Below are 70,011 nucleotides of genomic sequence, written 5' to 3' on the forward strand. Positions count from 1 at the left end.
GAAAGTTGGTCGCAGATGGAGGGATGAGGAGAGCAAGAGAGGCTATCAGGTCCAATGGGTTCCCGCCTGCTTCTAGAACTCTGTAAATAACTTCTAGCAGCCAGTGTGCTGATCAAGCTGATGTTCAGGGCACAAGTGCACGCCTCACAGAAACAGAGATGGAGAGTGAGAAGGAGAAAGACAGACAGAGAGAGAGGAGAGAGAGAACTGAGGAATGCCGAAGCAAGCAAGTGTGCGGGAATGAATCCAGCATTAGTCAGTGAACAGAAAGGGTGACACAACAGTTGGTGAGGGCAGGGGGGGAGGGGGTGAAAAGGGGGGTCAGGGGAGCCTGAGAGGAGAGGGGGAGAGTGAGAATGATGAAGTTGAGAATAGAGACTTGTGTGTGTGTATGTGTGTGTGACAGAGTGAATAAGAAAGCAATTTTGCTTTCTTTGTTAAGAAAGAAAAATTAAGTACACATCAAGGGAAAGTGATAGATTTCATATCTTACATTTTATTTTGAATTGATTATTAGTTTCTCAACAGGATGACCCCTGAGTGAAAATGAATAATTCAAATAGGAGCAGAAACGTTTTGTAGAGCTGTGTGTGTGTGTGTGTGTGTGTGTGTGTGTGTGTGTGTGTGTGTGTGTGTGTGTGTGTGTGTGTGTGTGTGTGTGTGTGTGTGTGTGTGTGTGTGTGTGTGTGTGTGTGTGTGTGTGTGGGTGTGTGTGTGTGTGCATTTGTGAATACACAGGCTCATCCATACATTTGGGAAGACATGTAGTGTATGTATGTATACATACACTATATGTCTATACATACACACAAACGTGAAACCATAAGTACCCTTAGTGAGAAGACAAACAAACAAATGACACAACGAAGCTTACTAGTAATTAAATTGCTGACGTTTAATTGGTTGAGTGCTGGTAAAAACAGGTCTTGGACAGGTCTAGTTTTATTGGATGTAGGCTACAATTAATGCTGTGGACAGCGCTGGCTAGGCCAGTAGGCTGCAACAATCAGATAATTTTTTTGCTACTTAAATTACTACTTAAATTACAAAATGGGTGTTTTGTAATTAATTGACGCAAATAATAAAAGGAGTGAATTACAAGGGCAAACCTCGACACACGGGGGCGCCACAACCACAGCAAAATACTAAACTTTCGAGTAGACCACGTCAGTACAGTTTAGTGTTTAAAGAGAAGCTTTTGCCCGCCGCAAAATTTAATAAAAAAAAGCTTTTAGCCGCCGCTACTAGACCCTACAGTGACTACTTCTATCCATCGACTAGCATGTCCTGTCTGTAACCTCAGAGGGGAAACTTGGAAGAGACCAAGAGGCTCCAGAGCAGAGCAGAAAACGTAGCTACATTATTGAGCGTGCTGTTCTTCGCATGCAAGTGTTGGGTCTACTGTATTAAAATATGTTAAGATCGATGTTTGATAGTCTTTTCAGGTCAATTTTTCCACTTTACAATTTTAGTGTCAAAATGCTATCTTAAAGATTGATTTTAGGCTATACGTTTAGGGGGGTTGGTGTACCTAGGTCTTTCATGTATATATATTTTTTTTAAAGTTTGCTGGACATATTTTCTATCCATTGATCAACCCGTTTGAATATGTATGTTTGTGTCTCCATATGAATCTCTTGGCCACACTGTACGCTGGTTCTCTCAAACGTGAAAACGTTGACATGATGTTATGCAACGCAGAAGACCTTCAACCGCATCGCATTGGTCGGTCAGGTTGTTAAGGGGGTGGTACAAATGTTTATCTGCCAACACTATTGGAAGAATTCACATGAGAGGCGTGGACTATTTTCATTCACAAAACCAGCAGAACCAACCACTAGTCTTGTAGGCCACGCGTACAATGGCTGTTGCGAACATACCCGATGTTTCCAGAGAAAGCGCTTCATTTTCAAGTGACCATGTTGTTGAATGTATTTGCATACATATACAGTATGTAATGACATGTCGTATTTTCAGTTGAATCAGATGTTAAAAGAACAGTGATAGGCGGTTGCTGTGTTTCCGGCTTTCCGGTTTTATAATTTTTTATGTTAGGCTACTTCTCTCCCATTCACAAGCGCAGACTTAAGCATTCATGCACGTTCAAGATTTGTGTGGCCGGCTGACAACACGTGAGAGGAAATCTAGATGCTGTGTTCTCCTCAATGCTGTCTGTTCTGGGAAATAATAGTTTAGGTTGTGGTTATCCGAGACGGGGAGAACGACTTTATGAATCCTGCCTACTTACCTGGGTTTTTTTTTTACAGATGTAATCTTACACCTGGCGACCCGGCCTTCTATATTTTCCTACCTACAAACACCACCCTTTGTTTCCACAGTCCTGACGGACACTGAGTAATCTGAAAATTCTTGGAAATGTTGTCAGGAGTGCAAATGACACATATTGTTGCAAAATACCCAACGAACGGTAAAAGTTATAAAGATAGAAGTAACTAGACTACTCATCTTGTTTTGGAAAGCATGACATGGGATCATGTTTCAAGGGTCACTCGTGGTCACTATACTGGCATTTATCCAGTGAGGGTTTTCGAGGACATCCACCATAACAGTTTCCCCTAAGCCAAAACTCCTTGTCACAAAGTCATGTAGGCTACCAGAACTCTCATATCTATAGGCTAATTATCTTGTTTTGAAACTAATGATCTCCTTTTCATGGAACCTGGTTGAAACTCTTGGAATTTGCATTCCACTCAAGACAGATTGGGTGTGCTGAACTCTCACCAAGGTCGGTTGCAGTACCAGCTTGCTCTTGAGGAATCCTACCAGATGATCCAGAATATACCAGTTTAACCCTTGTAGCAACAAGAGGAAAATACCCTGTCTCTGAGTATGGGGGAAGGGTGAAAGGGTAGGGAGGGGGGGGGGGGGGGGGGGGTAGGGAGGGGGGGTAGGATAGGGGGGGGGTCTTCATCCCATGTGAACCCAGAGGAACCCAGAAGGGGGTCACTGAGTTCGTATTGCTTTGGAATGCTGTTAAGGGGGAGGACTGCTTGTGTAAATTGACTGAGTGGCTCCTCGTGCCTTTCAGAACAGCACACAAAGGTTATTAAACGCTCTGGCCCAAAACATACTGCTAAATCTCAAGTATTTCTTTATTGTAATCCCAATAGTCAACAATACAAGGTGAATTCGTATCTGCACTTACGAAACAGTTAATGCACTGTCTAAACTTTAATATTGTTTTTTAATTATTCATATATTTTTTTATTAATATACCTAATCATAGTTTAATCTGTGTAGGAAAACGGAGAATGTTAAATTGTATGGTAATATACATGAGCCAGGCACAATGATAGGCTTGGTTGAAGCCAGATAGGTCTTTACGTGGCTCTGGTTGAAGCTATATGTTGAAGAAGGAGGTCAGTATGTTTGTACACCATAGTGATGGTTGTGTGGGGGGAGGATTGTAAAGACCTACTTTGTTACTCACGCAACACACATACAAGAGTTTCTCTCTTGTGAATCTAAAGATACCAAACTAAATCTGATTTTCTTTTTTGTTGCAGTGAAAAAATAATTTGTTGTTATATTAGATTACATAAGGACTGGGTAGATGGGGTGTATTTTTGATGATTTGATATGTTTTGTTTGTTGGGGACGGTTCATTGGGTTCACACAGTTCACTGGATTATGTATGAGGTAGAAAACCTCAACGTATAGAATCTTGTTCTCTTGGTAAGACCTACTCAGGAGGAATCCTAGTCATATATGGGGGTCAGATGGCTGAGCGGTTAGGGAATCGGGCTATTAATCAGAAGGTTGCCGGTTCAATCCCTGGCTGTGCATAATGACGTTGTGTCCTTTGGCAAGGCACTTCACCCTACTTGCCCGGGGGGTATGTCCCTGTACTTACTGTAAGTCGCTCTGGATAAGAGCGTCTGCTAAATGACTAAATGTAAATATAATGCCTAGGATTGATAACTAGAACTGAGTTAGCTGGTTTTTAACAGTAAAGGAATTGACGTCATGTAAAATAGTGATAATAGTCTAGGGCTGTTTCATGAGAAATTCTAAATAAATGTCTTTGAACTGAAAGTAAAGATTGTTTTATCATTAGTAATCAGACTGTGTTGATAACCTGTTATGTGGACCTGTTCATTTAGCATTCATTTTGTGTTTCAGCTATATCAAGAAAATAATCAAGGTGTGGGGTCACGAGCTATACGGTTTATTACAGCAGTGTCTCCTTCACAGGGGCGGTGGTTTCGCCGACCCCGCACGTGAGGAAATAGGTAGTCTGTATTGGCCCGCTGTGTGAGTCTGAAAGTAGAATCCTGGATTGGTGAGCTGGCCTATTGATGAATCCACATTAACTGAATCGTTGATTATTGAGTGTTAGGCTAGATAAATAGTTCGGACAATTACATGACATTCGACAAATGTGTACAATGATGATACACATTTGTTTGTACAATAAATTCACAGAGCATTGTGCACTTGTGCGGCTAACATATCTATGTTCTGATGACGCCACCGTAGCGTCTCTGCTCTCAGCCGTAGTACACACACGAGCGCCACATGTATGGGCAGGACTCTGAGAGCCTGAGGAAACCACCAATCAACGACAAGTATTGCAGTAACGGGCTGAATAGGTTGTCCAGTAGCATGCGTTTCTGTCAGTCAAGCAGCCAATGACTGGCCGAATATGGCACGCACAACTAGCGGTCACGTGTAACCATGCACATGTTGACGCTCGTAAACCGTGGATGGAACGAGCTCGTGAAGAGACAAGCCAATGAGCAGCCGGGTTGTGTGTGAGGGGATACTGGTCCTGATCCCGGAGGTTGGAGAGTGTAGACGGTATTATCTTTACAAGAACGGAAAGGGACGTTACAACATTTCTGGTAACTGCAGCTGATTTAACTGCTGGGGTTTTTGAAGAAGTGTCATAGGTGAGTAACAGACTATTACTTTTTGAAATCGGCTAGACTACACAGGAATTTGCTTTGTTACATTGGACAAATCCAGTGGTATTCCTAATGATTTGTTATTCGTCTAAATCGAATATAGGCCTACATTCAAACCACTTATCTGATTTTAAAAACTACAAATCTTACCTTGTCTGTATCGTATCTGTATATAGCCTACATGTAATTATGTAGTATCGTAGTTTCGACATTGTTGCACTGTGTCTGGTTCCTTAGTGGGCTCCTAACCGCTGAAATACGGTTAGAACTGTGATCTTCTGGTTCTTTATTATCTGCTGTACAAAAATATAATATAAACAACGCAGAATGCGTTTAATAATCTGAACTGAAGCAAAGGCATAACATGAAAAGGAGTGAGGGAAAAAAAAACGAACAACACTAGTGAATGCCAGCGGTAGATTTTGACACTACCAGTTCAAGAGGAAGTGATCGTAGCTGTGTTCAAATCTCCGGCTGCCAGCCCTATACTCTCCTAGAGAAACAGCGATTAGACATCATGCTCCAAGAAAACACTAGTCTGAGGACAGTTGTGTTGTTGTTACTCTGTGGACCTGGTAAATCAGTGCGTTCTGTCCCACCGAAACTCAAACAGGAGTGGATCAATACCAGTGTGTGTATGTGTATGTGTGTGTGTGTGTGTGTGTGTGTGTACACATGGCAGGAAAGGTCCCGTTATGTTTGCAGTTTATCGCCTGTGTGTATGCATAGACATCTGTACCCAGCGTCCTGGCTAGATAAACAATCTGTGTGTTTGTGTGTACAGGACAGGTATGGCTTCCCAGTGTGTTAGATCGTAGCGTAGCAGGGCAGCATGGCCTCCTAGACTGAGTCTGGATGAGTGCTTGGAGGGGTGGGGAGAGGCGTCGGAAAGGAGAATAAGAGATGCAGGGTTTACAGAAATACTGAGGGGAAAGAGGGGGGCGAGTGTGGTTCAGAGGGGAGGGTGGAGAGAACGAGACAGAGGGGAGGGGCTACAGGACGCCTGAGGCGGAGGAAGAGAGAGAGAGAGAGAGAGTGCAATTGAGCAAAAGAGCAAGTAAGAGTTAAAGAGAGAATGAATGAGTGTGAGAGAGAGAGAGACTGCCTGTCGTTTTTTCCAATTCACTCCTGCTTACTCTACAAACACCCTTCCCCCTCATGTTTTACTTTCAGGCTCCCGCCTGCTCTCCTCAGTGGAAGCCAGACATGCTCCACCACTGTGCCCACTCCCTACCCCCCATCCCAGTGATACTCTGCACCACGTTAAACTAGGCCACTGCCTCATCCACCATTTTGAATTGGGCGTTTTCATTTGGGGATGGGGGTGTTTTTGTCTCCCTCTCTCTCTCTCTCTCTCTCTCTCTCTCTCTCTCTCTCTCTCTCTCTCTCTCTCTCTCTCTCTCTCTCTCTCTCTCTCTCTCTCTGTGTGTGTGTACCATGTACAGTAAATAAACTCTCTTTAATGCAGTGTCATCATTCTAACTGTGTGCCTGTAGGGATGCAGTCACAAGGAAGCACTTCCAGCCAGCCTTCCTTTGATTCGCTGAGCTCCAGCGACAGTTTCCTGTTCAGCGACTCGGAGCAGGCGGAAGATGACGCGGACGTCTTTCTGACGGAGCGCTCCCACGCCGTCGCCCTGGGCGACGTGGGCGGGGCCACGGAGGAGGAGGCCGATAGGCTGGGCCGGCCCGGGTCACAGTGGGCGTGCGACGGCTTCGCCGGCCACGCGGAGGTCAAGGGCTTCCAGGGGTCGGAGGTCGCGAAACCCAAGGATGAGGAGAGGGAGAAGGAGAAGACAGAGGGAGACCAGGTCTTCACTCAGAAGGTGGGAGAGTCAGAGTGGAGGAAAGGGGGAGGGGTGTGGTCTGTGTTTAGACAGCAGGGTACAGGTGGAGGAGAGGGGTGTGGTCTGTGTTTAGACAGCAGGGTACAGGTGGAGGAGAGGGGTGTGGTCTGTGTTTAGACAGCAGGGTACAGGTGGAGGAGAGGGGTGTGGTCTGTGTGTTTAGACAGCAGGGTACAGGTGGAGGAGAGGGGTGTGGTCTGTGTTTAGACAGCAGGGTACAGGTGGAGGAGAGGGGTGTGGTCTGTGTGTTTAGACAGCAGTGTACAGGTGGAGGAGAGGGGTGTGGTCTGTGTTTAGACAGCAGGGAACAGGTGGAGGAGAGGGGTGTGGTTTGTGTTTAGACAGCAGGGTACAGGTGGAGGAGAGGGGTGTGGTCTGTGTGTTTAGACAGCAGGGTACAGGTGGAGGAGAGGGGTGTGGTCTGTGTGTTTAGACAGCAGTGTACAGGTGGAGGAGAGGGGTGTGGTCTGTGTTTAGACAGCAGGGTACAGGTGGAGGAGAGGGGTGTGGTCTGTGTTTAGACAGCAGGGTACAGGTGGAGGAGAGGGTGTGGTCTGTGTTTAGACAGCAGGGTACAGTGGAGGAGGGGTGGTCTGTGTTTAGACAGCAGGGTACAGGTGGAGGAGAGGGGTGTGGTCTGTGTTATAGACAGCAGGGTACAGGTGGAGGAGAGGGGTGTGGTCTGTGTTTAGACAGCAGGGTACAGGTGGAGGAGAGGGGTGTGGTCTGTGTTTAGACAGCAGGGTACAGGTGGAGGAGAGGGGTGTGGTCTGTGTTTAGACAGCAGGGTACAGGTGAGGAGAGGGGTGTGGTCTGTGTGTTTAGACAGCAGGGTACAGGTGGAGGAGAGGGGTGTGGTCTGTGTTTAGACAGCAGGGTACAGGTGGAGGAGAGGGGTGTGGTCTGTGTTTAGACAGCAGGGTACAGGTGGAGGAGAGGGTGTGGTCTGTGTTTAGACAGCAGGGTACAGGTGGAGGAGAGGGGTGTGGTCTGTGTTTAGACAGCAGGGTACAGGTGGAGGAGAGGGGTGTGGTCTGTGTTTAGACTCTCTTCTTCTTCTCTGCTTCAGTGTGCGGAGCTGCAAGGCTTCGTCAGACCGCTGCTGGAGTTGCTGCACGGACTGAAGAGAGGACGCTTCGATCGTGGTGGGCTCCGCGTGTGTCTGTGCAGTGTGTGTCTGTGTTGTGTGTGTGTGTGTGTGTTTTTGTGTGTTTGATTCAGGCAAAAATATTCTGTATATGTGACTCAGTTGTATCGCTTTGATTGACAGGTCTGAGTAGTTTCCAGCAGAGCGTTGCTATGGACAGAATCCAGAGGATCGTAGGGGTTCTAACGGAGACCAAATGGCGGGTAAGAACCACTCCTCCTCCACCTCCCCTCTCCTCCACCTCCCCCTCTCCTCCACCTCCACCTCCCCCCTCTCCTCTCCTCTCCTCCCCCTCCCCCTCCACCTCCCCCTCTCCTCCACCTCCCCCTCTCCTCCTCCTCCCCCCTCCCCTCTCCTCCCCCTTCCCTCTCCTCCACCTCCCCCCCTCTCCTCCACCTCCCCCTCTCCTCCCCCTCCCCTCTCCTCCACCTCCCCCTCCCCTCCACCTCCCCCTCTCCTCCACCTCCACCTCCCCCTCTCCTCCACCTCCCCCTCCCCTCTCCTCCCCCTCCCCTCTCTTCCACCTCCCCCTCCCCTCTCCTCCACCTCCCCCTCCCCCTCTCCTCTCCTCCACCTCCCCCCTCTCCTCTCCTCCACCTCCCCCTCCCCTCTCCTCCCCCTCCCCTCCCCTCTCCTCCCCCTCCCCTCTCCTCCACCTCCCCCTCCCCCTCTCCTCCACCTCCCCCCTCTCCTCCTGAGACCCTCTAACCTCTGTGGCATTCATCTCTCTCTCTCTGCAGGGAGAAGCACCTGGACACCCTGCTACAGGTGGAAATGATGTTGAAGCTGTGGTTTCCACACGTGTCCCCCCGAGCCCCCCCGCCCCCCGCCGTCTCGGCCCCCCCTGAGCGTTCCCCCACACCAGGGGCTTCCAGCTGCACCCCCTCACACAAGCACAGGGACCAGCGGCACATTCCAGTCAAGGTCAGTGGACTGCTGTTGCTCCATGTTTACGCTGACAAAACTGTCGAAAACAGACAAAGGTTTTGGACACTTACCCTGTTTTCCTGTCTTTCTCTCTCCCCCTCTCTCTCCCCCTCTTTAACCCCCTCTCTTTCCCCCTCTTTAAACCCCCTCTCTCTCCCCCTCTCTCTCCCCCCCCTCTTTAAACCCCCTCTCTCCCCCCTCTCTCTCCCCCTCTCTCTCCCCCTCTCTCTCCCCCTCTTTAAACCCCCTCTCTCTCCCCCTCTTTAAAACCCCCTCTCTCTCCCCCTCTCTCACCCCCTCTCTCTCCCCCCCCTCTTTCTCCCCCGTCTCGCTCCTCCAGAAACGCAGACTCAGCTGGCCGGAGTCCGAGCCCGCCGCCCCTCCCCCCGCCCTCCGTAAACAACCCCGCCCCAGCGGAGGAGAGGACGGAGAAGAGGACGGAGGAGGGCAGGGGGAGGAGGAAGAGGAGCGCCCCGCTTTCCCCTGGGCTGGTAGGGGGCTCCAGGGGGGGCTCCAGACCACGCACAACCTCTCCAGCGCCAGCCGGCAGGGGGACAACAGGAAGGAGAAGGAGGACGAGAGCCGAGAAAGAGAGGGAGAAACGTCCTGCTTCAAAGCCAGCGGCTGGTCTGAGCCCAGCCTGACCTGGGTCCACCTGGCGCCCATCTTCTCCCCCACTAAACCCTGCTCCTCTCACAGGGGCAAACCCAGAGACCAGAAGGGAACACAGACGGTGCCTGCCCTCCCCTGTCCACCAGCAGGGGCAGTCCAGCGACACAAGACTGCTCCATCTCGTCCACCACACCTTACAACGATTCCCAAAACCAGCAGCAGCCAATGGGGTGCCACATCCAGCCTGTTGCCAGGCAGCAGGCAGAGAGCATGACCTCAGAGAGCTGTCAGGGACGCGGCCAGCCGTCTGCGGTCACAGTCAAGCCTTCGAGCCGGCCCGCCCCCAAGACCACAGTCTGCTCCGCCCCTTGTGAGACCTAACGCACTGAGCATGCCCAGAAGGAGCAGGCTGGCGTGACTATGCCCACACCAAAGCTGCTGTGAGGAGGAGAGAGGAGGAGAGAGGAGGAGAGAGGGGTTACAGGTGTACTGTGAAGTTGTTCATAGTTCCTAAAAGGATGGACAGGATGTTTTCTATAAAACATTTGGTGAAACTGAGTTAGGATTATGAGTCCATGTTAATACAATCTGTGTTGATAATCACAATTTATTAAGAATATAAATATTCTGAGCATAAGGAATCACCTTGCAGGAGAACAGGAAAGGTTAGCAGCTCCTGCTTAAAGAGTCCGTTTGTTTAACTGGCTTCAATAAATGGAAAATAAAACATCCAGAATGCTCCCTAAAACAAAGAGGGTCATTGATGTTTGGGCGTGGTTGCTAGGGAAGTGGGGGTGTTTCAGACAGAATAAGAATCTCCTCCTGGAATCAATGGAATCAATGTTTACCGCTCCTTAGATTACTTCAGAGCTACAGCCAGGGTTAGGGTGTGTGTGGGGATCAGAGATGACAGTGCAGGGTTAGGGTGTGTGTGGGGATCAGAGATGACAGTGCAGGGTTAGGGTGTGTGTGGGGATCAGAGATGACAGTGCAGGGTTAGGGTGTGTGTGGGGATCAGAGATGACAGTGCAGGGTTAGGGTGTGTGTGGGGATCAGAGATGACAGTGCAGGGTTAGGGTGTGTGTGGGGATCAGAGATGACAGTGCAGGGTTAGGGTGTGTGTGGGGATCAGAGATGACAGTGCAGGGTTAGGGTGTGTGTGGGGATCAGAGATGACAGTGCAGGGTTAGGGTGTGTGTGGGGATCAGAGATGACAGTGCAGGGTTAGGGTGTGTGTGGGGATCAGAGATGACAGTGCAGGGTTAGGGTGTGTGTGGGGATCAGAGATGACAGTGCAGGGTTAGGGTGTGTGTGGGGATCAGAGATGACAGTGCAGGGTTAGGGTGTGTGTGGGATCAGAGCTGACAGTGCAGGGTTAGGGTGTGTGTGGGGATCAGAGATGACAGTGCAGGGTTAGGGTGTGTGTGGGGATCAGAGATGACAGTGCAGGGTTAGGGTGTGTGTGGGGATCAGAGATGACAGTGCAGGGTTAGGGTGTGTGTGGGGATCAGAGATGACAGTGCAGGGTTAGGGTGTGTGTGGGGATCAGAGATGACAGTGCAGGTTAGGGTGTGTGTGGGGATCAGAGATGACAGTGCAGGGTTAGGGTGTGTGTGGGGATCAGAGATGACAGTGCAGGGTTAGGGTGTGTGTGGGGATCAGAGATGACAGTGCAGGGTTAGGGTGTGTGTGGGGATCAGAGATGACAGTGCAGGGTTAGGGTGTGTGTGGGGATCAGAGATGACAGTGCAGGGTTAGGGTGTGTGTGGGGATCAGAGATGACAGTGCAGGGTTAGGGTGTGTGTGGGGATCAGAGATGACAGTGCAGGGTTAGGGTGTGTGTGGGGATCAGAGATGACAGTGCAGGGTTAGGGTGTGTGTGGGGATCAGAGATGACAGTGCAGGGTTAGGGTGTGTGTGGGGATCAGAGATGACAGTGCAGGGTTAGGGTGTGTGTGGGGATCAGAGATGACAGTGCAGGGTTAGGGTGTGTGTGGGGATCAGAGATGACAGTGCAGGGTTAGGGTGTGTGTGGGGATCAGAGATGACAGTGCAGGGTTAGGGTGTGTGTGGGGATCAGAGATGACAGTGCAGGGTTAGGGTGTGTGTGGGGATCAGAGATGACAGTGCAGGGTTAGGGTGTGTGTGGGATCAGAGATGACAGTTCAGGGGACGTTTACACATGAGCTCATGACAGAGGCGCTCCGGCCTGTGACAGCCTGGCTCTGTTCCCGAGGAACGACGCTCCGACATCGTCATGCCAACACATCAGTGTGACATCACCGCCTGTGACAGGAAGCAGATGCAGTGGCAGTGACAACGACAAGACGAGTCATGAATGAAACGTCTTCAAGTGATTTGAAGAAGTCTTGTACAGAACACAGTGTGTGTGTGTGCGTCAAAGAGACTGAGAGTCCCTTGACACCACACACAGACACACACACACACAGGATCAATGATGTCATCAACCCAGAATGTAAACCGAGACCTGCTTTGGGACCTGGCTGACAGATTTGTGACAAAGGAACAAGGGATGTGACATCACAAAGAACACTGGCGACAGGAAGTCACAGATCTATTGAATCAGTTGCTGTGGATAAAAATGAATCATAAAAACAGACCTAGAAATCGGCAGGTTTCCAGCGGTCACCAGTGGGCAGGGTAAACAGTACTGCGCTGTGGTCCGGGCTGGCTTCATCATACACACACGACCAGCCAGAGAGACAACAACCACTCACCGACAGGAAGGCCCACAGTTTAATTTATTTCATTCGTATTGTTGATTTTGATGCTGCATTTATTTATTTGTTTGTATTTATTCGAAAAGGCAGCTGATGTTCTCTCTGTGCACATGTCATTGTTTGGCTTGTGGCTCTGAGAGGTGGCAGGGGACAATGCTGTAGTGGTTAGTTTGTGGTCTTTATCACTAACAAGGGAAAACAGAAGGGTACAAAAATGTATGAATAGACTATCGGACTACTGTGCCTTTACCAAACAGAATATGTACAGAAAAGCATTTATTGCTTTCAACGCATTTTCTATTGTGATTGTTTGCCTGTATTTCATACAAAGACAGTACACAGACAGTTAGTCTCCTTCGGTCTTCATTCTATACTTTGGCTTCCATTTGCTTGTTGGGCTCAATCTCCTTAAAACACCAACATAAATACAAGACTGCATCCTTTACTCTCATTAACGGCAGTGATGTGCTGTGGTTAATTTGGGCCCATCTCTGGGGCAGGCTGTAAGTTTCATCCAGTATAATTGAATGGAGAACTATCTTGTGTCATTTTATGTTGAGAAGTGTATAAAACGAAACCACTTGCAGAGTGCGGCAGGGAGAGGAACATCTGCACCGACATATTCAGCTGCTATATGGTATGAATTTAACCTGATAATGCTTCAAAACAAAAGTATCTGTTTGAAATTACAACAACTCTTGAAAAATATTTACCAACACCTTGAAAGGAAGAGTTTATGAAAATATTGACGTTCTGATGTATCTCATCTTCCTGCAAATTCCTGCAACAATACTCACTTTTGAATCCGGAGTCACGAGCAGCTCTGTATGGGTACAGAGACGTCGCTACAGAACCCTATCAGATCTGGGATCAAATGCATCCAGCCCTTCCCACCCTTAACTGATGGGGGAGTCTGTTGAATCTGACCCTGGGTCTGTTGTTAGGGCTGCTTCCTGTCCTGCTCCTGGGTTTCTATGACTGTCATGTGACAGAAACCAATTGCACTTTTTTGTTGTCTTCTCCATGTATATTTTCTACTGCAGAGACCACTGCTGATTGGTCAGAAATAATAAGTCTTGTTTATTTCGACTGCCTTTTTCATATTGTACAATAGTAGCAGACTGTAGTCTCCCCTCCCACCTCTCCCTCTCACCTCCCCCACTCTGCTGCACACCCCTGTCTCTCCTCCTCTCTCCTCCCCCACTTTGCTGCACACCCCTGCCCCTCCTCCTCTCTCCTCCCCCTCTGCTGCACACCCCTGCCCCTCCTCCTCTTCTCCTCCTCTCTCCTCCCCCTCTGCTGCACACCCCTGCCCCTCCTCCTCTCTCCTCCTCTCTCCTCCCCCTCTGCTGCACACCCCTGCCCTTCCTCCTCTCTCCTCCTCTCTCCTCCCCCTCTGCTGCACACCCCTGCCCTTCCTCCTCTCTCCTCCTCTCTCCTCCCCTCTGCTGCACACCCCTGCCCCTCTTCCTCTCCTTCCAGCCTTTCCTTCGCTGTCTTCCTCTCTTCTCTCACTGCATCTTTTTGTGGTATTATTCTTCAGACTACTTTTTTAAACAATAATAGAAAAAGGACATCTTTTAATAAATTACACATTTTGTGAAAAACAAAAATACAGATTGGGCTAGTTTATTTCTCCCTGTGAGTGTGTGAATGTGTGTTGCGTGTCTGTTGAGTGAATGCGTGTGTGTGTGTGTAGTCTGATTATGAGAGGATGTGTGTACAGTTAAGGGGAACGTCTCTCCATAAACAGATGTGACTCCACGGGGGGCAGATTGGGAGGCTGTACATTTGGATTTTGAGTGAATGTGGAGGGTCGGGGGGGCAGAGTGAGGAAAGGGGGGAGGTGGGTGTGTCACCCTGAGCCTCAGTAATCTGGGTGGAGGAGGAGGGGGGCCGGGGGGGTGGCCCATTCATCCCCCTCCCAGCTGCTCCATCTCACCCACACACACGTGCATTTGGATTGGTTGTTTGTTTGTCGACCACACATCACTGCCATGAGCCTCACTCCTCCATGTGTGCTACACATGTGTATCAGTCGGCACTCGTGATGTGAAAGAGTCCTATCTTGTTGTGAGCGTGAGGTCGTGGGTCGTGTTGAGCTGGGCCTGGATTAGCCTGGAAGCTCTAGAGAGGGAGGGGGTTGGGATTTTAGCTGCTCAGATCAACATCAGAGGAAGTTCAATCAAAAACGTCTATTCATAAATAACCACGGCAACGCTCAGTGTGGAAGGAGGGAGGATGTACCGGGAGCCTAACCTGAATACCCCCCAAGTCTGAGTCTGTCCTTCTGATTCTGATTCTGATTCTGTTCCCTGCTGGATGCCTCTCCTGGACAGCGGCAGTGTGGGCAACAGTGACCCTGTGATCTGTAGCCTTCACAGATCCCTCAGACTGTACGTGAGGATCAGTGAAGGAGGGTTAGAAAGCCTCTGATCCACACAGCGCTCCCTAGACGACACCGTCAGAGCAAAGCTCCCTGCTTCCTTTGGTTAACCACAAAAAAGCAAATTAAATCTCTTTATTTCACCCTTAATTTTGTTCACACGTTTTAAAATGTACCACTGGAAATACTGCAGCAAAGCTGCAAAGAAAGATCTAGGAGCACGTAGAATCTGAGTGTCTGACACTAGTTTTGAAATTGTATTCCACGTTCCACCCTAGGAGAACATCCCAGCAGGTAGCAGGGGGAATGTGTAGGGAGACAGAGAGTTTGGAAGGGTGTGGTTTTGATTCTTTGTTACTGAAGCAGGATAAAACTCTCCCTTAAGGAGGATCTCTTACGCACAGACACACACACACAGACACGCACACGAAGACACACACACAGACACGCACACAAAGATACGCACACAGACACACACACAAATCACGTGCTACACCGCCCCCCCTCCACACACAAACCGCACACACTCAATCTGACACACTGACTGGCTGATTCTGTGACGGCCTGTGTCTGACACACTGACTGGCTGATTCTGTGACGGGCCTGTGTCTGACACACTGACTGGCTGATTCTGTGACGGCCTGTGTCTGACACACTGACTGTACTACGTAACAACAAAGACCCGCCTCCCTCCCTCCCCCTCGACCCCCCCTTGTATCCATGCAGTTTTTTAGAAGCGTGCGGCCCTCCCCCTCTCCTCCCAAGGATAGACACCAAGGCTCCGAGGAGGAGGATGTGTGGAGGACGACAACAAGACACAACATGACCTCACACTCACATTTTGGGAAGTAGAAATGAAACATGGGTTGTTTTCAAAAAAAAAAATCTGTTAATTTTACTTTCTTTGTTGTATTTTATTTTACCTTAATCACATATCACTATCTTAGACTTCACTGTTGTTTAAAATTACATAATGGTTAATTAATTTTGTATATACACACATACACAATGCCAGAAAGCTGTAAATTACATTTGTATTTCATTACTTAGTGCTAAGCCATGAGCACAAATGCAAACATGTATTACTGGAGCATGTGTGTGCATCCATCGGCCTGCACGAAATACTCTCACCGTCATTTCAATCCCTGAGTTTGTGGTTTTCTTCTTTTCGATCAGTACTTCCAAACTCATTGCTAATTGTTGTCTATTCCCATCTGCTAGGGTGGCAGTTTGTGTCCCTTTTCTGTGTGTGTGTGCGTGTGCGTGTGTGTGTGTGGGGGGGGGGGTCAGGGAGGGAATGAGACAGTAATGTGCTTACTCACTTATTCTACAACTCCCCCTGCCCTTCTGCATGCGTGCACACACACAACACACAAATACTACTTTTCTTACTCATCCATGTCCCCAAGGCTTAAATGCTGACTGGTTTCAAAACAACCTTCATCTACAATATAAATGTTCAGTCTAAGCTGTGCCGAAAACAAGAACGAATAGTGCAGTGGCTTACTGGAATGGGGGACCTTGGTGGGGTGGGAAGGCTGTTCTCCCCACAGCCCCCCTGATTGTGATGTCATCAGCAGGGGACCCAATAAAGGTAGGTGAGCCACATTTTCAAGGACACACGTGTGGGATATTTGGGACAGAACCGTGCTACAGGCTAATAACATCCCCATCAGATCCCCTGGCCTGAATACAGCATCCTGAGCCTGTTCATAGGGCAGCCATCTTACATGGCCACTCAATTATTAAAGGAGAGGGGGAGGGGGGGATGGGGGAAGTGACATAAAGAGAGTAAATTAGAAAGGGAGACCCAGGAAAGGGAGGATGAGGACAGAAGGGGGTTGTGACAAGAAGACAGGTGGTAAGGAGAGGAGAGAATGAGGAAAAAGAGAAGAGAGGCAGGTGGAGGGGCAAGGGGGTGGAGGAAGATGAAAGAGAGGCAGGTGGAGGGGCAAGGGGGTGGAGAAGGATGAAAGAGAGGCAGGTGGAGGGGCAAGGGGGTGGAGAAGGATGAAAGAGAGGCAGGTGGAGGGGCAAGGGGGTGGAGAAGGATGAAAGAGAGGCAGGTGGAGGGGCAAGGGGGTGGAGGGGCAAGGGGGTGGAGGAGGATGAAAGAGAGGCAGGTGGAGGGGCAAGGGGGTGGAGGAGGATGAAAGAGAGGCAGGTGGAGGGGCAAGGGGGTGGAGGAGGATGAAAGAGAGGCAGGTGGAGGGTCAAGGTGGTGGAGGGGCAAGGGGGTGGAGAAGGATGAAAGAGAGGCAGGTGGAGGGGCAAGGGGGTGGGAGGGGCAAGGGGGTGGAGAAGGATGAAAGAGAGGCAGGTGGAGGGTCAAGGTGGTGGAGGGGCAAGGGGGTGGAGAAGGATGAAAGAGAGGCAGGTGGAGGGGCAAGGGGGTGGAGGGGCAAGGGGGTGGAGAAGGATGAAAGAGAGGCAGGTGGAGGGGCAAGGGGGTGGAGGAGGATGAAAGAGAGGCAGGTGGAGGGGCAAGGGGGTGGAGAAGGATGAAAGAGAGGCAGGTGGAGGGGCAAGGGGGTGGAGAAGGATGAAAGAGAGGCAGGTGGAGGGTCAAGGGGGTTGGAGTGTGGCTACGGTTCAGAATGTAAATTGATTTTTTGCATGTGCTCTGACACACACACACACACACCGGCTATTTCTTGGTGGGGAATAAAGGCCGGTCCCATGGTACTGGAACTGTTTGGGTTGATTTACCGCCCCTACCAGACAACCAGATCTGGGTCAGCATGATGAAACACCACCTTATCTGATGAATGAAAGAGTACCACTCTATCTGTGTGTATTAGGTAACACAGAGTCAAGACAGAATGTGTAAAATTGCACAACATGTGTCAAGCCAAACACATTTTCACATCGACAAATGTCACAATAAGAAATTAACTGACTGCTAGTGCATCTAAAAACAGAATAACCCATTTTTTTCATGTAAACCTTTGCAAAAAAAAAAAAAAAAAACACTCAACGGTAATTTTCCTGAGTAAATCCCAACGAAAAGTGTATTTCTTGGAATCCCTTTAAAAAGAATGCTGTGATTAATGCTCACACACTCCAAACAGTGCCATGCACTCTGTATTGCGGAATGAATAAGCCATTGTGTGTGTGTGTGCTTGTGTGTGTGTGTGCGTTTGTAGTAATGTTATATTGAGATAATCTTACATAACTGAGAGCAAATGAGAACCCACCCAGCATGTGAGGTGTCACGGCAACAAGGAAGATGGGGGTGGGGAGGTGGGGGGGTTATGATCAAGTGGGTTGAGGATGGGGTGGGGACAGCAGTGATGTGGGACAGACTTGGGGGAGAGAGACTGAGGAAGAGAGAGAAGGGGAGAGAAGGAGAAGGGGAGAGAGGGAGTGGGAGAGATCAAGTGAGCATTACTGGTTTGAATACCAGAATCAGAAAGAGGAGCATCCTTTTTTCATGAAAAAGACCCCCATTGATATTGAACAGAGAGAGAGCGACAGAGTGAGAGAGAGGGAGGGGTCAGAGCAGGGGGGGTTGCAGCACGTAATCTGGTTGACTGGGGCACCCTGCGGCCCTCCAACCACATTACTACAACCACCATGACCCAAATCATGCTGAGGAAAGAAAGAAAAAAGGAATGGAAAGAAAAAATAGCGAGGATACAGTTAAGGGGGCATTTTAATAACTTTATTATCCTGCCTTTATAATGTAACCGTTTAAAATATTTAGAAACGTGACTTTTAATAACCAGAACAGGTTATGTTAACCCTTAGCTATTGCTGTCTTAGCCCTACACTTAGATTGTAGGCCTACGGCTTGTCGCTTTATTTCATCGACCTATAACAGGTCGCCCTCACGGAGATCTCTCCAGTTTCCAGAATTGTTTTGTTGAGAAAGACATGTTACATTACATTATCCATAGGGAACAAATATGACAGACCAATTATTTATCTGTTAACATTAACGACTAAACAACCACGATTTTAGCCTGTTTGACTATTTCTGTTATCATCAACTGTAAATACAGGTCCAAGCAGAAGTCCCTATGCACACAATCAGTTGACTTTGCCGAGCCAATAAATGTAGTTTTGAATATTCTTGTAGTGCTTTGCTTTTGGGAAAGAGGGCAGCATAGTTCTGGGGATTTCTAATAGAATGAAGAAGCCAAGCACTTCTCGTTCCGGGTCGCTGTTCTAAACGTCGTGCGAACGCCGCAAGTGAGAAAGTTTAACATTTGATGCACAGAGCAAACTTGTGTCGTTACACGTTTTCGGACATCCTGGTTTTTTTTACCACAAGTTGCGAAGAAAGGAGTTGCTAGGTGAGTGTCTGATTTATACAATTATTCTTGTTTCGTTTTGTTAGCTAGCTATAGCTAGCTTAGCTCCCACGCTAATCAGCAACAATGCTAGCTCTAGCTAGTTAGTTAGCGAGGTAGGTTGTATACAGTCAGTAGACTTATTTAGCTGGAGGGGTGCATCATGTTAAGTTTATAATCTATTCTGACTTCCTGCTTCTGAAACCTGCTTGAAGCTGTTTTCCTAAAGTCGTTAGCTACAGTAACTAGCTTGGGATCCTTAAAGACGTTAATATGTAATCACGATGTTGCTATCTAGACTAGCTAGCTTGCTAACGCAGTGCTAGCAGACAACACTTCTCTGGTTAGTAGGTTAGAAGTTTGAGCCACACTAGCTTGCTAGCTACGAACAGCTAGCTTGTCAACAACATGGAATTTAGCTGAAAGTTTCTCCACTCGCTATGAAACTTGGCTTATGTGGTTATGGCACGATTTACTATATAACGGGGATTGCGTTCGTAAAGCACGTTGTAAAACTTAACAAGATGGCAAACTATCACTTCCACTGAAGCCTTCTCTGTTGTTGTTGTGCGCCGCAGATGTCGCTTCCCAAGCGGGAGGTGGAGGAGCTCCGGCCATGGGTGGAGCGGACCGTGAAGAAGGTGTTGGGTTTCTCGGAGCCCACCGTGGTCACTGCGGCGCTGCACTGCGTAGGAAAGGGCCTGGATAAGAGGAAAACCACAGGTTAGTCCTAGAACTTATGGGTGAGACCCAAAAAATGAAGACACTATAAAGACACTTTATTTTTTGTATATATATTTTTTTTTTACACTGAACTATCGTCCACCTCTAGATCAGCTGAGGCCATTCCTGGACGAGTCGGCGGGTGGTTTTGTGGAGAGGCTGTTCGAAGCGTTGGAGGAGAGCCGCATCGCTCGTGGCAACAAGGGAGCGGGAGAAAGGAACCGGAAAAGAGACCTAAAGGTTGACATTTGCCCTTGTGCTTGTTACATGCATGTAATGGATGGTGGTGTCAGACCCAGGGCCCTAACACAGCCGGGCGGGGGTGTGTGGCAGGATGTGTTTGGGGACGAGGTGGAGGTGACGGCTGGTCGAGAGGTGGCTGAGGTGGTGGAGGGAGCGCCCGTCAAGAGGAAACGCGTTCCTCGTTTTGAGGAGGTGGAGGAGCCAGAGGTCATACCTGGACCCCCTGCAGAGAGCCCGGGCATGCTCACCAAGATGCAGGTACTCACACCGACCCAGCAGGCCCACACCGGGGCAGACGTCTGCCTATCAGGGGTTTGAGGGTGGAGGGTGTTGTGTGGTTGTTGTTGTTTACTTACTGTTCTGTGTCTCCTTTTTTAGATCAAACAGATGATGGAGGCAGCTACCAAACAGATAGAGGAGAGGAAAAAGCAGCTCAGCTTCTCTGGTCCCGTCCCAAACTCACCGGTACTGGATACGTCCTCTATTCTCACCACCTGCTTTTTCCCTTTCAGTGAGCAACTCTTAACCATCTAACCGTGCTGTTATTGTTCCCTTCCTCAGAGACTGCCCTTGCCCTCGCCCCAGACAGACCTCCCAGCCTCGCGCCTGCTCTCCGCTCCCTCCGCCCCTTCCTCTGGTGCCTCCCAGTCCATCCCCCCCTCCCAGGCGGCCACGTTCATGAACGACGCCATCGAGAAGGCGCGCAAGGCCGCGGAGCTGCAGGCCCGGATCCAATCCCAGCTGGTGATGAAGCCGGGCATCTTGGGAGCCCTGGGCAGCACGGGACCTCACAACCTGGTGGCGCTCGCCAACCTGCACGCCATGGGCATCGCTCCTCCGTGAGTCGGGCTTCCTGTGCCCAACACGTCTCCAGGCAGATGAGAACCTGTGGGAAATGTGCTGCAGCTCAAAGACACTCATCTAACCTGAGCTGGGTGTGTTCTGTGGGTTTGCGTAGGAAGGTGGAGGTTAAGGAGGTGAACAAGCCCACCCCGCTTATCCTGGATGAGCTGGGCCGAACGGTGGACGCCAGCGGCAAGGAGGTGGAGCTCACACACCGCATGCCGACTCTTAAAGGTACAGACACACGCACACTCTTCCTCTTAAAGGTACAGACACACACATACTCTTCCTCTTAAAGGTACAGACACACACACACTCTTCATCTTAAAGGTACAGACACACGCACACTCTTCCTCTTAAAGGTACAGACACACACATACTCTTCCTCTTAAAGGTACAGACACACACACACTCTTCCTCTTAAAGGTACAGACACACACACACTCTTCCTCTTAAAGGTACAGACACACACACACTCTTCCTCTTAAAGGTACAGACACACGCACACTCTTCCTCTTAAAGGTACAGACACACGCACAATCTTCCCTTCCGCCCTCCTCCTAGCACCATCCCACCCTCCACTTAGAGAGCTGCCACTTCAGTTTTCACCATCCGGGCTTGTTTGTTTTCGTAGCCAACATCCGAGCGGTAAAAAGGGAGCAGTTCCGTCAGCAGCTGAAGGAGAAGCCGGGAGACGACCTGGAGTCCACCTCCTACTTTGACCAGAGGGTCACACTGACCCCAGCCCAGCGACCCCGCAAGGGCTTCAAGTTCCACGAGCAGGGTCGCTTTGAGAAGATCGCCCAGAGGATCCGAACCAAGGTATGGAGTCCCGAATCCACAAATCGCACTGTTATTTCTTACTGTCTCCCTCTTTCTCTCTCTGTCTCTCTTCCTCTGTCATATATGGATCAGGGTTTTGATGATGACAGGATCATGGTTCTGACACCCCTCTTTCTGTCCCCCCCCTCCTCTCTGTCCCCCCCCCCTCCTCTCTGTCCCCCCCCCCCTCCTCTCTGTCCCCCCCCCCCCCTCTCTGTCCCCCCCCCCCTCCTCTCTGCCCCCCCCCCTCCTCTCTGTCCCCCCCCTCCTCTCTGTCCCCCCCCTCCTCTCTGTCCCCCCCCTCCTCTCTGTCCCCCCCCCCTCCTCTCTGTCCCCACCAGGCTCAGTTGGAGAAACTGCAGACAGAGATCGCCCAGGCTGCTAAGAAGACTGGCATCCAGGCGTCCACCAAGCTGGCTCTCATCGCCCCCAAGAAGGAGCTTGGCGATGGGGAGGTGCCCAGCATCGAGTGGTGGGACTCCTACATCCTTCCCTCCAACATAGACTTGTAAGACACGACGCCTGTCTTCCTTTACAGCCGTACGCGGTGAATCACATCCTCACTGTTTTATGCAGAGTTATTAGAATGTTTGTTGATACAGATTTTTGTAATTGACTGTTTTGGTTCCCAGGTTATCTCTCAGATCCAAAGAGATATCGTTTGTCAACATGGAGTTGTTCGGGGTCACCAACCTGGTGGAGCACCCTGCTCAGATCAGCCCCCCAGGTACACACCCTCTTCCTGTCCACCCCTGCTCTCATTCCACTTCCTGTCCACCCCTGCTCTCTTCCACTTCCTGTCCACCCCTGCTCTCTTCCACTTCCTGTCCACCCCTGCTCTCTTCCACTTCCTGTCCACCCCTGCTCTTCTATTTCCTACTGTCACATAAGCCATCTCCTCTTCTCAGTTGAGTCATACTGGCCCGTGATTAACGTAACAGTGGTGATGGTTTGTGTTCCCCCCCAGTGGACACAGACAAGCCGGTGACCCTGGGAGTTTACCTGACCAAGAAGGAGCAGAAGAAGTTGAGGAGACAGACCCGCAGGGAGGCCCAGAAGGAGCTGCAGGAGAAGGTTCGCCTGGGACTTATGCCCCCTCCAGAGCCCAAAGGTACAGAGAACACACACATATACATATACACACACACTATCCCAATATAGGTTCACATGGTTTGTTTATGTGCTGGTATGTTATGCATTATGCCAACCTGTTAGTGTGGAACTATGTGAGCTAGTCTTGGTGCAGACCAGTGAATGTGCAGGCCAGTTTGTCTAACTGCCCCCCCCCCCCCCCCCCCCCCCCCCCCCCCCCATAGTGCGTATCTCCAACCTGATGAGAGTGTTGGGAACCGAGGCAGTGCAGGACCCCACGAAGGTGGAGGCCCATGTCAGAGCACAGATGGCCAAGAGACAGAAGTGAGTTACTCCTCCCCTCTCTCCTCCCTCTCTCCTGCTCTCCACCCTGTTTCCTCCCTCTCTCCTGCTCTCCACCCTGTTTCCTCCCTCTCTCCTGCTCTCCACCCTGTTTCCTCCCTTCCTCCTGCTCTCCACCCTGTTTCCTCCTGCTCTCCACCCTGTTTCCTCCCTCTCTCCTGCTCTCCACCAGGCCTGCCTGCCTGTCAGCACTCTCTGTTTCTGGATCTTTCTGATGTCGCCCCGTGATCAGCGTTCTCAAGCTGCTGCTCCCACAGCCTCCCCGAGCCTCTCCCAGCCTCCCCCAGCCTCGCGCAGCCTCCCCCAGCCTCGCCCAGCCTCCCCCAGCCTCGCCCAGCCTCCCTCACGCTGCGTGTCCTCTGTTTCCAGGGCTCACGAGGAGGCGAATGCGGCTCGTAAGCTCACAGCAGAGCAGAGGAAGGAGAAGAAGGTCAAGAAGCTCAAGGAGGATCTCACTCACGGGGTTCACATCGCTGTGTTCAGGTGTGTGTTGTTGTGTTCATGTGTGTGTGTCGCTGTGTGTGTGTCGCTGTGTGTGTGTACTCACAGGGTAAACCTCAGCGTACAGTTGAGTATATAAGTCAGGTGGCTGAACGGTAAGGGAATCGGGCTAGTAATCCGAAGGTTGCCAGTTCGATTCCCGGTCATGCCAACTGACGTTGTGTCCTTGGGCAAGGCACTTCCCCCTACTCGCCTCGGGGGAATGTCCCTGTACTTACTGTAAGTCGCTCTGGATAAGAGCGTCTGCTAAATGACTAAATGTAAATATAAGCTATCACGTGTGACTCCGGCTCGTGTGCGTGTCTTCAGGATCCGTAACCTCCACAACCCTGCTAAGAAGTTCAAGGTGGAGGCCAACGCTAACCAGCTGTATCTGACGGGCACCGTGGTGCTGCACCGGGACGTCAACATCGTGGTGGTGGAGGGAGGTGAGAGGTCAACACGTACACAACTGTTTAGATGACAGCAACACACACTTCTCAGCTCCACTTCCCTACCAAGCATCATCTCGTTGTGTAGAAGATTGGTTGTGAGGAACTGAGTGCTCTCGCCGCAATAACGGATGTTGTTGTTTTTTATGGTCTCGTAGGTCCCAAAGCCCAGAAGAAGTTTAAAAGACTGATGCTTCACAGAATCAAGTGGCCGGAACACAACTCTAAGAGAGATGGTAGGAATGGTGTTAGGTGTGTGTGCTGTACATCCAACTCGGTCTACAGGTACTGGTGAGCTAAGTGTCCTTTCTCTCTTTCCTGCTGTTAGACCCAGATGCTGACGACGACACGAAGAGGAACAACAGATGCTCTCTGGTCTGGGAGGTGTGTGTGCACGCGCGCTTGTGTGTTCAGGCTATGTGTGTGTGTGTGCTTCTGGATCCAGGGCTACCTCTCCAGAGGAGACGAGGAATTCCACGCAATTCAAACTTCTCAGTGGGATGTCTACTAGATCAACCTTTTTTTTCTTCCTCTCTCTCTCCCCTCCTCATCTCTCTCTCCTCTCTCTCCTCTCTCTCTCTCCTCCCTCTCTTCTCCTCCCCTAGGGCACAGCTAAGGAGCGGAGTTTTGGAGAAGTGAAGTTCAAGCAGTGTCCCACAGAGAACATGGCCAGAGAACACTTTAAGAAACACGGAACCGAGCACTACTGGGACCAGGCCCTCAGCCAGAGTGTGTTGGAGAGCACAGACGACTGAGGAACGGGTCACAGGCTGAGGGTTCAGAGGTCAACCTGCCCCCTCCTTCATGCCCCACCCCAACGGCCAACTGCCTGTCCTTGTTGATTGACAGCTTTTTAACAGGTGGATTTTTAAAAAGCATGGAAATGGAAGATAACGTGTAGAGAGAGAGAGAGAGACTGGTGTGAATGTCAGGCTTGCAGTTCTCAAGAGTGACTGTCCAGTTGGTCGGTTGTCAGTGTTTAGACTATCCAACAGATTACACTGTGTTAATAAGTAGCCTGCTTTTGCTTAATTTGAACACAGTTAAACTTCAGCGCTGGCTGACAGTCCTGTCGTATTGAAATGCTACTCTAGAGTACCTCACACAAAACCTTTTCCAACCGGTGTTTCAAAGTCATGTTTTTCCCAAAATATATAATGTGTACGAATACAAATATTCTGCACTGTTCTGCTGAAATAACGGGTGAACTTGTTAGGATGAATCGTTTGCTCTTGGCCTCCCTGATGTAAATTAGTAACAACCACCTATTGTTGCGATCAACATTTTGAATTGTTCTTTTTCTTTTTTTTCGTTTACAGAAATGTTCTGTTCAGACTGCATATATTGTGTCAGGTGTGTTACTGTATAAGTGTACATAGGCTGGCGATGAAAACATACAGAACAATAAACTTTTGACCGGGAATTCAAATTGTTTACTTAACTTCTTTTGGTGTCTCACAAAAATATGACAAAGGGTTGTAGTAATATGGTCTGTCACAGATATGTTATTCTCCCCAATGATAAAAACGGAATGCACCGTAGAGTTTTTAAATCTACAGATCGTTTTTAATCATCAGATAAAGGGTAAATGTGGGGAAAGTGTCTGGGTCTTTCTGCTGACAAGTCTCCGACTATCAAATGAGAACGTAAGGGCAGCTTCATCCTAACTGCTGAGTCCCTGCACGGAGACGCGGTGCTCAAGCACAGCAAAGACGACTGGAAATATGGCGGCGGACTCTGAAGCTGCTAGCGGCCATGGCGCTCGCGGCTCCTCCGCCGGTTTGGAAGCTTCTTTGGACCGCCGATTTCAAGGAGTCTCTAACACTATGGAGTCAATACAAGGACTGTCTACTTGGTGCATTGAAAACAAAAAATACCACAGCCTTATCGTCCGATACTGGATGAAGTGGCTCAAGAAATGTGAGTAGTAGCCAACTAGCTAATCCACTCTAGCCAAATAGCTAGCTAGCTCTCGCTACATAGTGGGGAAGCTAGTACGTTTAGTCGACTTTGCCATCCGACGGTGCACTGGTCCGGAGCTAATTGTGTCATTGTGGGCATATATATCATTAATTATCTTATACAAGTAGTTTATGAATGACTGTAGCGAAATTACACTTATATTTTGTGTGCGGTTTAATTAGGGGTGCGTCGTAATGTCTCCTTAATTAAGTGTGTTTGTTACCGGTCATGTGGAGCGAACGTCGCATTGAGAATGAATTAAACGAATGTACCGTCCTGCTACTCAACGGTGCAGTCTAATTGCTGGAGTTGAACATTTTAAATTACATGGATTCAATGAAACGTTAAACATTTGTAATCCAATATTTATTTTCCATTCTGTCATTGTTTTATGTTATTATGAAGGCAATTTAGAATTCATGCAAGCAGGTAAACCATATAAAACAACGCATACGACTTTGAATGTTCGATACGATATCGTATTTGTACCAGGGACTAGTCTAGGCCACAAACGCTATTTGAACTGTGACTGGGCTGGGTGCCTCTGATATGCATTATCTCCCAATAGTCTCTATAAATTCTCTAACCTGTTTAATATTGCAATCCAACTTAAATCCACAAGTTTGCCAAATTAAGTCACAGTGAGCTAGGCTAACTAGCTGGACTAGCTAGACTACAGTAAGGACGTTGAGATGGTAGGCTGCAGGCTAGCTGCTGTTTACCCCATGTCTTTGCCCTGTAGTTCTACTTGGTATCAGGTAGCACAGTTGCAGCATTGCCATGCCTTTTCAGCTAATTTTATAATACCAGCAATGGCTTTTGATATGCAAAATAAAGTTAGTGCTTGTCTGATATTGCTCGACCATACATGCAGCTAAACTAGCTACAATACTTTATTTTGTTGGTACAGCACCATGCCGAACATGTTTGAATTGAAGACGATGAATGAAATAAACTACGAGCTTGCTTGCTCAAGTCTATTTCTATCAATTTCCCAACCCTAACCCAACTCTACATATCTAGAGCATGACTTCACAAACATAAGTATCTGTGGAGGTACATTGATGGCACTTTGCAAGCTGTAGTAGTCAGACTACAAACTGTCAGATCGCTGCAAATCCTACTCTGTTTATGTTCATTTGAAGAACTACGTAGTATGACAACAGTTTGACGAGATGATTCTTCGTACAGTGGCAGGGCCCGTAAATCTTAGCCCGATCGTTGTAAATAACCACGTTGTCGATCTTATAGGTTGTTTAATTGCCTTTGGGGACCGTGTCGACATGTATTTATCCATAGCCAACTCGTGAGGTTCTATCTATGAATGCCTCTTGTTTGTACCCACACCACCAGCTCGTATTCAAACTGTTGTTGTTTGCAAGGCCAATGTGCATAATGTGGCATTGTTAAACACGGATATTATTAGCAGGCCAGGCTATGAGATCAGTTTCTGGTTTCCTCTGGTGCAAGGTTAGACCTGCTGTGTCATTTCAAGCTTTTGACATTGATCACAGCTGTAGAGAAGCTCACCTGTGGTTGAGTTATCTCTTAGCTACATTTGAAGTACACCTTTTACTTCAGAACTGTGTGGGGTCATGGTCTTACGTAACCCAAGCATAGCTGTCTTCATGTGTTTTGCTAACTACATTGGCAGGGATTAGGAGTCTCCATGCTCACTGTTGGTTACGTTGACAGGGGTATAGACTGTGACCTTTTGAATTGTGCTTTTCCTCAAAGCTTGATTGACAGACCCATTGCCTGCACTTTGTGTGTTAAGCTTCGTTCAGTGGACAAGCTACGTTTTTTCATGACCGTGCACTTTTCAGCAGGGGAGCTTATCATTTTTTTTAAACCTGATTTGCTGTTGTCTGTGTTATATCGCGGGGTTTCTAGTACAGTACACCATCACCAACCATGCCTGACGTGTTCACCATGAATTACACAAGTTGCTCGTGTTGGTAGTTGCTGTGTGTTATCTCTCAGGTCCTGGTCTCAGGGTGGGATGGAGGAGAGGCGATGTTTACACCCTTAATGGGAGGATCACAAACTAGGTACATTTACATTTAGCAGACGCTCTTATCCAGAGCGACTTACAGTAAGTACTGGGACATTCTCCCCGAGGCAAGTAGGGTGAAGTGCCTTGCCATTTAGCACGGCCGGGAATCGAACCGGCAACCTTCTGATTAATAACCCGATTCCCTAACCGCTCAGCCATCTGACCCACATCATAGGTAATTGATGTAACTTTAGTTATTAAATCTGTAACGTTTAAACCCTGCAGGTTTTACATTTTAAACACGGTCTGGTACTGTAGGAACTATGCACCTTCTACCCATCTTTGCTACAGAGCTGCTTGCATCAGAAGTTGGCCTTGTATAGTGTTGTTGAAGTTGGCTGAATCTGTCAAACCTGGTGTCCAGGCTTTAGGAACAGTAGTCTGTGGAAAAGCTCAACACGTTGAAACAATTCTTGGTTCTTGAATAGATGTGTGATGACCAGAACATCTGTTGCAGCACGCTGGAGGGTATGGGTTTGCTGGAGGTGTCAGGGAGTGTCTGATCGCTTGATATGTATACAGACATGTGGACTTCCGAAGTTACATAGGTTTGTTTTGGTGTTCAAAATGAAGTCATTTTCAATCGAGACTGTGTTTAGTCCAGAACGTGTGTTTGGAACTGTTGGTTGCGGTTCTCCCAAGCTGTCTGCATACGCAGGCCTGGCTTCAGACTGATTAGGCCTCTGTTCCCTCAGGACTCAAACACAGGCCTGGCTTCAGACTGATTAGGCCTCTGTTCCCTCAGGACTCAAACACAAGCAGGCAGGCCTCTGCTTGTCTCTGAACTCTGTCCATGACTCTGAACTTCCTCCTCCTCGTCCTGACTTTAGCGGACACCAACCACCGCCTGAACCTCTTCTACCTTGCCAACGACGTCATCCAGAACTGCAAGAGGAAAAACGCCATCGTGTACCGACCTGCCTTCGCAGAGGTTCTCCCCAGAGCCGCCCTGCTGGTCACGTGAGTGCGCTGCACCCCCCACTCACTCACCCAAACTGTACGCACGCATCTGTCAACAGTAGCCATTCACTCATGTATTAAGTTGATAATTGCTGAGAAGTCGTCATGCCGTGACCTCTGACCGGTGACCTCTGACCTGTCAGGGATGGAAAGGTACGGAGGTCAGTGGAAAGGATCTTCACCATTTGGGAGGAGAGAAGCGTCTACCCAGAAGAGCTCATCTCCCTTCTGAAAACCACCCTGGCACGGAGGGAGAGAGACAAAGAGAAGGAGAAGGACAAGGAGAGAGAGAGGGAGAGGGAGAAAGAGAAAGTCAAAGAGAAAGAGACCACACCTGTACCAGGTAAATCCTCTCAGAGAGAGAGAAACTTGATCCTCATACTTGTCCTCTGCTCCATCTGGTCTGTTTCTCGTTCTTGTCTCGACACACAGATGTAGTTCAGCTCATGTATGTCTGCTTTTCCCTCAGCCTCAGCCAACCCCAAAGCTGCTCTCAAGTCCAAGATAGTGGCTGAGTTCACAGTAAGTCATTTTTTATCATCTATATAATAGTCACAGTGGTCTGGGATGCAGGTGATGTTTATTTTGAGGTGAAACGATCAGCGATATCCCCTATGTCCTCTTCACTGTTCCTCCCTCTCTCTTTACTCTGCCCCACTTTTACACAATGTGTCCTCCTCCAGCCTCAGTCGTTCATAGAGCAGATGTGTGGCTACAAGCGTGTGGTGGCGGAGGAGGAGATGAAGGAGAAGCAGCTGACGGCTCTCAGGGTGGATGTCGGCAGCACCGAAGCCCTCAAGAGACTCAAAGGTCAGGAGGGGGTCACCGTGTCACACGCTCTGTCATGTTGCTCACACCTCCCCACCTTCCTTCTGCATCCAGATTACCCTCCCTCTCTCACTCACTCCCTCTCTCACTCACTCCCTCTCTCTCACTCTCTCACTCCCTCCCTCTCACTCTCTCCCTCTCCCTCACTCTCTCACTCTCACTCACTCTCTCTCACTCTCTCACTCACTCCTAAACCGTGTTTCTCTCTGAACCCAGACAAGGCAGAAGGAAACAAGTTTTCCAAGGACTTTGAAGACAGCAGCCTGAAGCTTCAGGAGTTTGTGAGCTTCCTGGAGACCCAGCTGAGCGCAGGGCCCCCTCTGTTGGAGGCTTTGGGAAACGCGGATGTCTTCTACGAGATGCAGTACAAAGAGGTCAAGATCGTGGCCAACGTGAGTACCTGCTGAAAACACATGAGTGCAGACGGTTTTCCGGTGGTTTCTCTCTGTGTCCTCCTCTGTCGGGTCCTCCTCTGTCGGGTCCTCCTCTGTCGGGTCCTCCTCTGTCGGGTCCCTCCTCTGTCGGGTCCTTCCTCTGTCGGGTCCCTCCTCTGTCGGGTCCCTCCTCTGTCGGGTCCTCCTCTGTCGGGTCCCTCCTCTGTCGGGTCCTCCTCTGTCGGGTGCCTCCTCTCGGGGTCCTCCTCTGTCGGGTCCTCCTCTGTCGGGTCCCTCCTCTGTCGGGTGCCTCCTCTCGGGGGCCTCCTCTGTCGGGTCCCTCCTCTGTCGGGTGCCTCCTCTCGGGGGCCTCCTCTGTCGGGTCCTCCTCTGTCGGGTCCCTCCTCTGTCGGGTCCCTCCTCTGTCGGGTCCCTCCTCTGTCGGGTCCCTCCTCTGTCGGGTCCTCCTCTGTCGGGTCCCTCCTCTGTCGGGGGCCTCCTCTCTGGGGCCTCCTCTCTGGGGCCTCCTCTCGGGGGCCTCCTCTCGGGGGCCTCCTCTCTGGGGCCTCCTCTCGGGTGCCTCCTCTCGGGTGCCTCCTCTCGGGTGCCTCCTGTCGGGTGCCTCCTCTCGGGGGCCTCCTCTCAGGTGCCTCCCGTCTTCTCTCCGCAGGCTTACAACACCTTCGCCAACCGTGTGTCCAGCCTCAAGAGGAAGCTCGACGCCCTCAAGTCCACACTCCCCGGCTCCGAGGACTCCCCCGTCCCCTCGCCCTCCGAAGACGCCCCCTCGCCCACCGGCTCGGACTCCCCCTTCCTGGAGCTGGGGGCCGGCCGGGGGGGCAGCATGACCTTTGACCCCGAGCTGGACGGCCGGGCCATGGATGACGGAGAGCTGGGGAGAGCCGGGGACAACAGAGTCCTGGAGGACATGGAGCTGTCTGAGGAGGAGACGGACACCAGCATCATAGGTGAGCTGGGGGGTCGGAGCTGGGGGGAAGGGGTGGAGGGTCGGGGGTGGGGGGAGGGGGTGGAGCTGGGGGGAGGGGGTCGGAGCTGGGGGGAGGGGGTCGGAGCTGGGGGGAGGGGGTCGGAGCTGGGGGGAGGGGGTCGGAGCTGGGGGGAGGGGGTCGGAGCTGGGGGGAGGGGGTCGGAGCTGGGGGGAGGGGGTGGAGGTTCGGGGGTGGAGGGTCGGGGGTGGAGGGGTGGAGGTTCGGGGGTGGAGGGGTGGAGGGTCGGGGGTGGGGGGGTGGAGGGTCGGGGGTGGGTTGTGGAGGGGTCGGGGGTGGAGGGGTGGAGGGTCGGGGGTGGAGGGGTGGAGGGTCGGGGGTGGAGGGGTGATGGGTCGGGGCTGGGGGGTGGAGGGGTCGGGGGTGGAGGGTCGGGGGTGGAGGGGTGGAGGGTCGGGGCTGGGTTGTGGAGGGGTGATGGGTCGGGGCTGGGGGGTGGAGGGGTGATCCTGCTGGGATGCTGTCCGGGCGAGGCTCAGGTTTCCTGGTTGTGAGCCAGACGTGTTTTCCTCCTCCAGCGTGATTTGAAGCGGCGCAGGACTGATGTGCAGCTCTAACTCTCTGTGTTGTTTCCAGCAGTGGAAAACAAGACAGACAAGACATCCTGTGCTTCCAAGACAACCAAGCCTGTCCAATCAGCAGCAGCTTCCAAACCCTCCCCTTCACCCACGCCCACCAAAACCCCACCTGACCCTTTCTCCAAAAAGACGGGCCCCCCGGCCCCAGCCCCGGCCCCAGCCCCGGCCCCGGCCTCCACAGGGGCTGCTCCCCCCTCGGCTGGCCAGGGTCTGGACCCTTCTCTGGGGGTGAACCTTGCCAATGTGGACCTGGGCAAGATCAGCTCCATACTGAGCTCCATCACGTCCGCCATGAAGAACACAGGTGTGTGTGTGTGTCATGGTGTTATATACAGTGTGTGTGTGTGTCATGGAGTTATACACAGTGTGTGTCATGGTGTTATATTTACATTACATTTACATTTAGTCATTTAGCAGACGCTCTTATCCAGAGCGACTTACAGTAAGTACAGGGACATTCCCCCGAGGCAAGTAGGGTGAAGTGCCTTGCCCAAGGACACAACGTCATTTTGCACGGCTGGGAATCGAACTGGCAACTTTCTGATTACTAGCCCGATTCCCTAACCGCTCAGCCACCTGACTCGGTTATATACAGTGTGTGTGTGTCATGGTGTTATACAGTGTGTGTGTGTGTTCTGTCAAACGAATGTACAAATGAACAGAGAGTAAGAGATTGAGAATGGATGGATGGTCAGTGTTGTTGTTAAAACAGTGAGTTGACCCTGCCTCTCTCTCTGCCCTCCCAGCAGTGAGCCCTGTCTCTCGGCCTTCTCCCAGAACCCCCACCACCCCCTCTGGCCAATCATCTTCCTCCAAACCGGCCCCGCCCAGCCCCGCCCTGGCCAGCATCCTGTCTCGAGTAGACATCTCCCCTGAGGGTATCCTGAGTGCCCTGTCCAAGACCAGCACGCAGGGTGAGACACACACACACACACACACACACAGTCACACTCACTCACACACACACACACACACACACACACACTGTCCAAGACCAGCACGCAGGGTGAGACACACACACACACACACACACACACACACTGTCCAAGACCAGCACTCAGGGTGAGAGACACACACACACACACTGTCCAAGACCAGCACTCAGGGTGAGAGACACACACACACACACACACACACACACACACACTGTCCAAGACCAGCACTCAGGGTGAGAGACACACACACACACACACACTGTCCAAGACCAGCACTCAGGGTGAGAGACACACACACACACACTGTCCAAGACCAGCACTCAGGGTGAGAGACACACACACACACACTGTCCAAGACCAGCACTCAGGGTGAGAGACACACACACACACACTGTCCAAGACCAGCACTCAGGGTGAGACACACACACACACACACACACACACTGTCACACCAAGGCCGTAACCATGGAGTCAACATTGGGGGGGCCGAATTACAAATGTTCTGATCATTTGGGACAGCGTGCGTGGTTGCTTGTCGTAGCGTAGCACATTTATATTTTTATATCAATATATTGGGGGGGACATTTTGACCAGATTTTAATATGGGGGGGGGGGGATATGTATCATGATTATGGCCTTGTGTCACACACACACACACACACACACACACACACACACATTGAAGGGCGTGTCGTTATGAGAGAGCTGGGTGTGGGTAAATATACAATCTCAGGCACACATGGATATTGTAGCTTGTTTGTCTTTTGAATTTGTGCGGCAGTATAAGAGTACTAAATGTTGAGAGATTTTGTTTTGTCTTTTTTTTGTCTTTTTTTACATTTTCATTTATGCCTGAGATTGCAAGGATGTGGTTAATGGGCTTCTCTTGTTACTGTGTATATGCTGTAATTATCTCCCAAATCCTCTCTCTCTCTCTCTCTCTCGCTCTCTCTCTCTGTCTCTATCTCTCTGAATACCCCTCTCTCTCCCCAGGTCTTTCATCTCTGCTTCAAAGTGTCACTGGAAACCCCCCCTCCTCCTCCGCCCCCCCCTCCCCGCTCTTCCCCAGAATCCTCTTCAGCGAAGGCTCCACTCACTTCTAAATCCCCCCTGGGGAACAGCCTGAAACGAGAGACGGGGCGAACGAGGGACTGGGAGAAAGAGAGAGAGTGTAGTCCGCCCCCCCCCTCCCCCCTCCGCCCCTGCTGCCTGCGTCTCTCCCCCCAGTTTAGAGTCTAAGATCAACAGCTTCCTCCAGGGGAACCCTGGCTTCAGCCTGGGGCTGGGGGACGGGAGCCCCCTCCTGGGGGGGGAGGGGGTGGACGGGACCCCCGTGAGAGACGAGACCGGGGGTACCCCCACCCAGGACGAGATCATGGACACCCTGGGGGGTGACCCTGGGGGTCACAACCTTTCACCCACAGCCTACCGCAGTGACCCCTGGGACGCCGTCATCACCCCCACAGGAAGCAGCAGTGACGGCAACTTCCTGTCCTCCTCCTCCTCCCGAGGACAGAGTTACGGAGGCGGGAAGAAGGTGCCTGCTGGGAAGAGCTCCGCCAAGACCAAGGAGGAGCAAGCGCTGAAGACCAGGAAGCTGTCCGGCAGTTCGTCTCTGTCCCTCGCTGAGCTGAAGGCTAAGAAGGAAGGGCATCCCCTCCAGGGGAGGTTCCACGCAGGCGAGCGAGCGTCCGGGGAGAGGAGAGCGTCCGCGGGCTCCCGCAAGGCCAGCAGCGGCTCCGAGGACGGAGGGCTGGGCGGACGCAGGGAGGAGAAGGGTCGAGGACGGCAGGGTGGGTCCCCGGGACGAGAGGGCGCGGAGGGGCAGTACCACCGCATAGAGACCCTGGTGTCCCCCTGCACAGAAGGAGCCCCCATCCACACCCTGAACTACTCCAACCGTCTGCAGCCCGGGGAGCGCATCCAGACCGTGGAGAGCATCCGCGTGATTGGTCGAGGCATGCGGCACGGGGGCGGGGCTGGTGGTCGTCCCGGGGGTGGGATGTGGTATGAAGAAGGGAGTTACGTGGAGCCGCCTTCCCCCTCAAACCCTCACGGCGCCCCCCCCCCTCTCAACGCCTCCCCCGACACGTGCCCCCCCATGCCCCCACCGCCTCCCCCTCACCTCCTCCCCCCTCATCCTCACACCCTCCTTGGCCACCCTCCCCCCCCACTCGGTCAACCCCCCACCCAGTTCCAGATGGGTTACCACGGGGACAACCCCCAGAACCATCCCGCTCACCTGCACCAGCATCCTCCCCCTCCCTCCCCCTTCTTCAGCTCTCCCCCTCCCCCCATCCCTCGCCCCCCTCCCCCTCCCATGCCCCAAGCCCCGCCTCACAATCGTAACTTCCCAGGCCCCCCCTCTGCTGTCATGGTGGGTGGAGTTCTGGTCCCTGTAGACCGGCCCCTGCCCCTCCCTCCCCCCAGCCGGCCAGATGGGGCAGATCGTGGGGGTATTGGGGGTCCGCGGGGGGGTAAAGGTGGGCCCGTGCCCCTCATGTTATCTCTCCTTGGGGAACCCCCGAAGCTACCCCGCTCCGGTACCGTTAAAGAGCATTTCACCCCCCGTCATGCTCCCCCCCTGCATCGCCCGGGGGCCCCAGGCCCCCCCCCTCCCTTACTAGGAAGAGTGAAGGAAGGGCTCAACATAACTCCTCCATCTCCCACATCCTCCTCCACCCCTCCTCCCCCCTCCCCCTCAGGTGACACCGTCCCTCCCCGCCCACAGGCCCCCTCTCTACAGAGGCCCCCTACGAGCCCCCCGGCTGTGCCCCGAAACCCCCGCCGCCCCTCCCCTCCGGTCTCCCTCCTGCGCCTGCCTAACTCCTCCCCTCGCCCCCCCATCCTTCCAGCCCCTATGAGCCAAAGACCCCTGCTGAGAGCTCGAGGCCCCCCCACCCACCCCAACCATGACCCCCACGTGTTCCGGGGGGGCAAGCGCCCTGGGCCCCCTTTCGGCCGAGGACAGGGGGCTCCCTTCCATCCCCCAAAAAGACCCTTCCTGCCCCCTCGCTACTGAAGTGTCACCCCCCACTACAAGCTGGACAAAAGAGCCCACACCTTACTAGGCATCAGAGGCCAGCTCGTGCAGCCCTCCTGGTATGAACCCAGCTAGTCACCCTCTCCTGCCCCAGACACACCTCCCTCCTTCCATTTAAGCTCAATGTAAATAGATGTTCAAACCTACATGTAAATTAGCCTTTTATCTCTTCACTCTACTGTACAGTACAAGCTTGTCAAACATGCAGTCCAACTCAAGTCTGCCCCCTCCACCCCTTCATCCCTCCCTCCCTCCCTCCCTCCACCCCCCCAGGAACCACGGTGTTCAGTTGAGAACAGGGAGATGAACTCGGAAGAAGACAACAAGCAGACAGTAACAAACAGCAGGTGGTTATTCTATTCCAGTTCTTCTCTCTGCTTCTGTCTGATGTAAGATGTGAAAACTCATTCACAGTGTGTGTGTGTGTGTGTGTGTGTGTGTGTGTGTGAGAGACAGAGAGAGAGAGAGTAAGAGAGAGAGTGTAAGAGAGGAGGGGGGGAGAGAGAGAGGTGGGTGGGTGGTCTGGGAGTTATGAAGGGTCTGAAGTCATAAGCGGTAATGTAGTTATCAGAGTTTTGAGTTCCAAACCTCTTTACTTCCCTTAGCGTGTGTTCGCTCTTAATTCAATCATTCTCTTCTCAGTAGGTCTGGATTATCTTTAAGAGGTTTTGAATTGGAACGATCAGTTTGCTGTTCCCCACCACACACCTCACAGATTGTATCATATTGTTGATAGTAACCTTCTTCCTCGTCATTTACAACTTTACACTCTTCAGTCTATTTTTCATGTATATTATCTAAAGTTTAAAGATCTGCAGACTGAACCGAGTCGCTTGTGTTTTATTGCTTCAAGAACCTTTCGTTTTTTTTCCCAAGAGGACGATGATCATCTCGCTCAGTCTTTCGGTGTGTGAAACTTTAGCTTGAGACTCAAACTGCAAAACAGTTCTTCCTCTGCTGAGTGAACTTTAGGTGTGTTGGTACAGGTATTAAGGTGAAAACGAGTTGTGAAGAAACTCCCTAGTGAAAGCTGAGTCCTGTATGTAGGTTTGACTTTTCAACCTGCTGACTCCAGTTGGGTCACTGTGTGTACATTGACTTAAATAAAATCCAGAGTTTCAACCCAACGAGAGGAAGGTACCTTCTTGGAGAACGTCGCTGTCATTCATGGACTCTTAACTGTACATCTGGTCACAGTTTTTTTTTTTTTTTTTTTGTTTCAAGTAGAGTAATTGAATATGCTGACATGTGATCTCTCACCACTGCTTTGTTATTTAGAACTTTGGTTCATTTTTCTATTTTTTGGGAGGGGGCTGTGAACGTCATGTCAAGTGTAAAGAAAAAAAATAAGTTACTCAATTCCACATGCTGCCTCTACGTATATCTGCTGCTGTCTGACAGGCAGAGAGGAACGAGATTGGCTGGATACTTTGCTCATGCACATTCACCCTTTTTGTTTTCATTTTCCTTTTTTCCTTATTCGATTTATTTCTTAACTCTACCCATGCTTCAGTCTGTCTTGCTCCTTATACCATGATTGATGTAAAAGGCAACTAATACAAACCACCTGTGTATTTGCCTCATGGAAACGGCGCAATTTAGCAAACTTGATAGGAATCCAATGAACATCCATTATGCTCATACAAGTCTTGGTCAATGTCAAGTGTTCATGGTTAGGACGAGGGTCTCTCTGCCCCTGTCCCACAATGCTGATCTGTCACCTGCACTCAGATGCTACATGCCACCAGAAGAGAGGCAGCAAGCTTTCATTGAAGTGAATGGAAATCAATGTAAATTAGGAAATGCGAAGACCGCAGTACAATGTGTATGTGTGCAGTGTTTTGTTGAATTGGTCCTACAGTACCACCAACCTGCTTCTACAGTTTGTACAACAATGTAACCTTTGACTCACGCTGGTTCCTCCCAAGCGACAGCTAACTAGTGCCAGTCTGATGTGTGCATGGCCCTCTGCTGTAGCAGGTCATCCACCCTCTGTAGATGACCTCCCCAACCCCCCCCCCCCCCCCCCCCCTCCCTGCTGCAGCTTAGGGTTAACAGCTACTGACCCCACGGATGGATGTATTTGAAAAGTGTTTGTAAATAAGTCATGTACTCTTGAGTTCCAGAGAAGTTTGTTGGAATACTTCCAGGGTGAAAAATGCTTAAGATGTGAGGAAATTGAGTGTATCATGTTTTTTTTTTTTCTCTCTCCTACTGATTAGATGCATTGCATATTATTGTTGTTGTCATCAATGATGCTTTATCACAGATCTTTGAGTGTCCAGTCCTTTCAGGTGCTCTAGGTTTCTTCTCTTTAGTTAAGTCACACTCTTTACCTCGCACAGTCACAGTGAACACACACCCTTCACAATGTCTTTTGTTTTGGTTTGTTTTTTTCTTGCCAAGATCATCCATTGATGTCCAGACAGAACAAATGACTGTCACGTTCGTCCATCTTGTCCTCTGTGTTCTAGAACAGTGTTGCCCGACCCTGTTCATGGAGAGAATCTTCCCTGGAGGATTTAGCTTCAACTCTAATCTAGTGAGCCTGTTTGTAATCATTTAGCTGGGATCACAAGATGAATCATGCTAGTCATAACTGGGGTAGGAGCGCAAACCTACATGGCGATGTCTCCATGAACACGGTTGGACAGTCCTGTACCACACTTCAGGGGTTGACACACTTGGTATAACATACATGAAGATATTGTCATTTGGTCCAAATCTCCTGTCCTTGCCCCTCATCATACATGTTTATCAAACAACAAGACTGCTGTTAAAGCACATTTGAGGGAGAGGAGGGGAGCAGTGATTTGTTATTCATCCTGTAGGTTAATATTGTGGCTTTAGTTATATTATTGGATTTTATCATATAGTCTGGTAGATGAGTCTTACCAATGATGGGTACTAACTGTTAAGGAAGGCAGGTACACCACAAAAATCCAGGAATGTGACTTTTTTGGATCTCACGCTCACCCTATATGTAGATCTGTATTGGCACAGAAAGCGATATTCTTGATTCCCAGATGTTTGTGTAAGGGTAGATCTTTTTTTAAACCATAAGTTTCGCGTAAATTGAGCACATCTAGGCCTACATGTTAACAGCCGGAGTCGGTCACGTAATTCTTAGCTAAACAATCACATTGTCATATCGGCCCCTATACTTAATGTGCCAATAGATTTTACTGGCTATCGAGACGCTTCCACAAGAAAAGCACATTTTCCCTACATTTTGTATTTGCTACTGAAGACTGAGTTCGTGTCTGTTGCGTTATCTCTGAGGGTGCAGGATATGGTGCCTGGGAACCGCATTTGACTGTTGCAGTGCACCCCACCACGGCTAGACCGTATGTATGTTTGAAGTGCGACTGTTTCAGAGACGGTCATATTGCTAACAGATTCCTCACAGCCCTCTACTGAAAGCGCTTTAGTTACACAGGCCGTAGCGCCCCCAAGTGGATATAAACTGTCCCTAGTAAAACCTTCCACATGATCATACAGCCAGCGAGGTCCCTAAAATGTGACCATATTTGTCGTTTATTGGTGAGAATAGCGTGTATTAGTTTTCAGTAATTATACACGCTTTAGATCAATGCGTGTATTTTTCATAGCTATAAATAAGACTTGTATTTAAACTGTGTCTTCATAAATAATTCCAACATTTTAAAGAATAATTTGCACTCAGTATTGCAAAGGAATAGAACTTGGTTACATCAGTCGTTGACAGCCACTGCAGTCAGAATGTATCTTTACTGACAAAAGTTGGTACAACACAATTTAATCGTTATTTAAAACTGTAAACAGTTTGAAAGAGAAAAAAATTACAACCCGAAGACAGTTTGACAGGACAATAAAATAGTCAACTATTAGAGCGACCGTTTCAGCATTTTGTAGTTTAGCTACAGGCTATTAAAAATTTAAAGACCGTCACAACGATATCAAAGCTGTTGGCTTTTTCCGAGTCCGACGTTTGTGTTTTATTTCACTTGCTTAGTCCTGAACTTGAGAGATGCTCGATGTCAGCCCTTCACCAGTTGCCCAGTATGACCAGTCATTTTTAGCCGCTGCACCGTTTCAGTGAGCTACAGTAATTTGGATGGGCTTATTCTGCGTATTACCATGTAATAATAGCAGCGGTATGTAGGCGGAAGTAAATATTTAGTTATGTATGATACCAAAATAATATTGTTTTCTTGTTTACTGTTAATTTCAAGCTGTCCCTTTAGCGTCCTCGTCTGAATCTGACCCATCCACCGCATGTGCTGATTAGTGAGCGCGCATTCTAACTGAGGCTCGTGAACGAGCACTTTCCTCTGCGTCACAAGATTCCGCCTCCTTCCTGTTCGGTCCAATCAACTTTCTCGTTCATTTGTATCACTCTTCCGGTGTTATGGCCGCATGCAGTGTTGGGGACGATTGTAAAATGTTATGACCGTGGAGTTTTAGATATTCCTTGACTGAGGATGGTGGTTACTGTGCTATTACGGTTTTCCATCTGTCGAACGTTACGTGCGGTTCTTCGTTCTCACAGGCGGTATAGCAAGGTGTGTGAGGTTAACAAAGCTGGATCACAGGAATGAAATCAGTCTTGACTAGTATTTGACAGTTACTTACAGCAGCTTAGATATGTAGGGTAGCTAGCGAACCAAAAAGGGGTGTTGTATTAATAGGACTGTGTGCCAATTAGCCTTGGTATTATTAAGTCAAACGCGTTACTCTTTCACACCTGTCAGTCAATGAATGTCATGAACTGTTTTGAAAGCTCACACAGGGCTGTTTGCAGAATGCACTGGTTGTGTGACATGGCTTGGTGCCTGTATTGCTGTGTATTAGCATAACCATAAAGATGTGGCATATACTTCCATATTAGAATTTAGGTTATGGACTTAGCTGGTCTCACAACTTCTCTGCTTGCCCATCAGTCTCTCTCTGTGTGGATGCGGATTGTTTTAAATTTTTATCTATAATTATTTATGGTTCTCAGAATCTAACTCACCCCCCTTTTTCATTACTTAACCCCCCCCCCCCCCCCCCCCCCCCCAGTTGCAGGAATCCCCCGGCCGGTCTGAGCGCGTGCGGCGGTTTGAGTCTCTCCAGGAGAGGCGGGGCGATGGGAGGAGAACACTCGGCGACAAGGAAATCCTCAGCGTCCGATTGGCTGACGGCAGGACAGCGAAGGCCACAGCCGGCTTCACCACACCTCTACTCATCGCCCAGAACGCACGGTAACTGACCCTCCTCATGTCCTCACCTCCAACATGTAGAAGACCTCATACAGGCTAACCCCCCCCCCCCCCCCCCCCCCCCCCCACACACACACACGCCTTTAGAGTCTTTCATTTCTGTTTGGATTTTGTCATCACCAATCTTTTTATTCTTTTTACCTGTCGATACTCCTGTGTGAGGCCGTTGTCAGATGTCACTTGTTAGGAGGCAGATTCACACTGAGGAGGGGTGACATGGGGCCTGTGTGGTAGTAGAGGGAGTCAGGTGGCTGAGCGGTTAGGGAATCGGGCTCGTAATCTGAAGGTTGCCAGTTCGATTCCCGGCCGTGCAAATGACGTTGTGTCCTTGGGCAAGGCACTTCACCCTACTTGCCTCGCGGGAATGTCCCTGTACTTACTGTAAGTCGCTCTGGATAAGAGCGTCTGCTAAATGACTAAATGTAAATGTAGTAGTTAATGATTTATTGATAAGAAGAAACCACACAACGAACACCTCGGCCTTGAAGTAAAAACTGAATTGCCCCGAAATTTACAATCATCAACATATACAATACAATACACTATAACTAGTATGTTAAAAACACATTCAATTAAATTGTACTGTACTGTATTGGTACTCATGCCGATGGTGATGAGTCAGTGGTTTTTGAGTGTTCCCTCTTGCTAACTTCCTCTCCTTAACCCTTGTGTTATCTTCGGGTCATTCTGACCCATCAGTCATTGTGACCCACCGTCGTATTGCGACAACTTTATCGCATACAAAAACAAAGTGAAGCATTTTCTTTTAACCGTTGGGCTGTCTCAGACCCCCCACATTGCGAATGTTAAAAGAAAATTATTTTTATTTGTTTTTGTATTGGGTAAAATTGGGTAAACACAACGATGGTTCGTTATGAACCTTTGGGTCATGTGACCCGAAGGCAGCACGAGGGTTAACCTCCTCTCCCATCTCACCCGCAGGCTGACAGGAGCGCTGGTGTCCAGAGTGAACGGGGAGCTGTGGGAGTTACAGCGCCCCCTGGAGGACGACTGTGAACTGCAGCTGCTGGGCTTCGACAGCGACGACGGCAAACACGTAACGCCCCCACAGGGACCTTCTCACGCTCCACCAAACCGAGGAACGGTCTCATTTACCCGAAGAAAACCTCGTTCCTTCCCTCTCTCCTCCAGGTGCTGTGGAGGACAGGGGCGTGCGTCCTGGGAGGGGTGTTGGAGGGGAGCTTCGGGGCGGAGCTGTGCAGGGAAGGAGCGTCAGACACGGGGCTCTTCTGCGACCACAGGCTGGAGAACAGGTGAGAGACACTCCTGGATAAGGCAGGGCTCTGGGAAAGCAGTAAATCTGGAAAGCAGGGAGTCAGGTGGCTGAGCGGTGAGGGAATCGGGCTAGTAATCCGAAGGTTGCCAGTTCGATTCCCGGTCATGCCAACTGACGTTGTGTCCTTGGGCAAGGCACTTCACCCTACTTGCCTCGGGGGAATGTCCCTGTACTTACTGTAAGTCGCTCTGGATAAGAGCGTCTGCTAAATGACTAAATGTAAATGTAAATCTCACAGTGTGAGGGTCCAGTCAGCATACAGCATGTCACCTTAACCCAGTGAAGCCACTCCTCTTTAATCTGCATAAAGGGGTCAGAGGTGAGTGTAGGACTGTTTACAGCTTCCACCCTGACCTGTCGATGACCTGCCTCTTGCCCTGTCCTGCGACCCTTCCCCCAGTGCCCTGTGTCTTACTGAGGTGGAGCAGAGATGCCGGCAAGCCGCCGCCCTTCCACTTCCTCTCTCCAGACTGGAGCTGAGCGTACAGGAAGCCAAAGAACTCTTCCAGGTCAGAGGTCATTCATCTCTGGTTGTGTGCGATGACGCTGGCTTTTGACCGATTCTAATAAAACACACACAACCCAGCCCTTCTTTATTTTGTGATTATTTTGTTATTTTATCTATTGAATATTTGGGTGAAGCGACATCTGTGTTCATAGTGGAATGCAGTGCTAGTGATGAGGCGCTAGACTGTATTCTGTAACACTGTGCTTGTTGCCGCGTGTCTAATTGAGTGTTTAAACATGTTGACATTGGTAATTACCTTTTGATATTACTCACCATAGAGGAATGTGAGGTGGAAGGTGTGTCTGTGAAGCACTATCATTTGACTGGGTGTTTACTCCTAAATAGAATTGTACAGGCTTCGATGATGTGTATTGTGTCTGTGCGTGTTTGACGGTGTCTAAATACTGTTTTCTGGGTTTTTAGGACTGTAAGTTAAGACTCCAGCTGATCGACGAGCAGACTGTTGGTTCTACCATCCCAGTTTACAGGTGTGTGACACGCACACACGCGCACACACACACACACAGTTGCTCCTCTTTCAAGACTTCACTTCTCTAATAAAACACTCACTCAGTCCCATGTGTTGTTGTGTGTGTTAGGTATGGAGACAGCATAGGAGTGTGCAGTGGTCCTCTCCTCCCACACACAGGCCTGATCAAGGCTTTCAAGATGCTCCAGGTGTGTGTGTGTGTTTGTCTCCTTCTCTAATGACGTAGAACTCCATTGGATGCTAATCGCAGTCCACCTTAGATTAGTAAACTATTCTATTAATTGTTGCCAGCTGTGCTTAGCAGTACTGTTTGTTAATTCCCTGGAATGTAGACATTGTTTATCTTTGTTGTCTGTTCTACTGTCGGGGCTCTGCACATTGTGCTTTGGCAGTCAGACATGGTAAACAAACATGGAACTGGCAGTTCAGTCCCAAATACAATAAACCCACTACTGGAGCTGTGGCGAACACCCAATGCACACAGGCTTGTGTGCTCAACCCCCCCTCTCCTCTCCCCTGTGATGACCACTGGACTGGAGGGCAGGATGGAATTTCCTCCCTGTCTGATACTGGGACAGTCTGGGGTTTCCGTACTGCTCTGGTGCTGGGCGGACTGGGCTTCCATGGAAACGGCAGCTGGTGCAGGATGTTGTTTTTGTCACCGGCCCAGCTTCCTGCTCTGATCACTTGTAAACACAGGGCGCTGGAAACACACACATCAGCTGCTGCCCCTTTCTCATCCTCTCTCTCTCTCCCCCTCTCTCTCTCTCTCCTCCTCTCTCTCTCTCTCTCTCTCTCTCTCTCTCTCTCTCTCTCTCTCTCTCTCTCTCTCTCTCTCTCTCTCTCTCTCTCTATCTCCTCCCCCCGTTTTCAATTCTCTCTCTTTGTCCTCCGTCTCTTCACCCCCCCCGTTGCTTCTTTCTGATGTTGCCAATCTCTCCATCTCTCTCCCTCCACCTCTCTCCCCTGTCCAGGTGTCTCCTGTGACGATGGCGGAGGTCACAGGCGTGATGCGACTCATGGGCGTGGCCTTCCCAGGAGCGAAGGAGCGCGAACGGTGGGAGAAGGAACAGGAAGAGGCGCGGAAGAGAGACCACCGCCGCATTGGAACGGTGCGGCCCGTGAGAGGGACGTGGGGAGGGGGGAGGGACGTCAGGGAGGGTGAGGAGGGGAGGGGGGAGGGACAGGGGGAGGGAGGAGGGAGGGGAGGGAGGAGGGAGGGGAGGAGAGGAGAGAGAGGGGAGACACAAAGAGAGAGAGAGAGATGTTGTCTTTGTTCCTCCCTCAGGATCAGGAGTTGTTCTTCTTTAACGAGGTCAGCCCTGGAAGCTGTTTCTTCCTGCCTAAAGGAGCCCACATCTACAACACACTCACCGACTTCATAAAGGTACTGACACACACACACACTCAGGTCTAACTGCATCCTCAACACAGCAGTATTCTCATCAGTAGTCAGGATATTATACTTACAACTCCTCAATTACTGCTTATTCACTGTCTGAACTCTACATTACCCGAAATAAAACTCTCCCCCTCCTCCTCCCTCCCTTCTGCCATCTGCTAGAGTGAGTATCGGAGGCGGGGCTTCAGTGAGGTTGTGACCCCTACCCTGTACAGCACTGCATTGTGGGAGCGCTCAGGGCACTGGGAGCACTATAGTGAGAACATGTTCACCGTGACGTCAGAAAACACACAGACCTATGCTCTGAAACCCATGAACTGCCCCGCACACTGGTGAGAACACACACACGTGACTGTACCTCTCAACACACACGCATGCTAGTATTCCCCCCCACACACATTTACATTTAGTCATTTAGCAGACGCTCTTATCTAAAGTGACTTACAGTAAGTACAGGGACATTCCCCCAAGGCAAGTAGGGTGAAGTGCCTTGCCCAAGGGCACAACGTCATTTTGCACGGCCAAGAATCGAACCGGCAACCTTCTGATTACTAGCCCGATTCCCTAACCGCTCAGCCACCTGACTCACCTACACACGCACTCACACACACACTCTCACACACACACCCACACACACACTCACGTCCTCACACCCTTCCCTCCAGCCTGATGTTCGAGCAGCGGGTCAGGTCGTGGAGGGAGCTGCCTCTCCGCTGGGCCGACTTCGGGGCGCTGCACCGTAACGAGCTCTCCGGAGCTCTGGGGGGTCTCACCCGGGTCCGCAGGTTCTGCCAGGACGACGCGCACATCTTCTGCACGCCAGAGCAGGTACACACACACACACACACTCGGTCAAAACTTTATCTAAACCTGAAGAAATCGATTTAAGTGAAGAAGCAGTCAGTTCGTAGAGGCAGGAAGGTGTTGAAAGGAGATCTCCTGACTCTACGGCCTCAGTCCTCCTGAATGGAGAGCTTTGTTTCGTCTATAGCGTGCACCTCCTGACTGTTTCACCCTGTAAGCTAAAGCCCGTCCCCAGGAGAAAAGTCCCTGGGGAGGACAGCAGGAGAGTGGGTCTGTGCTGGGCTGTTAGTGGTTCTGTTAGTGGCCCAGTCCCGTGATCGTGTACCAGCGATTAGTTTTTCTCCGTGTAGCTAATTCAATCAGCCCGGCGTTTAGGAATAGACCGTCGCTACGGCGACAGAACCTCCCAGCTCGTTCTTGAGAATCGACCCTCGCGATTCCCAGAATCTGCTTTTGGCTCGCAGTGTAGGGACCATGTAGAGACAGAAATGACATGCCGTCGTGTAAATAAGATAAATAACATAAGGCCATTTAGTTTGTTTAATAAAAGAGTAAGCTATAGACCTGTTTTATAGGAAAGGTAACCTTAAATGACTTATTTTGTGATCTGGCGCTATATAAAAATAAATAAAAATAATACAAATTTTAAAAACATACAAAATTAACTTGACCTTCCAGAGGGGGCGGGGGGGGCCAAGCGGCCCCTTAATATAGGGAAACACTGGCTCGCTCAGCATGCGATACGCCTGTCCTCCGATGCTAACGTTGTTCCCTCGTCTCTCCCCCCTTCTCTCTCTTCCTCCCCCCCAGCTGGAGCAGGAGATTCTGGGGTGTCTGGACTTCGTCAGGAGGGTGTACGAGGTGTTTGGCTTCTCCTTCCACTGCCTGCTCTCTACGCGCCCCTCCCCGTACCTGGGCCAGCCGGAGCTGTGGGACACTGCTGAGGAGGTGCACACGCTTAGATACACACGCTAAGATACACACTGAGGAGGTGCACATGCTTAGATACACACGCTAAGATACACACTGAGGAGGTGCACATGCTTAGATACACACTGAGGAGGTGCACATGCTTAGATACACACTGAGGAGGTGCACATGCTTAGATACACACTGAGGAGGTGCACATGCTTAGATACACACTGAGGAGGTGCACATGCTTAGATACACACTGAGGAGGTGCACACGCTTAGATACACATGCTAAGATACACACTGAGGAGGTGCACATGCTTAGATACACACGCTAAGATACACACTGAGGAGGTGCACATGCTTAGATACACACTGAGGAGGTGCACATGCTTAGATACACACTGAGGAGGTGCACATGCTTAGATACACACTGAGGAGGTGCACACGCTTAGATACACACTGAGGAGGTGCACACGCTTAGATACACACTGAGGAGGTGCACAAGCTTAGATACACACGCTTAGATACACACTGAGGAGGTGCACACGCTTACATACACACTAGGGAGGCTCATTTAGAAAATACATCTTTGAGAGGAGAATAGAGAGGAAATATTTTTAAAACCTTTCGAAAATTTGTAGAAAATATTTTTAAAACCTTATTTCCCCAAAACATTTTTTTTAAAGTTTCGAGGAAGAGGTTTTGAAAGGTTGAAAAAATATATTTTGTAAAAAGTTTCAAAAAACTGGTTTTGAAAGGTTGAAAAAAATGTGGGACAGTGAGGAACAAACGTTAGTTGCGAGTCCTGCACACACACTTGGAATGTAGGATGAAGTACAGGGGAGCTCTTGGCCCAGCTGTGTAAATGTGTGCGTGTGCAGACAGTTGGGTCTTCACACTAACTCACACCTCGTGGATAATTCCACACTAAACATGCAGAGTAATGGAGCCCACTTAGCCAATCAGCATGCAGGCATTGGAATGTGTCATGCCTAGCTCACAGATGAGAGCCGTTGTCTGTTCTTAGGAAACCATCTTGATGTGAAATACACCGTAAAGGAGCTCTGGGCCTGATTAGACCAGATAGTTGAGATGAAATAAAGATAAATTAGCTCTGAAGCACCGTCTTCAAGGAGCGCTTGTTTTGTGTGGTGTGGTCGCCCTGACGGAGCTGTCCTCCCTCCCACTCTGTCTGAGTAGCAGCTGGAAAGGAGTCTGCAGCAGTTCGGCCAGCGCTGGGAACTCAACCCAGGAGACGGAGCCTTTTATGGGCCAAAGGTCAGGGGGAGGGGCTTGAGCCATCTGGGAAGTTGATTGGTCAGAATTCACTCATTGGCCATAAACGCCTTCAATATTAATGTACTGTGTCCATGTTTGCTTAATCAATATGAAGTTGTCTAGAACATCAGCAGATTTAACGAAAAAAAATTATAACCATATTGCCATTTTAGCAATGACTAGCTTCAGCTCAAACTGACCTGTGACCTGTTACGCTCACATCCTGCTGGTACTAGATCGATATTCAGATCAAGGATGCCATTGGTCGACAGCACCAGTGTGCCACAATCCAGTTGGACTTCCAGCTTCCAATCAGATTTGACCTCCAGTATGTTGGGTGAGTATCACGTCTTACTACAATCATCCTTCTTATCCAATTGAGTAACTCAATTGCAGTAACATGAAGTGTAAATAACTTTTGTCTTTGTTTTTTGAGAAGTATTTTCTTCGCCTTGTGAAGGAACATTTGAGGATCCTGTGTTGTCTAAAGCAGTGGTCTCCAACCCTGGTCCTCAGAGACCCCCCAGTCCTGCATGTTCTAGATGTTTCCCTGCTCCAACACACCTGCTTCAGATGAATGGGTCATTACCAGGCTTCTTCTGGTGTTGGTAAAGACCCATTCATTTGAACCAGGTGTGTTGGAGCAGGGAAACATCTAGAACATGCAGGACTGGGGTTGAAGACCCCTGCTCTAAAGCGTGTCTTGGTGTCTGAGGCCTCCCTGCAGACAGACAGGCAGACAGACAGACAGACAGACAGACAGACAGACAGGCAGACAGGCAGGCAGACAGGCAGACAGGCAGGTCTAACCAGGAGTCAGTTGGCTGAGCGGTGAGGGAGTCGGGCTAGTAATCCGAAGGTTGCCAGTTCGATTCCCGGTCATGCCAACTGACGTTGTGTCCTTGGGCAAGGCACTTCACCCTACTTGCCTCAGGGGAATGTCCCTGTACTTACTGTAAGTCGCTCTGGATAAGAGCGTCTGCTAAATGACTAAATGTAAATGTAAATGTAACCTCCCTGTGTCTCCCAGGACTGATGGAGAGATGCACCGTCCGGTCATGGTCCACAGAGCCGTGCTGGGCTCTCTGGAGAGGATGATTGCCATCCTGGCGGAGAACTTTGGAGGGAAATGGTGAGTCCCAACTACCCCCACCAGACACTACCTGATAGGCTTGTGGTGTACATGGTGTCCTCACAGTAACTTCCCTGTCTCTTTCTCTCAGGCCCCTGTGGTTGTCTCCAGCGCAGGTCATGGTTATTCCTGTAGGGGGCAACAGCGAGTCGTATGCTCAGCAGGTCAGCACCAATCAAACTGGCTGTTCCAGTGTCCTCCCCGCTGCATCTTTCTGCTGTTCCTGCTGATGTTCCTCCCCCCCTCCCCATGGTGCTGTGCTCCATGTTAGCAGTGCGACTGATCCTGCCTCACTGAAGCCCTTCTGAATTCTTGTCTCCTGTTAAGGTGGTTGGGCAGTTTCGTGAGGCTGGCTTCATGGCTGAGCTGGACTGTGGACAGGGATCCACCTTAAATAAAAAAATCCGGGCAGCACAGCTCTCTCAGTACAACTACATATTCGGTAATCATGAATGACCTGTTTTAATGTCCTAATCACTTCCTGCCATAGCTTGTTTTTAAATAGATTTCCATCTGTGTGTGTGTGTGTGTGCGTGTATGTGTTCGCAGTGGTGGGGCAGAATGAGTGTGCGAGTGGGACGGTGAGTGTGAGGACCAGAGGAGGCACACAGCTGGGCAGCAGGCTGACAGGAGACGTCCTCACATCGCTCACTGAGCTACGAGACACACGGAGCAACCAGGAGGACTTCTGAACACACACACACACACGCAGCAACCAAGAGGACTTCTGAACACACACACACACACACACGCAGCAACCAGGAGGACTTCTGAACACACACACACAGCAACCAGGAGGACTTCTGAACACACACACACACACACACACAGCAACCAGGAAGACTTCTGAACACACACACACACACACACACACACACACGCAGCAACCAGGAGGACTTCTGAACACACACACACAGCAACCAGGAGGACTTCTGAACACACACACACACACACACGCAGCAACCAGGAGGACTTCTGAACACACACACACACACACACGCAGCAACCAGGAGGACTTCTGAACACACACACACACACACACAGCAACCAGGAGGACTTCTGAACACACACACACGCAGCAACCAGGAGGACTTCTGAAGACACACACACACACTCGTACATACCTACACACTCATGATGGTGCACACACACTCTCATACAAACACACGAAGAATAACCGTGCATCGAGGTACACACACTTGGTTACAGTCTAAAGAATAACCCAGAGGATTTTTATAATAAAACGTAACTTTAATCAGAGTCTTCGGTTGCGTCTCAGTTGGCAAATTCTGTGTTATCCCCCTTCGGTGTCTTTATACAGGATGCAGTGTCAGCATTGTCAGGCATCAGATGTGATTGGTTAATTCCCCTTAAATCAGATAACTGCCCTGTTATTTAATCCTCACTGTCACGAATATCAGAATAGAAAAGCAACCATACCTTTAAAAGACTGGAAGGAAGGGAGGACACGGGGGGAGAGAGAGAGAGGGAGGGGGGGAGAGAGATAGATGGGGGGGTCGTTTGACTAAAATAGGAGAAAACTTTGTGTGTGTTTAATGGAAACAGTAGAGGCAGGGCAGAGGTCAGCTTTTCCTCTTTTTTTAATTGAGGCAGAGCGACCGAACGGAAAGGACATGAGTCACAACAGCGACGGAGGAGCGGATGGTGGGGGGGGAGGGAGGGGGGGTCACACTTGGACCAGGACGGACAAAAGCACCGCTTCACCGGATCGTGTTGGCGAGAGGTGGCTGGTAGTGGGCTGTGAGGTGGCTGGTAGTGGGCTGTGAGGTGGCTGGTAGTGGGCTGTGAGGTGGCTGGTGGTAGTGGGCTGTGAGGTGGCTGGTAGTGGGCTGTGAGGTGGCTGGTAGTGGGCTGTGAGGGGTGGTTGGTAGTGGGCTGTGAGGGGTGGCTGGTAGTGGGCTGTGAGGTGGCTGGTAGTGGGCTGTGAGGGGGGTCTTCTCAGTGGGCTGTGAGGGGTTGTCTCTGCTGGGCTGTGAGGGGTTGTCTCTGCTGGGCTGTGAGGGGTTGTCTCTGCTGGGCTGTGAGGGGTTGTCTCTGCTGGGCTGTGAGGGGTTGTCTCTGCTGGGCTGTGAGGGGTTGTCTCTGCTGGGCTGTGAGGGGTTGTCTCTGCTGGGCTTGGGAGCAGAGGTGGAGAGGGCTTTGGCTCCCCTGTTCCGGTTCAACACAGAGAGGGTCGATTGAGCGCGTTCGTGCTGAACACGTGACCTGACCGAACACAGACTTGCGTAACAGGAAGAGACTCGGACGCTGCACAGGGAGGATCCACTTCTCCATCCTCCCAGTGACTCATCACCAAGCCTGGGGAGGAGAGATGCCTCCACATCTCTCTACTCTCGCTCTCGTTCTCTCATCTTTCGGTCAAATGTTTATTTTTTCGGAGCCTGAATGCTCTTGTGAATTTCGGGTGATTTTGGCCAGCGCAGTGCGGTAGTGCCACAGTGGTGACACAGACCATTAGTAACCACCAACACTGCTGGAACCATTGCTGTCTGATAAGGATATCAAGCCTCCCTCCTCCCACTCACATTCCTTCTCCACCCCCTGCCCCCCCAACCCCCTCTGCACTCCCACCTCCGTCACACACACACCCCTTCCCTATCTCTCTACACACACACACACACAAAGCTATCGTTCATTCTACAGTCGGAGTCGCACAGAGTTCATCGGAAATTATTTTTAGCCAGTGGGCTTGAGTGACAGCAAGACAGAGAGGGAGGGAGAGAGAGGGTGTGGGACAAGCAGGCGGGAAGCGAGAGAAAGAGAGGGAGGGAGAGAGACTACTTGGCTGTTAGTAGAGACCCAAACAAAGGGCTCCGAGGGAGGTACTGCATTGATAAGTATCTGCGTTAGCCTGCTGTACGGCCAGGGACAGTGTTGGCCCGGGGGCTCCCGTGGGAAGGGCCTTCCGGGTGGTGGAAACACGTAAACCAGGACCAGGTGGGAAGGGCTGTCCTGAATGGAGAGCCTTCTCACAAAATGGGGCCAGAAGTTGTAAGTAGTGTTAGTTTTCAACCTATCACACCCTCGTGGAGGGGGACTGGTTCCTGGAGGCAGGGTTGAGGCAGGGTGAGGGGACTCGCTCCTGGAGGCAGGGTTGAGGCAGGGTGAGGGGGACTCGCTCCTGGAGGCAGGGTTGAGGCAGGGTGAGGGGACTCGCTCCTGGAGGCAGGGTGAGGCAGGGTGAGGGGGACTGGTTCCTGGAGGCAGGGTTGAGGCAGGGTGAGGGGGACTGGTTCCTGGAGGCAGGGTTGAGGCAGGGTGAGGGGACTCGCTCCTGGAGGCAGGGTGAGGCAGGGTGAGGGGGACTGGTTCCTGGAGGCAGGGTGACAGTGACCCCCGGCCCTCTAGAGGAAGAAAAGCTTGGTTCCTGCTGCATTGTTGTCCCTGGTGTCGCTGAGAACCTGTCACAGCCTGTGATTGAAGGTTGCCCTCCCAAAATAGTCTGTGTGCTTGCTCTGCCCTTCCCTTACACTGTGTTAAAAATACCCACCCCAAGTCCTGTGTGTGTGTGTGTGTGTGGATGACTGTGAGTGTGTGTGTGTGTGTGTGTGTGTGTGGATGACTGTGTGTGTGTGGATGACTGTGAGTGTGTGTGTGTGTGTGTGTGTTGATAGCCAAGCTTTAGAGAGAAAACCACAGAACACAATAACAGGAGGTCTGTGAGACTTGGTGCCAAACAGCATCAAGGACCCAGCGGTCAAGAACCTCTTTAGTCACACACACAGAGCTGCTCTAGATTATTCTCTGAGGGAGTGGGTGTCTGGGACAGTGACGAGAGGTGTGTGTACATGTCTATGTTTGTGTGAACTGCTAATGTTTGATTGGGCCAGGCAATTAGCTGAGGTGTAGCCGCTCATCTGACAGGTGCGCCGGCTGCAGGGCAGATATTTCCTGTGAACGTTCTAGCAAACACACACACACACACATTCCTGCACACACACACACACACATCTTCAATGCGAAGAGGGGATGGAAACAGACACAGTAATTCAACTGCCCATTCCAAAGCTTCAATCACATGAATTCCTTAATATTTATTACATTTTAGTTCCTTGAAGAATAAAAAATGAAGAAGAAGACATAACAAAAAAATGTTTTTATAACCCTTGAGCCCACCCATACAGATCACACACACATCTACTCTCTCTCTACCCTCTCTCTCTCATTCTTTCTCTCTCTCTCTTTCTTTCTCCTTCTCCTCAGAGTCTAATAAGCATGGCCAAATTCAGCACAATCTCAGTTCTCAGTTTATATGAAAGTGTCAGAGATCCTCCAGAATCCCAGTCTGGCTGCTGCCTCTCCCAGTCACTCGGTCGCCATGCTAATCCTCCCTTGAGCTGTTCGCACCTTTCAATGGGGATGTTTGCTTTGATTTGGCACTGGTTGGACTTCAGGTAATGAAAGCGCCACACACACTCACACAATCACATAAACACATACGTATAGCTTGTAAAGGAAGATGCCAAGGGGGCCTAGAGAAGACACACACACACACACAATGCCTCATACAGCAGTACAGTTTAATGCTGGCTTTAGGCCACTCTCAAATATGTCTGCTATGTTCAACACACAAAGCTGACCTGAATTCATATCCTCCTCTCACCAGAGAGAAGTAGAGAGAGAGAGGAGATGAAGGGGGGAAGAGGGATTTGAAGGGGCTGGATCAGGGAGAGTGTCTTCACATGGTGTGCAGTTTATTTTTCTACCAAATGTGGTGAAAGGATGTCAGGAGGGAGGTATGGGGCGAAGGAGGGAGAAGAGGGAAGGAGGGAGGTATGGGGCGAAGGAGGGAGAAGAGGGAAGGAGGGAGAAGAGGGAGGGAGGGAAGGAAGGGAAGGAAGGAAGGGAGGAGGGAGGTATGGGGCAAAGGAGGGAAAGAGAAAAAGAGGGAGAGGAGGGAGGGAGGGAAGGCTCAGAGGGAGGTGAAAAGTTTGACAAGACAAGGCGAACAAACTGGCTCTCATCCTGTTAACAAATATTTACAGTGAAGCACCCCTCTTGCAACAACTGACTGTAAATTTGGTCATTTTGTGACAGCTAAAGAAGGGGTGGATGAGCTAGAGAGTGACTGAGGTGAGAGAGAGGCTGGAGGTGCCTGCATCAGTTTTGAATTTGCTTGCGTGAGAGCATGCCAACGTGCGTGGAAAGTGCTCGTGTTCTGACATCCGATCTTTTCTCATGTCGCCGTCCAAATTACACACACACACACTGGAGGAACATTTATGAAGTCCTCACAGTGTTTCAGTACACCAGACAGTGAAAAGACAACATTACTTATGCCCAGCAAAACACACTCACACACACACACACACACACACACACACACACTGCACCTGCACTTTACATGCTGCACTGTTGCATTTTCAGCCCCACCCAGCTTTAATGATCTCAGCTCCCGTTAGTCTGGCTCGGTGCTGCTCAGACTTGAGTTGCCTTTGGGTGTGGGAGGAGGAGGGGGGGGGGGGGGAGAAGGGAGAGAAGGGGGAGGAGGAGGAGGAGGGGGAGGAGGAGGAGGGGGAGGAGCTGACCTCACATGCTGACCTGTGCTTGTTTTGAGTGTTTCTTCTCCTGGAGGGGGTAACCTGATCCTGGAACTGTGATGGGACCAAGTGTCTTCTGAGCCTGCAAGACAGAGGGAGGACAGGCTCATACTGGTCTGGGTCTGTTAGGCTCATACTGGTCTGGGTCTGAGGTATTTGGAGCAACATGTAGTTACATTTGTTAAAGGTCAACATGACATAGAAAACCCTTTTTAAGATACTGTCATCTGTTTCATAACTTTTTCTGTATGTGTATATATGAGAGAAAAAGAGAGAGTTTTTTGGGGAGTTGCATAACGCAACTGATTGACAATGAGTAGAACCAGCTGGATGTGTGTGTGTGTGTGTGTGCTGGATGTGTGTGTGTGTGTGTGTGTGTGCTGGACGTGTGTTTAACAGGGAGCAGGTGCAGGGATACCCTCTTTATTAACTGGCTTGCAAATCCTCCTGTTTAACAGGGGCGTTCGTAGGTGCTGCCTACAGCTGACCTAGCAGTAGAACTTTATGGAGTGGGCGTAAGCAGGTCATATTGATAAAACCTGTGTTTATTATACGTGTCCAAGTTTCATTCCCAATATGTAGCTCAATAGAGCTGTTCTATAACCACACACACACACACAGAGAAAGAGAGAGAGGGGGGGAGAGAGAGGGGGAGTAGTATGTTGTTGTTATGTACAGTATTCTTGTACGGCCCAATGGATGTGCTGAATGGGAACCAATAAGGCCTTCTTTGTCAGGAATAATTGGAACAAGGCCATTCGGGTCGGTTTGTTAGCCAATTAGGAAGCTGCTGGTGTTACCGGCTCCGCCCTGGCATGGACTGGAAGGTGACCCCTCTGACCTTTCTGAGGACAGCACAGCCCTCCTGACAAACACACCCGCCCACCCTCCCTCCACTTCACACTGCTCTTCTAAACCTCTTAACCTCTCCTCTCTCCTCTCCTCTCTCCTCACCCTTCTTTTCTCATCTTTGATCTACCGCCCTCCTAACTCTCCCACTCTCTCACCTCTGCCCTCCTGTCCCCTGTCCCCAAACCCACACCTTCAAGGTGCTGTCTGTGGGGAGGTCACGGACACACTCTCTGTTCCTGAATCAGGGGTTTCCTGGCATTTTTTTGGGGGGCACTCTGTTAAGAGCACACAGACTCTGCTTTGATGCTTGACTCTATAAGGTCACTGGAATGGAGCAAATATTGACTCCAACTGACCCAGACAAATCACTGCTCCTCCCACCACATCTAACTCTCTCTCTCTCAGTCCCCTCCTCTCTTGGGTCACTTCCACAACTCCTACTGTGAGTGCTTCTAACCAGGGGGCCCACAAGATCACCAGAGACTTGTGTTTGTTCTAGACCCACCTCCGCGTGTCGTACTCTGGGTGTCATGAAAACACAGACAAACACAATCCCCAGTCCAGCCCCCCAGTCCAGCCCCCCAGTCCAGCCCCCCAGTCCAGCCCCACAGCCCAGCCCCCCAGTCCAGCCCCCCAGTCCAGCCCCCCAGTCCAGCCCCCCAGTCCAGCCCCACAGCCCAGCCCCCCAGTCCAGCCCCCCAGTCCAGCCCCACAGCCCAGTTCAACCAGACCTCGTTAGCGTGAGCAATCTGGCAGTGGAAGGGTCAGGGCACATGGCCAGATGGCCCTCAAGGGGGTGGGGGGGTCGTCTGAGGGAGAGAGGGGGGAAGGGAGGGGGGAGAGGGGGGAGGGAGGGAGGGAGGGGGGAGAGGGGGAGTCCTGGTATGACTTATCGCTCCCTGGAGGCGGAACACAGTCGTTACTCTTTGCAGCAGCTCGAAACCAACAACAGATCGACAGTTATAGACTTCCCCAGACACCGAGGTACTGTAAACTGACATAGACACCGAGGTACTGTAAACTGACATAGACACCGAGGTACTGTAAACTGACACAGACACCGGGGTACTGTAAACTGACACAGACACCGAGGTACTGTAAACTGACACAGACACCGAGGTACTGTAAACTGACATAGACACCGAGGTACTGTAAACTGACACAGACACCGGGGTACTGTAAACTGACACAGACACCGAGGTACTGTAAACTGACACAGACACCGAGGTACTGTAAACTGACATAGACACCGAGGTACTGTAAACAGACACAGACACCGGGGTACTGTAAACTGACACAGACACCGAGGTACTGTAAACAGACATAGACACCGGGGTACTGTAAACAGACATAGACACCGGGGTACTGTAAACTGACATAGACACCGGGGTACTGTAAACTGACATAGACACCGAGGTACTGTAAACAGACATAGACACCGGGGTACTGTAAACTGACATAGACACCGGGGTACTGTAAACAGACATAGACACCGGGGTACTGTAAACTGACATAGACACCGGGGTACTGTAAACTGACATAGACACCGGGGTACTGTAAACTGACATAGACACCGAGGTACTGTAAACTGACATAGACACCGAGGTACTGTAAACAGACATAGACACCGGGGTACTGTAAACAGACATAGACACCGGGGTACTGTAAACTGACATAGACACCGAGGTACTGTAAACAGACATAGACACCGGGGTACTGTAAACTGACATAGACACCGGGGTACTGTAAACAGACATAGACACCGGGGTACTGTAAACTGACACAGACACCGGGGTACTGTAAACTGACATAGACACCGGGGTACTGTAAACAGACATAGACACCGGGGTACTGTAAACTGACATAGACACCGAGGTACTGTAAAGAGACACAGACATTTTCCCTCCTGAGTGTAGTGGTCACTGTTTGATAAGGACATGTAGCTTGAGGCTGTGTTCAGCTGTGTGTGAGCACAGGCCTCCATACTCTGATTACTGACTGAGATACTGGAGGGAGAGGGTGAGAAGGAGGAAGTAGAATGAAAGAGATTGTGAAAGAGAGTTGGAGATGTGGTGGGCAGGGAGGGGGGCAGTAATGAACGGGCAGGGTTGGGAGCGTGACACAGCCCAGTGGCTCGTCATGGCAGTGACCACTACCTAATTGCACTCGCTGATAGACATGGTGTTTGGTACAGAGTAATTGCCATGTAACTGAACAAACCACACACACTCAAACTCTTACGCTTGTATATCGTCAAACACATTCCTAAACAACTGCATGTGTGTGTGTGTGTCTTGTGAATGTGTGTGTGCTTATTCTGTAAGGCCCTCATTGTTCTCAGTAATAGAAATCACATGTTATTATGACAGACTGAACTGTAAGTCTTCTGTTTATAACCTAGTCTAGGCTTTAGTTGTCAGTTTAGATGCTTCTTTGAAGTAGCTAATCTCCATCCCCATCTCTGTGTTCGTGTTGTATGTCTGCTGTCTAAGAAAAGCAGCCATTCCTGGGAGAGTTACAGTAAAGCCATATATTAGCTCATGACCACAAACTCAGCCCCCCTCTCTCCCTCCTCCCCCCCTCTCTCCCACCTCCCCCCCTTTCTCCCTCCTCCCCCCCTCTCTCCCTCCTCCCCACTCCTTTTCTGTCCATTACTCCTTGTCCTCTTCCTCCTCACCTCAGCAAACCTTTCCTCTCGCATCCCACACTTTACTTGTCTTCCCCTCTCTCTCTATCCCTTTTTTCCACTCTCTCTCTCTCTCTCTCTCTCTCTCTCTCTCTCTCTTCTGCTCTCCCTGCTCTCTAGTGTTTCACCTCCACTCCACTTCTCCACCCTGTTGTTCCTCCCTTCCTCCCTCCATCCTCCCCTCTCCTCTGGGCTCTCTGAGTGGTGATCTCCCCCCTAACTAAGATTGTCATTAAACTTATTGCAATTCCTCCCATAGGCTTCCGAGCTGATTTATTTTTCAAAAATGTTCTACTCACACACGCGCGCACACACACACACCAATACACCACCGTGACCTGTCACACCCCTCCCTCTTTGATGTGGTACCTCTGGGGTCCTGTTTGGTGGTTTTTCAGACAGGCAGCCCCGGGCACCCTCACCCCCCTGAGGAGAGTCTGTTAACTGGGCCGTGGTGTCTCCTCTCTGGGAATAAACAGCGATAAAAAAAAAATGTTAGGGTTACACTTCACTGTTAGAGATGAAAGAGAGTGGAGTTATGTGTTTGAGAAGCCCTCAAAGTCTAGATCAATCTGCATTAGAATGATTTCATCAAAGACTTTTATATCAATCATTCATCACCAGTTTGGTGGTTCAGGATGGTTCATTGGTGTTGTTGCTCGGCAGTAAGAACAGGGGGTTTCTTATCGCATGTTTTCTGTTGTACAACAACAAGGCTTATGTTTTGGGGGCATTTGCGTGTCCACCACAGAGGGCTCTGTTGCCAAGAACTGCCAGCTCAGAGCAGTTGTCAACAATGCGCAAATGATTACACTGATCAGAACAAGTTCGCACAATAGAGCATTCTTGTGTAGGATTGTGCAACTGAGAAAGCGGCTCTGAGTTTCAGTGTAATTATTACTTACAGTAGGTGCCTCCGGTTGTGTGAGCGTGTGTCCGAGAGAGAGTTTCGTACGCAGGCCTGTGTGTGATGGGGCTGTCGGTGTTTTGTAGGGTACGTATGTGAGTGGGAAAGAAAAGTGTCAGGGCGCGAGACAGACAGAGAACGAGAAATTGAGAGAGACTGTTGAGAGGTGCGTGCCGTGTCCCATCCTCCCGGCCAAACAGCTCCTGGACGTCACCAGCTTATTATAGGAACAAAGTTGTCGGGTATAGGACAGAAAAAAATCGGACCTTCCCCTTTCTCCAAACTCCGGGGCGGTGAGTGTGACAGATCGAGGAGGACAGAGAGGGAGAGACAGAAAGAAACAGAGAGAGAGAGAGAGCGCACGCGAAGAACCCAACATCGCAGCACAGCGGTTTCCTCACCGATAGGAACGGACTATAGGAGCCTGGCCGGTAAAGACTGAAAGCAGCTAATTGATCCCAGGAACTCCTCAGAGTGATCAGAGTGGTAGTATGCGGGTCGGCGTTTTGTTCAGGTGAGTCGTTGAGAAAACCACCCTAACCCAAACAGCCACAACCTGTGGGTTATTCGCGTCCGAAATTGCCCCTCAGTTACCTCGACAGTGTTTCGTGGGGATTTAAGTAACGTATGCTACAAATTTGCCACGATGTTCAATGAAAGGTTGTTATGGTAGTTGTTAGCGTAAAAGTTGAAACCACGCGACAACCCAACCCTGCACGGCGGGGTCGGAATCCACCCTGGGGCTCGAGGTAGGGGCGAGCACAGCTCCCCCTCTCTGCTTGGGTTTGAGAACTTTACCCCGTTTCCTTTCCGGTTTCATCGCTTCGGGTCTTTGCGTTTAATCTACAATGTGCCACTGTAGCAACCAGCGCGAGAAACGTGGACGCCGTGTAGGGGGTCGTTATTACGGCCTCATCGGCTCTGTTGTGTGGGGCTGCGCGAGACCTTTGTCTGAGTTTTGGGGATAATTGTTTAGTCTAGTGTGGGGAGAGGTCCTGAGACCGCGGCGGTGCACCACACTGGGATGACGAGACCAATTACAGCGGTTGCATGTGGCCTGTGGATTTGTGATTGTGGTGATGGTTTATGGAATTGTGGTGGGTCCGTGGGCTACTGTTCATGCATCAATCTGTGGTTTGTGTCAAGCACATGGAATCATGGTCACGAGACGACAACCACATCCAAACCCAGAAGCTCTCCTCCGCGAGCGCCTGGTTAAACATGATGATTGTAGATGTGTGATGATGGTTGGATATAAATGTAAACCACATCCTCGTGGTGTGGACGCTTCAGGGAGATGCTTGGAAAACGTGGGGTTAGGACCGATTAGTTTGTTAACACCTTCTCGGCATTTCCAGATTGATTTAGCTGTTTACTTCAGACGCTTGAAAGGGAAAACAAACTGTTCTGTTGAAAACTCGCGCGCCTGCCTGGGAAAGAACGAGGCATGTGTTCCCAAACGCAGTTATGCCGCTGGAACATTTAAAAGAATTTCCTCCCAAAACAGCCTGATTTTAACAGAATGTCCTGTCATAAAGTAAGTGTTGAAGGCTGGACCTCTGGACAGGGTTTATTTAGGCCACCTTCTGTGAATCGGTCTTGCCTGGAAAATACCAAATGTCACAACTTTTTAGTTTGAATTTGTCATTTAAGAAACAATTCAACAAACTCATAATTCCTGGATTTTCCTATTCAGATCCTTATCTCCCTACTAATCTCCCACTTTGTCATCTCTCTCTCTCTCTCTCTCTCTCTCTCTCTCTCTCTCTCTCTCTCTCTCTCTCTCTCTCTCTCTCTCTCTCTCTCTCTCTCTCTCTCTCTCTCCTTACAGGCTTTGTGTGTTGTGGGGGTTTGTGGTCGTCACATCCTCCCAGACAAAAGCTTTGAAGAAAAAGGTAAGTTGTCTCTGTAGTTCTCTCTGAGTGGTCTCTGTCAGTGCGTGTCAGTGACGCACAGCCCAGCACAGTCCAGCACGGCCCAGCACAGCCCAGCACAGCCTAGCACAGCCCAGCACAGCCTAGCACTGCCTAGCACAGCCTAGCACAGCCTAGCACAGCCTAGCACTGCCTAGCACAGCCTAGCACTGCCTAGCACAGCCCAGCACAGCCCAGCACAGCCCAGCACAGCCTAGCACTGCCTAGCACAGCCTAGCACAGCCTAGCACATCCCAGCACAGCCTAGCACAGCCCAGCACAGCCTAGCACAGCCTAGCACTGCCTAGCACAGCCTAGCACAGCCTAGCACAGCCTAGCACAGCCCAGCACAGCCCAGCACAGCCCAGCACAGCCCAGCACAGCCTAGCACAGCCTAGCACTGCCTAGCACAGCCCAGCACTGTCCAGCACAGCCTAGCACAGCCTAGCACTGCCTAGCACAGCCTAGCACAGCCTAGCACAGCCCAGCACAGCCCAGCACAGCCTAGCACACAGAGCCCTCCCCTCCTGTAGTCCCTGAGTCTCTAGCTCTGCTGCGTGACACACACGCCTGGCGCAGACACTGAGATGTGTGTGTGTGTGTGTGTGTGTGGAACTGCAGGGACAGGAGTGTGTGTCAGTCCTGGTGCTGGGTCAGTCCTGGTCTGGGTCAGTCCTGGTCTGGGTCAGTCCTGGTCTGGGTCATTCCTGGTACCTTCTCCCGGAGTATGGACACACACACAGTCCCCAGTCTTGTTCCACCTAATGGGGAACTGAACATGCTTTACAAACACACACACATAAAAGCACATGCACGTGTCTAACACATGTACGTCACACACACACACACGTACACACATGTTCTCATGGTGTTCCGCTCATACTGGTACTCAAAACAAGAGCTGGATGAAGATGTGGAGCAGGGTCTCATGTTTTGGTTGTTCTGAATGGAAACTTTTGTTCAACTCTGGTTGGCTGGTCTGCCAAACAGGCCAATGGCTGAACACACACAAACACACTCAGAGTTCTGAAATGTGAAGGGAAACATTTATACAAAGCCGCAAAGAGAAATGCATCACAGCTCGTTCAGGCTCACAACGTGTACACACACACATTCACACACTCACACACACTTTCACACAGACTGCCGCAGCAAATCTCATAATGTCACTTGTACCAAGCCAAGGGTGTTCTGGCCTGCTAGCCAACTGATCCCCTTGTTAAAGAGCTTGATCCACCAGTGGATCTCTACCTGTTACAGGGTTCACCTGCAGTGTGTGTGTGTGTGTGTTTTCAGGGGACAGGCCGGAGATCCAGGCAAGTGTTTGGAGCCGAGCCCCCTGAGGGGGTGTGGTCTCCATGGGGGGAGTGGTCAAGATGCTCTCAGAGCTGTGGAGTAGGCGTGGCTCAGAGATCCAGGAAGTGTCTGCCTCTACCTCCTCGCCAAACTCGGCCCCTCTCCCACGCCCCCCCTAATTGGGGAGGCTCCTCCTCCTCCTTGTTTACTCTTGGAGGGGTCGGGGCCCCCCTCGTGTCGGCCAGTCACCCCTACTATCCCCCTCGTTACCCCGGCAACCAGCCGGCCCAGCACGGCGGAGGAGCCGAGCCAGAGGGACAACTTCCTCCTTATTATTCCCCCGCTCTCTCAACCAATCAGAGTCCAGGATTGTCTCTGTACCGTGACACGCCATTAGCAGACGGGGAAGGAGGCGTGTCCAATCTAGCTCCTCCCTTCTACCGGCCGGAATTCTCACCTGCCAATCAGGAGCAGCCGCCAGTGTCTGTTTATCGTTCACCACCATATCCTGCTGCTCCACATGGCTACAACCAACCAACACGGATCTCTAGGAGGCCGGCCAATCCAAGCGCAGCGAGGGGCGGTGGGGGAGGTAACAGAAGGTCAGTCTCCACCAATCGGGAGGCTTTGCCTGCCAGGAGGTGAGTGTGATTGGTTAAAAAGTGATACCTCAAAGGACTTCTGAGACGTTTTATGAGGTTTTTCTATGATGTGGCTGTTGTTGAAGCCTTGCATAGCTAAGGCATCACCGAATAGAGTTCATATGTGAGTATGAGTCATGGGAGTGTGCGTGTGTGTGTGTGTTGGGAACACCACTCCTATTGGTCCTGCTGATCTTTATCTACTGTGTCTCTGTTCTCTGTCATACCAACATTACCCTCGTCAACACACACACTCCCACTCACTCACTCCCACATACACACACACACACACACACACAAACTCTCACACACACACACACACACACTCACACACACTCACTCCCACACACACTCACACACACACACACACACACACAAACTCACACACACACACACTCCCACTCACTCCTCACTGTGTGTGTGTGTGTGTGGTAACCTCTCCGTCTCCTCCTCTCTCTCAGGTCCTCCTCCATCCGTCCGGGTCAGTTCGGGTACGGCAGGGTTCCCTTCTCTCTGCCGTTACACCGGCCCAACCGGCAGGCCCGCCACACCGCCAACGGGACCGTTACCGCGGCAACCCCGGGTCCAGACGCGGCCGCTGATGTCGACGACACGGATGAAACCGGCGAGGAGGAAAGAGAGAGGGGCCGGGCGGAGAAAGAGAGGGAAGGAAGGAGGTCAAGAGTGTCAGGAGGACTGAAGGCACAGAGGGAGGAGGAGAAGAGGGAGGAGGAGAGGAACACAGAGGAGGGGGGGGCTCCGGGCCCCACAGCTGCGGTGGTGAAGCCCGTCAGACCGGAGCGACAGACGGACAGACACCTGCACACGCACGCTGTGGCGGCCGGCGGGAGGGGAGGGGAGAGAGGCCCGAGCAGGGACATGAGCAGGGGCCCGTCACATCCCCTCCCACCCAGCCGACGAGCGTTCGACTGGCACACGGTCACCGGCCCTCCCCCGCCTCTCCACCCCCACTCCCCCCCCCTCTCTCACCCCTACTACTCCTCCCCCCTCCACCGCTCCACCCCCCAGCACAGAGAGAGAGAGCCCCAGTCTGGTTACAGCCCCCAGGCCCTGCCCCCCCACGCCAGGCCCCCCCAGCCCAACATCTACCCCCTGCAACGCTCCCAGCCCCCCCACCTGGGGCCCGAGGGGGAGGGGGGCTCCCCCCAGAGTTCCAGGTGCTCGGGGGGAGAGCAGGAGTACCGCAAGTGCTTCTCACAGGTACGTAAGACCTGGCCTCGGCCTGCACTCTCACATCTACGTGTCAGGCTGTAGACTTCGTTCCTCACCGTTCTAACCCGCAGACTCTTGAATGCTTTGAAAGTCATTCCTCATTTTGTTAGCTGGAATATTTACAGCCTCTACAGTGCTTGCCACAGTGCTGAAATGGACTGTTGGGTTGAAGTGAGCTGTAAAGTCGGTGGTCAGGTATGTGTGTGTGCGTGTGTGTGTGTGCCTGTCTTGTGATAGGTAGATCATTCCCCAGCTCCAACAGTAGTCTGTTGTGTCTGGGCGGTCATATGGAAACTGTTCCCCTTCTGCTCCAGGACGTTTACTGTGTGTACCCTGGGTCGGCATTAGAATGTGTGTGTGTTTGCATACGCATTTGTCTGTGTGTGTATGTGCACATGCCTAGGTTTTTGACGTGTGCGTGTGGGCACAGGCAGTTCCTGTCTGTGTGTGTGTGTGTGTGCACATGTAGAGGTTTGTGAGTGTGTGTGTATTGCAGCGCCAGGCATGTCGCTGGGCCGACATGACTGTGATCCCTCACAGCTGCAGCGGTGGACTGAGCTCAGTGACACAGGGAGAGACTCACCCGTTAGTCCTGAGGGGCCCACAGCACCACCCTACTGCTGGAGAGGAGGACGGGGGAGGAGGAGGGGGGAGAGGAGGGAGAGGTGGAGGAGGAAGGAGGAGGGAAGAGAGGAGGGAGAGGTGGAAAAGGAAGGAGGAGGAGAAAGAGAGGAGGGAGAGGTGGAAAAGGAAGGAGGAGGAGGGAAGAGAGGAGGGAGAGGTGGAGGAGGAAGGAGGAGGGAAGAGAGGAGGGAGAGGTGGAAAAGGAAGGAGGAGGAGGGAAGAGAGGAGGGAGAGGTGGAGGAGGAAGGAGGAGGGAAGAGAGGAGGGAGAGGTGGAGGAGGAAGGAGGAGGGAAGAGAGGAGGGAGAGGTGGAAAAGGAAGGAGGAGGGAAGAGAGGAGGAAGAGGTGGAAAAGGAAGGAGGAGGAGAAAGAGAGGACAGGCACTGGGATCTGATTCAACACCTGTGTCCAAAAGTGACTTTGAATTTAAATCCACAGGAGTCTAACTACTCCTGTTAGGGTGGTTTGTTTTGCTCCTACTGGGCAGCTTTGAAGTCAGGCAGCTTTGAGTCAGCGGTCCTGAGCCTCGCTGACAGGAGTGTAGAACACTGGGTTTGCTTCCCGTCTCCGAGTCACAATTAGTCTCCGGAACTGAAACCTAACAGTAGCACTCTGTTTGTTTCTGATTTCACCTAATGAAGATGGACTGTCATGTTCCATTGGAATTGTGTGTGTGTTGGCATCCATAGGGGAGCTTCTGGTTGTGTCAAGAGTTTTTTGAGTGACATTTGTGACTTTTTTTCAGATGTTATTTTTTTTTACCTTTCCAAACTTTTTCTTTCTATCTTTTGTTTTCAACCTTTCAAAACTTGTTTTCCGAATATAGTTTTTCAACCTTTCAAAACTTTCTTTTCGAAAATATCGATTCTATCTTTCCAAATAAATCAATAATTATAACTTTTTTTTCTCACAAAAATGTAAGGAGTGAAAGTCAAAAGTTATACAGCTCCTTCATATATGTGTGGAGTGTGTGTGTGTGTGTGTGTGGAGTCCATGGGAGCCTCCAAGGGACAAACTTCTGGTTGTGTTAAGAGGTTTTTGAGTGACAAGGCTGCACAGCTGTGTGTTTCGGTGCGAGGTCTTATCTGAGGGAGATAAAGAAGCGTGATCCAGACACACACACACACACACGCGCACTGACACACACACGCGCGCACTGACACACACACGCACGCACGCACACACACACGCACTGACACACACACACACACACTGACACACACACTCTGACACACACGCACACACTCGTCTTGTGGAAGTAGCACTTGAGTTCAGGGCCAGGTAGCCAGGCTGTGGTCCTTGACTTCTCTTCTGTTTAGACTCTGGCAGTGTCTCTACCTCCCTGTGTGTGTGTGTGTGAGAGAGAGAGTGTGTGTGTGTGAGAGAGAGAGTGGGTGTGAATGTGTGTGTGGATTTAGTCCTTGGCAGAGGGCACAGTTTCTGTTTGCTCTGTGTGCTCTGTGTGCTCTGTGTGGCTCTAAGGAGAGCCCTGTGATGATGCTGAGACACCGTCTGTCAGTGGATGTTTGTGTTTGCGTGTCTGTGCTCTGCCTGCTACAGAGCTGTGAGTTTGTATGTGTGTCAGTTTTCCCGAGTTCACGTCCTAACATCCTGTGTTTTAGAGTCGTCACGTGTGTGTGTGTGTTTACCCTGTTGCGTAGAAGCAGAGGGGGAACCGAGAAAGAGGTGGAGGAAGCAAAATAAGGGGAAGTGGAAAGGGGGATGAGGGAAGAGGGGGAGGAGAGGGGAGAGGAGAGGGGGAGGGGAAGTGACGCGGTTAAGTAGTAGTGAAAGCAGGCAGTGTTTTTAGAAATGTGCTCCCAGGGGTGAGGGAGGGGGCGAAGAGGGAGCGCGGCCTGGCAAACAGAGAAGGGAGAGAAGGGGATGGCAGAGAAAGAGAGCAAAAGAGGCTTGACATGAGGAGAGAGGGGCACAGTGAGGGAGGTCTGGGGGACAGGGTCAGATAGAGAGGTCACAGAGAAGAAGAGAAGAGGGGATGGAGAGAGATAGGGGACAAAAGGGAGCGAGGGAGAGGGGGTGGACAGGAAGAGGACTGGAAGCACGCAGCATAGAAGGAGAGAGTTTCATGGGAAGGTACGCCAGTATTAAACGAAAGAATGAGAGGGAGGGAGGAATAGAGGGTGAGTGTGTAAGAGGAGGAGAGGCTCGTCACAGGAGGGAGAGAGGACGAGAGGAAGGAATTTGCGAAGAAATAAAACGAAGGAGAAAACCCAGGAAAAGAGAAGTGAACTTTGACCTGAATGTCAAACTGAAAAGCACCGCGTGAGACTAGTGACACATCTCTTCCTCTCTCGGGTTTCCTCTCTCTCTTCTCTCTCTCACTCTCTCCCTCTCTCTCTTCTCTCACTCTCTCTCTCCCTCTCTCTCTCTCTCTCTCTCTCACTCTCTCTCTCCCTCTCTCTCTGTCTCTCTCTCCCTCTGTCTCTCTACTCCTGAGTAAATATTTACTCAGTAACAGCCCAGCGTCACACCACACAACAAGCAGAGAGGGCCCGGCAGGACCAGAGCAGCACAAACCCTTTTCTGTTTCTAAAACAGTTCAAATGATGGATGTGTGTGATGGATGTGTGTGATGGATGTGTGTGATGGATGTGTTGTGATGGATGTGTGTGATGGATGTGTGTGATGGATGTGTTGTGATGTGATGGATGTGTGTGATGGATGTGTTGTGATGGATGTGTTGTGATGGATGTCATGTGATGGATGTCATGTGATGGATGTGTTGTGATGGATGTGTGTGATGGATGTGTGTGATGGATGTGTGTGATGGATGTGTGTGATGGATGTGTTGTGATGGATGTGTGTGATGGATGTGTTGTGATGGATGTGTGTGATGGATGTGTTGTGATGGATGTGTTGCGATGGATGTGTGTGATGGATGTGTGTGATGGATGTGTTGTGATGGATGTGTGTGATGGATGTGTTGTGATGGATGTGTGTGATGGATGTGTGTGATGGATGTGTGTGATGGATGTCATGTGATGGATGTGTTGTGATGGATGTGTGCGATGGATGTGTGTGATGGATGTGTTGTGATGGATGTGTGTGATGGATGTGTGTGATGGATGTGTGTGATGGATGTGTTGTGATGTGATGGATGTGTGTGATGGATGTGTTGTGATGGATGTGTTGTGATGTGATGGATGTGTGTGATGGATGTGTTGTGATGGATGTGTTGTGATGGATGTCATGTGATGGATGTCATGTGATGGATGTGTTGTGATGGATGTGTGTGATGGATGTGTGTGATGGATGTGTGTGATGGATGTGTGTGATGGATGTGTTGTGATGGATGTGTGTGATGGATGTGTGTGATGGATGTGTTGTGATGGATGTGTGTGATGGATGTGTTGTGATGGATGTGTTGCGATGGATGTGTGTGATGGATGTGTGTGATGGATGTGTTGTGATGGATGTGTGTGATGGATGTGTTGTGATGGATGTCATGTGATGGATGTGTTGTGATGGATGTGTGTGATGGATGTGTGTGATGGATGTGTTGTGAGAGTGGAGTCTCTGCTCTGCTGCTCCTTGAGAATGATGCCATTGTTCTTCAGGGGAGTCGGGTCACATCTCTTATCACACAGACTTGTTATGAAGCTGCAAACATGCATACATGTGTGCAGGCCACACACAGATGTATGCAGGCAGGCATGCAGGCGCGCACGCACACACACACACACACACACACACACACACACACACACACACACACACACAGCAGTTAAAACCAGGACATCAAACTGGTCCAGACAGACGTGGGTTCCTTGTGTCAGCAGGTCCTCATGACCTCTCCCTCCTGGCGTCCATCTTGTGAGGAGGGCGGAGGGGGGGATGGGCGGAGGTCATCCTGTAGTAAAGATGGAGGACGGGGGTTTCCCAGGGGAAGCGGGGGGGCGCTGCCTGTGTCACCAGGTCTCACAACGTTGTGCAGAGTGGAGACACTCGAGCACAGTCTCCCTGTTCTACCCTCTTCCATTTCTTTTTTTTTGTTGAAAATCCTGTTAAGGGAGTTGCTACATTGTTGTTGACTATGTGTGTCCAGTCATGGTTACGCATGACAGGACTGCCTTTACTGGAGAGAGAGAGAGAGAGAGGGAGAGGGAGAGAGGGGGAGGGGGGGGGGATTTGAGGCAATGAGGAAGGAGAGAGAGAAGAGGAGAGAGTAGAGGAGTGTGGAGCGGGGAGGGGAAGAGAGGAGTGACGGTTAGAAGTGACCAGCTGCAGGCAGGGACATGACCAGGGACATGACCAGGGACATGACCAGGGACATGACCAGGGACATGACCAGGGACATGAACAGGGACATGACCAGGGACATGACCAGGGACATGACCAGGGACATGAACAGGGACATGAACAGGGACATGAGCAGGGACATGACCAGGGACATGACCAGGGACATGACCAGGGACATGACCAGGGACATGACCAGGGACATGAACAGGGACATGACCAGGGACATGACCAGGGACATGACCAGGGACATGAACAGGGACATGACCAGGGACATGAGCAGGGACATGAACAGGGACATGACCAGGGACATGACCAGGGACATGAACAGGGACATGAGCAGGGACATGAGCAGGGGCATGAGCAGGGACATGACCAGGGACATGAGCAGGGACATGACCAGGGACATGAGCAGGGACATGAGCAGGGACATGACCAGGGACATGAGCAGGGACATGAGCAGGGACATGACCAGGGACATGAGCAGGGACATGAGCAGGGACATGAGCAGGGACATGACCAGGGACATGACCAGGGACATGAGCAGGGACATGAGCAGGGACATGAGCAGGGGCATGAGCAGGGACATGAGCAGGGACATGACCAGGGACATGAGCAGGGACATGACCAGGGACATGAGCAGGGACATGAGCAGGGACATGAGCAGGGGCATGAGCAAGGACATGACCAGGGACATGAGCAGGGACATGACCAGGGACATGAGCAGGGACATGAGCAGGGACATGACCAGGGACATGAGCAGGGACATGACCAGGGACATGAGCAGGGACATGAGCAGGGGCATGAGCAGGGACATGACCAGGGACATGAGCAGGGACATGACCAGGGACATGACCAGGGACATGAGCAGGGACATGACCAGGGACATGAGCAGGGACATGAGCAGGGACATGAGCAGGGACATGAGCAGGGGCATGAGCAGGGACATGAGCAGGGACATGAGCAGGGACATGAGCAGGGGCATGAGCAGGGACATGAGCAGGGACATGAGCAGGGACATGACCAGGGACATGAGCAGGGACATGAGCAGGGGCATGAGCAGGGACATGAGCAGGGACATGAGCAGGGACATGAGCAGGGACATGAGCAGGGACATGACCAGGGACATGAGCAGGGACATGTGGGGGCAGCTGTATCTGAGGGAGCACTGCCTGGGTGTTCCCTGTGGACGTCTCCGGGAGCCTCCCAGAGGCTACTGTTCCCATCAGACCTCAGCTCTCTCTCAGACCGTGTGTTTGTCTCACATGAACGTTGTGTGTGATTAGGGTTTAACGTGTGTGTGTGTGTGTGTGTGTAGGGAGAGAGAGAAAGAGAGCAGGTTCCAGGACAA

The 70,011-nt window shown here is 50.8% G+C and overlaps 5 protein-coding genes across 5 annotated transcripts in view; all 5 read left to right on the forward strand.

Annotated features, from left to right (window-relative positions):
* The first annotated feature begins 4,775 nt into the window (after positions 1-4,775).
* Positions 4,776-10,196, forward strand: LOC136943719 (circadian-associated transcriptional repressor-like). Its single transcript, XM_067237139.1, is given in 8 exon segments — positions 4,776-4,913; positions 6,425-6,753; positions 7,844-7,919; positions 8,045-8,106; positions 8,108-8,124; positions 8,662-8,845; positions 9,189-9,594; positions 9,597-10,196. Coding segments are annotated over 7 exon segments (1,317 nt in total). The 5' UTR covers positions 4,776-4,913; positions 6,425-6,426; the 3' UTR covers positions 9,842-10,196.
* Positions 10,197-18,752: 8,556 nt separating this feature from the next.
* Positions 18,753-25,308, forward strand: prpf3 (PRP3 pre-mRNA processing factor 3 homolog (yeast)). Its single transcript, XM_067237132.1, has 17 exons — positions 18,753-18,885; positions 19,461-19,605; positions 19,715-19,845; positions 19,939-20,106; positions 20,227-20,313; positions 20,410-20,687; positions 20,807-20,925; positions 21,326-21,513; positions 21,855-22,021; positions 22,146-22,240; positions 22,481-22,624; positions 22,830-22,929; positions 23,317-23,430; positions 23,758-23,876; positions 24,038-24,115; positions 24,208-24,263; positions 24,485-25,308. Exons 2-17 carry the CDS (start codon positions 19,461-19,463, stop codon positions 24,632-24,634), a joined length of 2,139 nt encoding a protein of 712 aa, XP_067093233.1. The 5' UTR covers positions 18,753-18,885; the 3' UTR covers positions 24,635-25,308.
* A 293-nt stretch (positions 25,309-25,601) lies between these two features.
* Positions 25,602-40,800, forward strand: rprd2b (regulation of nuclear pre-mRNA domain containing 2b). Its single transcript, XM_067237128.1, is given in 13 exon segments — positions 25,602-25,799; positions 28,728-28,857; positions 29,001-29,200; positions 29,327-29,379; positions 29,541-29,667; positions 29,902-30,077; positions 30,730-31,027; positions 31,643-31,948; positions 32,391-32,558; positions 33,573-33,634; positions 33,636-33,781; positions 33,783-35,969; positions 40,666-40,800. Coding segments are annotated over 12 exon segments (3,681 nt in total). The 5' UTR covers positions 25,602-25,603; the 3' UTR covers positions 35,602-35,969; positions 40,666-40,800.
* tars2 (threonyl-tRNA synthetase 2, mitochondrial) lies at positions 40,018-49,944 on the forward strand. Its single transcript, XM_067237133.1, has 18 exons — positions 40,018-40,166; positions 40,672-40,847; positions 41,808-41,922; positions 42,018-42,139; positions 42,563-42,671; positions 43,094-43,158; positions 43,270-43,348; positions 44,135-44,272; positions 44,449-44,547; positions 44,725-44,894; positions 45,228-45,390; positions 46,177-46,314; positions 47,481-47,558; positions 47,795-47,895; positions 48,589-48,690; positions 48,782-48,854; positions 49,018-49,132; positions 49,240-49,944. Exons 1-18 carry the CDS (start codon positions 40,086-40,088, stop codon positions 49,380-49,382), a joined length of 2,067 nt encoding a protein of 688 aa, XP_067093234.1. The 5' UTR covers positions 40,018-40,085; the 3' UTR covers positions 49,383-49,944.
* Positions 49,945-59,006: 9,062 nt separating this feature from the next.
* adamtsl4 (ADAMTS-like 4) overlaps positions 59,007-70,011 on the forward strand; it is a 14,910-nt gene continuing 3,905 nt past the window's right edge. The window contains exons 1-4 of the mRNA XM_067237334.1: positions 59,007-59,210; positions 60,528-60,591; positions 61,906-62,546; positions 63,008-63,767. Coding sequence (XP_067093435.1) covers positions 59,188-59,210; positions 60,528-60,591; positions 61,906-62,546; positions 63,008-63,767 — 1,488 coding nt within the window. The 5' untranslated portion in view covers positions 59,007-59,187. The remainder of the gene's footprint in view (positions 59,211-60,527; positions 60,592-61,905; positions 62,547-63,007; positions 63,768-70,011) is intronic.

This window comes from Osmerus mordax, chromosome 6 (assembly GCF_038355195.1).
Source record: "Osmerus mordax isolate fOsmMor3 chromosome 6, fOsmMor3.pri, whole genome shotgun sequence".
Lineage (NCBI taxonomy): Eukaryota > Metazoa > Chordata > Actinopteri > Osmeriformes > Osmeridae > Osmerus > Osmerus mordax.

Excerpts from the sequence above, each read along its gene's own strand:
- prpf3 (XM_067237132.1), top strand. The coding sequence starts at position 19,461 with ATGTCGCTTCCCAAGCGGGAGGTGGAGGAGCTCCGGCCATGGGTGGAG. Across the intron at positions 22,625-22,829 it reads GCCCCCTCCAGAGCCCAAAG|TGCGTATCTCCAACCTGATG; the intron begins GTACAGAGAACA and ends CCCCCCCCATAG. Across the intron at positions 24,116-24,207 it reads ACACAACTCTAAGAGAGATG|ACCCAGATGCTGACGACGAC; the intron begins GTAGGAATGGTG and ends TCCTGCTGTTAG.
- tars2 (XM_067237133.1), top strand. The coding sequence starts at position 40,086 with ATGGTGGTTACTGTGCTATTACGGTTTTCCATCTGTCGAACGTTACGT. Across the intron at positions 43,349-44,134 it reads AGGCTTTCAAGATGCTCCAG|GTGTCTCCTGTGACGATGGC; the intron begins GTGTGTGTGTGT and ends TCCCCTGTCCAG. Across the intron at positions 48,691-48,781 it reads GAGAACTTTGGAGGGAAATG|GCCCCTGTGGTTGTCTCCAG; the intron begins GTGAGTCCCAAC and ends TCTTTCTCTCAG.